At 40.2% G+C, this 72,089-nt stretch overlaps 1 protein-coding gene across 1 annotated transcript; it reads left to right on the top strand.

Moving 5' to 3' along the window:
• The first annotated feature begins 22,970 nt into the window (after positions 1 to 22,970).
• LOC136886046 (zinc metalloproteinase nas-7) lies at positions 22,971 to 59,068 on the top strand. The gene is made up of 6 exons (XM_067158769.2): positions 22,971 to 23,111; positions 45,207 to 45,402; positions 50,407 to 50,571; positions 51,751 to 52,056; positions 54,388 to 54,521; positions 58,278 to 59,068. Exons 2-6 carry the CDS (start codon positions 45,222 to 45,224, stop codon positions 58,422 to 58,424), a joined length of 933 nt encoding a protein of 310 aa, XP_067014870.2. The 5' UTR covers positions 22,971 to 23,111; positions 45,207 to 45,221; the 3' UTR covers positions 58,425 to 59,068.
• The last annotated feature ends 13,021 nt before the right edge of the window (positions 59,069 to 72,089 follow it).

Below are 72,089 nucleotides of genomic sequence, written 5' to 3'. Positions count from 1 at the left end.
AGATCATACTAAGGAAAGCTGAAACCCTCTCTGGATGGAAGCATCTCATCAAGGCTGCAACGTGGAAATCATAGAGTTCTGAGGTCTCGACACTCAGCAGTGAGCAAAAACGACTGATGATGATGAAAAATGTGTCAACCAAACCTACTAAACCAGTTGTTACTGCTCATGCATCTGTAGATTACATTCCCTGCTTTCCTGTAACTAATCAGTTAGATGTCTTGAAACAATATAATATGCATCTCCGAATTCCACTTGATTTCTCCTAGCTAATTTCTGCCACACAGCTAGATATTATTAGGGGTATATTTCTGCGCTGTATTCTATCTGAAATTAATATCATCAATTTTCTGCCACGATTGTAACCATGGAAACCAGTGCTCGTCTATGTATACTAGATCAGTAGCGCCACCTTCTCACTGTGCGCTGCCTTCCTGTAACTGAGAGCTTGAGAAAATCTCGTATGAAGTGAACCAAGCTCTGCTACAGTACTAAGTCCAGAATTAAAATTTTTGAACTGGCCGTAAAACTGAGCCCAGGGCTTTGGGAATAAAAGACACCACAGGACTGCCTAATAGTAATCAGGTTAGTATTATATTGACGAGATCTAGAATGTCTTTCATTTCTCACAATTCATAAGCTGTACATTCCTTTGTGGATATACTGAATTTTTTTCGATTTATCGGAACTCTTTATCTCCCCTATTATTTGTATCCCATGCATGTCGTAAGAGGCTACTAAGAGGGGAGCGACCAAATAATCTGTACTCTTCTAAGCTCGAAACATATCCATGATTCTGTGTCTTTCCGTGTGGCCGAGAACATTTTTATTTTCTTGAAGAAGCCAAGAAGTTTCACGAATAATCGAGTATATGTTGAATTGCGGTGTTCAAGTTACTAAAACTCTTGCCAAAATATGACGCAAGATTAAATAACATCTTCTGTTAGCCAAAGAGTTTCAGAACGTAAGATTTTTATTGTAGAACTACTATTTAATTTAATTAGTGATGTAAACAATCTTTTTCGTATTTATTTAATTAACTTATTTATATTCTCATCACATCATAAATATTTATTTCATGTAGCAATTATCACAGTTTTACTTTGTACCTTATTCATTAAGAATCCTTTGTAGACATTTGTTCCTTAATGTATTATTGCTTAATGGTGCATAATGTATTGTTTACCAAACTTAAGTTCCACATGTTCTCATTAATATAATTTCATGTATGAATATAATGTATTGATCATAAGCTGATAGTAATTCTTCTTATTGCTGTGCCGTGGCTAATTATAATAACATTCCACTATTTATTGATCTCTTTATTTAAATATGTATTTTCCCCATTATAATGATAATACTGTGTAACTTGAAATTTAAAGAAATAAAACTTACAACAATATACTAATGAGTATTATTTTTTATTTATGGCAATATTTACTTTATTCCAAGGTTGCTTTGTGAGGTAAAGAGTACGAAAATTATGAATGACGAGTGTTTGTTCAAAAGGTGCTATTCCCATCATTAGAAAGTTGTGGAAAAATGCAAGCAACTTAAAAAGGCACATGGAACGTACCCAAGATCGAGGATGGTAGACATTTTATGGAATTACAACATTTTTTGGTCTGGATTGCTCTTGGCGTTCGACAGTATTCACCTACTGCAATGCATAAGACTATGGAAGAAATACCAAATTTTATTTTGAAGTAGAAATAGCACCTTTTGAACAGAAACTCCTCGATTATGATACAGCAGGAAGTAGATTATACACACTGATTGATACTGTCCGACTCGTTGACTGAATGGTCAGCGTACTGGCCTTCGGTTCAGAGGGTCCCGGGTTCGATCCCCGGTCGGGTCAGGGATTTTAACCTTCATTGGTTAATTCCAATGGCCCGGGGGCTGGGTGTTTGTGCTGTCCCCAACATCCCTGCAACTCACACACCACACATAACACTATCCTCCACCACAATAACACGCAGTTACCTACACGTGGCAGATGCCGCCCACCCTCATCGGAGGGTCCGCCTTACAAGGGCTACACTCGGCTAGAAATAGCCACACGAAATTATTATATATACTGATTGATACTTGGGATCATCTGGATGGGACAATCCGGATAAAAATTCAAAATTTTAAGAAAAAATTAAAGTAATGAAATACAGCACAATATTGTAACCTTAGTATGATAACTAGGTAATTTAATACTAGCATTAATCTAGAAAACAGGCTTGAGAATTTCCTTGAATCCCAATGTTCTGCTGCAGAAAAATACCTGACGAAAATTCATAAGAAATGCATTGAATTGGTGTAAAACATGCATTATTTTGTAGTAACATCAGAATATTATTAGAGCTGAAGGTTTCACGGTCTGAAATAATATTATTTTTAGGCTCCACCATGTGGATGAGATTACACAAAATATCGAAGAAGAAAATGACGATGTTTCGATATGTCAATGTTCATCAGGGCAACTGACGAACGAAGGAGCACTAGTCGTCAAGATGTGCTCTCTGTGCTGCGGTCTATTGTTGGTCTCTATAACGGGAACCAAGTTGTGCTTAGGATGTAACCATGATATACAACCTGTGAGAGAAATGATCAATACGTCAGTTGTATTGACAGGTGAACCCTTATTAACCCTGTTTCATCACAGGTTATTAAATCATTAGTAGCAAATACGGATCTAACAAAAGCAGAAAATGGCCATAGCATGTAACCTGCATCTCTATTGAAATTACGAAGATGTTTCCGTATTTCTATGGGTTCTAGTTCAATCCTAGGACCATTGCCAGTACTTGGGTATCTTTGAACATGACGTCGTGGCCGGGTGATAAAGCATGATCTGCTAATGGCGACTTGTCTGGTTGTTTGAGTCGAATACATCTGTCATGCTCCTTGATGCATTTACGTTGGACAGATCTCAAGATGCAACATACGCAGTATTAAACATATAATTATGTTTACGAAGGTAAGAAATTGAGTGTATCCTCCTAATTCAATACATCATATATAATTCCATCATTAGATGGAATAATCAATAATAATAATAATAATAATAATAATAATAATAATAATAATAATAATAATAATAATAATGTTATTTGCTTTACGTCCCACTAACTACTTTTTAAGGTCTTCGGAGACGCCGAGGTGCCGGAATTTAGTCCCGCAGGAGTTCTTTTACGTGGCAGTAAATCTACCGACACGGGGCTGTCGTATTTGAGCACTTTCAAATACCACCGGACTGAGCCAGGATCGAACCTGCCAAGTTGGGGTTAGAAGGCCAGCGCCTTAACCGTCGAGCTACTCAGCCCGGCAGATGGAATAATCAAACTGAATTTGAATGAATTTGACTATTCTATCTAATCAAAATCTAATCAAATTGAATTTGAATGAATTTGATTATTCCATCTAATGATGGAATTATATGTATGTTAGGTATTCAGCCCGAAGGCTGGTTTTATCCTCCACAGTTCCGCCAACAGCTGTCATAGATAATCTAGGCGTCACTGAAGAGGCATACTAGGGAAAAGAGGAGTGAGGTAGTTTTCCGCTGAATTGAATTGATGTATTGAATTAGGAGGATACACTCAATTTTTTACCTTTGTGAAGTGAAAACCGCCAATACGGAATGATTCTAATATCTTGTAATAATATATTTATGTTCCATAAAATGACAAACTAAATTGACATTTGTAGAAAAATGTAAGAATCTTTCGTACTTGATTACCTTAAGTGCAGTTCATTAAAATTTAACGAAACTAATGTCACAAGAAATTCGCGGAAAGTGACTTTAGTTGTTCGCTGTCGGATGAGGCTTCGTCTCTAACACCTCATCTTAGGGGAGGTTTTCATAAAACAGCCGGTACTCTGGAGCTAGACGTGGAGGAACTGTCTTAAGCAGGGAAACCAGAGCATCATACTTTGCCTGGCCTAACGTGTAGAAAGGTTTGATGTTTGACACTGAGGCCCTGCTGATGTTTTTTGTTTATCGTTACAGTCTAGATCACGAACGCCTCTGGTATGCGATGCAGGAGGTAACATCAGTCTCGGCGTGATTTGGCACTTAGAAAACATAAGGAACCCATGGAATCTGTACGAAATAAAATCGTTCGGGAGTTGCTAGTTAGTTTTATTGTAAGTATGAAATATTCCTGCAAAATGGGTAACAGTAAATGAAACAATTTGCGAAAACCTGCTTGAGAACACTTGCTAACGCTTGTGAGCAATTAATTTGATTAATTACTCGCCAGTATCTGTTTTCCAAACTATGAAGAGCAGCTCCAACATTTTCTTCCCTCTGCAACCCGTAATTACAATATTAAACTGTCTGATAATATATACATCTGTCTTCTTTACTGTTGACAGAATGAACACAGCCAGTCAAAAAACAATGTATGCCGATAGTTGAAAAACATGTCCATTATCAGCAGAGAAAAGGCTTAACGATATATATGAGAAATGACAGAGGTCCAATAACAGTACCTTGTGGGACCCCCTCTTAATCAGTACAGGATAACTGCCCTTCATATACACACAATACACCACACAATCAACCACCACAAGAACACGGAGTACTGAACACATTTTTCCACATAAAGTTGACGAAGGAATGGAGTGGTAGGGAGATAGAAAACTGTGGAGGTCCTTTTTTAGGAGATTGATACAAAATGCGAAGAGTTTTCAGGAGAAAGAACAGAAGGAACGGATTGACATCTGTACACAAGAGAGGAGGAAAAGAAATAGAGATGGCTGAAAAATAACATATCAGTTACTTTGTCACAGTTACATGCCTGTCACTGTTACAAATATAACGAGGACAAAAAACAACAGGTTACCGAGTAACGACAACAGAATAACGTACTGGTGAAAACAGTAACTGGGAACTCTTACTAGTAGCAGCTTACAGACACAGAATGTGACCTTCAGATTTCAGATAGTACGCATGTCTTCCAAGTGAGACGTAGGAGATCGCTTTAAATCAAATACACTATAGTGAATAATGTACTCTATAGTGTATTTGTTTAAGTTGCTGCTGTCATCTGGTAACTAAAGTGTAAACTGTTATGGCATATTCAACTGCTGGGGGGTAATCGTTGACTCAGACATCGCTCAGGGCTACCTACATTAGAATATTATTATAAGTTTCACCCGTATAATTTTTCTTGTGCCATAAATAAATTAGTATGCTAACTTTCCATATTGATATTATAGATAGCATAACATTACTTGATTTTACTTAATCGATCCTCTTGTAGCGGTTTGTGTCAAGGTTTGGCAGACAGATCATCATGTTTTCTTGTCTTCTATCCTTGATCAGGGCATTGTCAAACTCACTCCTCTAGATTACAGAAAAGACGCTATGTTGTCTTCTCATTTCATCCGTTGTCAGCCTCTCGTTAACTTTATAGCAAATAGGAATGCGTGTTTTGCTGCAGCGACTTTCAACAGTGTAGTGATGCGTACGCGCGTGTGCGAGTGAATGAATGGGACTTCGCAACACAGACAAGCGTGAAGCCGTGACCAAGCTGTGGCCAATAAAAGGCGAGTAAGTGAGACGTTCCTAACTCTCTTACTAAATTTTACAAACATATAAACTGCTTTTATATTGAAAAATCTGAATTTCTGCATTTAGCATGAAAATATGAAAATTAACATTCATTAAATAAAATACACAATCTTCGAACCCTGGACTCACACTTACTTCTTACCTGCTTACTTACACATACGTTATTTGAAGGGCGCCAGCTACAACTCAGTGCAGCAATAATAGAATGAGAATCTTGACTATCTCTAGGGTGTGGGGTAATCAGCTTACTTTTGACAACATACCATATAAGTTCTGGGAAAAGGAGATTGGCGTTCGGTTTCCCCATTAATTTTGAGGTTAAGATATTTTACTGTCATCGAAATAAAACTATGAATTCGTTTGATAGAACACAATATATTCTTTAAATAATATATAAAAATAGTGAGTCTTGTTGCGATAAAACAGATGAGAATATGAAATTATGACATTGCAACTGAAAGAAACTAGGCATGAATTTGAATTCTTCTTGACCGGACATTTAACAATTTATACAAAATATATCCCTCACTGTTTCACTTGACTGTACCTTCAACACTTTGAGTGTAATTACGACGTATTCCCTAAATCTGGTATTTACTGTAGATGTGTCACGCCTAATTTGGTGATGGATCCATGTGACTGCTTCTTCTCCATATCATATGACTTCTTTGTAAGTCTAGATGGTATTACTTCATTGCAAGTGGTATCCTTCGATGACTCCATGGTAAGCCTTTGCGTCCGTATCTTCAACTAGGTGACCGACCAACTCTGGCCTCACTCTCTCAATGACCAAAGACTAATGCCTCACTGAGTCTTCTCCATCTCGTTCCCTTAATGACCAACTGTGGCCTCTGCTTCCAGTAGAATAATAACTGTCCACATATCCATTTGACTTCTTCACTGTTCAGCTTCCGTTTAACTAATGACTGACGCTACAATATGCAGCCACCTTTTAAAGACGTTGCATGGCACAGCTACGTAACCTCCAGAAATAACAATGACCTACTCCCACAACGCGACAGATATTACATGTAATGGTGAAATAGCCTGGGGCTCCCTAAGAAAATCAATGGAACAGAGCTCAGTGCTAAGTGAGCACGATGACGTAGCCATGACGTGGCGATGACTTGACAGAAATGCCAGCAGTATTGCACAATATAGCAATGTCATACCCAACATCTGATATATAATAATTCTTACTGTACATGTCTTGAGTGTTATTCTACACATACGTATATATGCATACATCTAAGTACAATCCTGCAAGCGACAAGCATTGCAAAATTGAATTGAATTGAATAAGAATGATAATTACAATAATAGTAATAATATCACAGATAAAATAATAATAATACTGAGATAATAATAATAATCATAATACAGATAAAATCATAAAATAATAAAAATACAGATATCATCTTGTAACGGGATTTGAACCGTTACATAAGGTTGGACGTTATTTTTAACTGTTACTTTTCACAGTTACTTTATTGTAGCAGTGACGGATGTAGCAGTTACACAAAATAACCGTTTCACACACCTCTAAAAAGAAACGACAGTGAAATAATGAAGAACTATTGGAAAGCAAGAAAGGAAACAGGAAACAAACCGAAATGAATGCAGTAGGTTACTTTACGTGGTCCTAAGATGGCCAAAATCGAGAAAAGAAGAAGAAATAAGTCCGCCTCTGTGGTATAGTGGTTAGTGTGATTAGCTACCACCTCTGGAGGCCCGAGTTCGATTCCCGGCTTTGCTACGAAATTTGGAAAGTTGTACAAGGGCTGGAACGGGGTGCACTCAGCCTTGGGAGGTCAACTGAGTAGAGGTGAGTTCGATTCCCACCTCAGCCATCCTGGAAGTGGTTTTCTGTGGTTTCCCCACTTCTCCTCCAGGCAAATGCTGGGATGGTACCTAACTTAAGGCCACGGCCGCTTCCTTTCCTCTTCCTTATCTATCCCTTCCAATCCCCCCAACCCCTTCAAGGGCCCTGTTCATCCTCCCCAGTTGTATCCTCAACCCAGAGTATGAAGCTCCAGGACACTGCCCTTGAGGCGGTAGAGGTGGAATCCCTCGCTGAGTCCGAGGGAAAAACCGACCCTGGAGCTTAAACAGATGATGAAGAAGAAGAAGAAATAATCTTATGGCCTTAGGTACAGTGTGCAGACAATTTAATTTGACGCCATCTGGCTGTCTGCTCGTCAATTTCGACGTTCCGTTTTACTCTAGGCCCACTAGATGGCAGACCGGTTAAACCGAATGTGTCTCTGACTGTTTTTTTTAACATAAATATATCTCAGGTCCACCTCTGTGGTGCAGTGGTTAGTGTGATTAGCTGCCACCCCTGGAGGCCCGTGTTCGATTACCGGCTCTGCCCCGAAATTTGAAAAGTGGTGCTAGGACTGGAACAGGGTCCAATTAGCCTTGAGAGGTCACCTAAGTATAAGGGGTTCGATTCTAATCTCAGCCATATTCGAAGTGGTTTTCCGTGGTTTCCCACTTACTCCCAGGCAAATGCCGGGATTTTACCTAGCTTTAAGCCACTGCCGCTTCCTTCACTCTTCCTTGTCTATCCCTTCCCATCTTCCCATCCCCCCGCAAGGCCCCTGTTCAGTATATGAGGCGAGGCCTCCTGGGCGAGGTACTGGTCCTACTCCCCAGTTGTATCCCCTACCCAAAGTTTCACGTTCTGGGACACTACCCATGAGGCGTTACAGGTGAAAGCCCTCGCTGAGTCCGGGGGAAAGCCAAGCGCGGATGATAAATAAATAAATAAATAAATAAATAAATAAATAAATAAATAAATAAAGAATATATCTTAGAGCTGGAGGTGATCCGAAAATTTGTGTAACGGAATAGTATCAAGTAACACAATGCGTGACGCCATGCAACAGTACCTTGAGAGCTGTACAGGCCAGAGGCAGCACAAACACCCAGTCCCCGACCCAAGGGATTGAACTATATTTTAAGATTAAAATCTGTGACTCGACCTGGAATCGAACCCGTGGCCTTCTGAACCGAAGAGCACTATGCTGACCGTTCAGTGAAGGAGCTGGCCAACATTACTGATCAAGAATGTGAACTCAGTTTGTTGAAAGTAATATTCAAATTTGAATTACTTTGGATTACAACAGTAGTATGTTGTTTGAGTAATCAGACGATAGACAGGATGCACCGCTCCATGTCACCCTATCATGTGCTAATCTGGGGGTTGACGTTGCTCATGTCCGTAGGTTTAACCTCGAAATATACTACACGTGACCCCCGGATGGTGCTAAGCGAGCAACAATATATTTGGCAGCTAGTCTATCACTGCGATCTCCTGGCAATTACTTACAATGACAAATCAAACACGTCTCAACAGCTTTTTTAAGAGCTCCCTAACAAGAAACATTGGACCAACCAACTAAATGTCGAAAGTATCAGCAAAGCAAAGTGTGACTACATTGGACAACAATATTGATATTGTCGCCGTTTAGGAAACCCGTGTTTCTAATGGAGATCAGGTTATACTGCTCTTGGAGTGACATATCACGATGTGTATGGAATAGCCACCTACATCCGTAACAACATAAATGAAGCCTCGCTGATTTCTGAAAACACGGATAGAAATATATTGTACAGTTGTCACACAGTTGCATGGCATTACTATAACAAATGTCTATAAATCACTTAACATTCCCTGGCCTGAGCATGTCTTACACATTGCAAAGCGTCGTGCAATTTATGTCGGGGATTTTACCCTTCGAGGTTTTTGCCCCATGGGGTTTGGTTTTAGATGTTTGATTAATTTCCAACTTATCTGAAATAATTTAAGAAAAATGTAGCGAAACAACTGATAAGAAATCTGTCACCTGGGCGAGAGCTCTAACTGCAGATCCATGGTGACTGATAACTTATAAATGAGATATCCTGAGTCACTTCTTTCTTACAGAATACCGTTGCGATCTCACTATTGCTGCACCTTGATTCAGCTTTGGCTATTGCTAAGCCTCGTGCAGTCTTTGTAAGGCTGACCCTCCAATTACGGTGGCCACCTTCTGCCATTGATACAAGGTAGCTTCAAAAATAAGATAACAAGAGCTAGTGTGGAGAAACTCTATTTTACAACCAGATATAAGGATACATACTATTACGACACTGATTCGTATTACGATTCAACATACAGTAGACACTATTCTTGTCCAAGCATTTGCTCCAACAGTTCACCACGGTTTTGATGAGGTCATGGAAGAAAGCCGCGTCCAGTTGAACGGCCATATCGCCACTGAATCGCTTACCACCCTGGTGCTTCTTCAATGGTCCGAAGAGATGGAGGTCACTGGGTGCCTGGTCCGGGCTGTAGGGAGGATGGTCATCGCTCAGCCCAGCTCGACAAGGTTTGCTGTGTTATTATATGTCCTTGTTTTGTGTAGGGGGGCCGTGAGGCTCCACCCCGCCTCACAGCCCGTGGTGACCTACCCGTTTGACGAATGACCGACAAGTGAGTACTAACGCAGGAACATAGCCCAGTACAAGAGTACAGAATAACTTGAGGTGCAAAGGCTAGTCTTCTGCCAGCTACTTCCACCCCTCCGTAAAGAAGTTATGAGAAACCTTCCTTTACCCACCAGGCAATCCCATATCTCCTTTCGGCACTGGTTACCCTGTCGCGGTCGTACCAAGACATCCCCGGCGCCAGACCACTGCCGCTCAAGCGCCAATGTCACCTCCGGTCCATGGCCGCCTGCAAGGCTTTCAAGCTGGAAATGGGGAAATTGACACCTGCAGGTAATCAGTGAACAACAATTTTGGCGCGCGGTCAAGAGACAATTGATCCTAAATAAGGTAGACTTGCAAACGCCCATGCGGATGGCCAGTCATGCAAAAGCCCTTCCCTACGGAGCTACTTCGCATACTCCCTTCAAATTAGTATGTTATTGCAGCCATTTCTTATAACATTAAGGACGGCCCACATAGAGAATGTGCTTTGTCACACAAGGCAAGTAATGCCCAGGGGTTACTACAGTATATTAAAGCTCCCACAACTTTTGTGTCTGGTAGAGGAGAAATAACTGCTAGGGCGAGCATCACATCTCGACTTGTCTTCTTGATGGAATTCCTGGTAATATTCAGTTTTACACTCCTGGATGTTTGACCAGTAACTAACGAATGGCGCAGAAAAATGTATATAACCCTTCTCACTGCCGGAAATGTCAAAGCTTCTCTTAAATAACAATAGTGAGAAATACGGAGTAGAGTAATCCGAACTGAAGTACAAGTAAAAAAGCGCCACTCGGGATAACTGCTGGTGGCGATGGTTATTGTTAAGAGGTGTACAACCAGGCTACTATCCCCTCTTAAGACAGCTGTATCGGGGCTACTTACCACGTGATCTACTATCTGTCTCACCATGTTTGAGAATCGGCGTATACACTCTGTGCGAGGTTTGTCTTTAGTAACGCACTCCCTATATGGACATTTGCACAAAAAAATAATGTTAATCAAACTTACATAGTTTAGAATAGACATGTCAAACAGTGCCCGCAGTGAGACATCGCACGGCTTAAAATGACCTTGCATTAGTAATGTGCACGAATGACGCCAGGAATCGCGAGAATCGGTTCTTACGACTCCGAGGTCGCATTCAATGTCGCATGAGAGGAATCGGTTCCCCGATGACGTCACCATCGTGCGTACTCACTAGAGCCAGTCGTCCATATGTAAGTGGGGCAAATTCGAACGTGCAATATTTACTATTTCATTTGTATACAGTGAAATGTCGTATTGTTTGTCATGAATGAATTAACTTTCTTTCTTTCTTTCTTAATCTGTTTAGGGTTGGTTTTTATCTCGGACTCAGCGGGGGATCCCACCTCTACCGCCTCAAGGGCAGTGTTCCGGAGCTTCAGACTCTGGGTCGGGGATACAACTGGAAAGAATGACCAGTACCTCGCCCAGGCGGCCTCACCTGCTATGCTGAACAGGGACCTTGAGGGGGGATGGGAAGATTGGAAGGGATAGATAAGGAAGAGGGAAGGAAGCGGCCGTGGAAGTTAGGTACCACCGCGGCATTTGCCTGGAGGAGAAGTTGGAAACCACGGAAAACCACTTCCAGGATAGCTGAGGTGGGAGTCGAACCCACCTCTACTCATTTGACCTCCCGAGGCTGATGGACCCCGTTCAAGCCCTCGTAGCACTTTTCAAATTTCGTGGCAGAGCCGGGAGTCGAACCCGGGCCTCCGGGGGGTGGCAGCTAATCACACAAACCACTACACCACAGAGGCGGATTGAATGAATTATACCACATAATAATGAGGGAAAATCGACCCTGGAGTGTAAACAGATTAAGAAGAATAATAAGAAGAAGAATGAAATAACAATTTATTCTGGTAGTCTGGAAACCTTTTTGCACATTTCGACAAGGGGTGTAGCAATCGACATAGTTATTTATGCTTATACTGTACCGGGCGAGTTGGTCGTGTGGTTAGGGGCGCGCGGCTGTGAGTTTGAACCCGGGAGATAGTGGGTTCGAATCCCACTGTCGGCAGCCCTGAAAATGGTTTTGCGTGGTTTCCCATTTTCACACCAGGCAAATGCTGGGGCTGTACCTTAATGAAGGCCATGGCCGCTTCCTCCCCACTCCTAGGCCTTTCCTATACCTTCGTCACCATAAGACCTCTCTGTGTCGGTGCGACGTAAAACAAATAGCAAAAAAAAGTTTATACTGTATTTTTCTAATGTGGTTTTCAAATATCGCTAGTAAAAACGCATAAAGTCTGTGGAATTAAATCACATGTTTAATAAGCACATAACTTATTTCGTAGCATACCTGTCTTCCATTACATTGAATTTGTAATGAACATTCCGTGCTACTGTCGGACCCATTGGCTGAATGGTCAGCGTTGATACCTTCGTTTCAGAGGATACGGGTTCGATTCCAGGGGCCCGGGTGGGGAATTTTAATCGCCTCTGGTTAGTCCTTTTGGCCCGGGGACTGGGTGTTTCTGTTTCTCTCAACATTTTTCTCTTCATATTCAGACAACACACTACACTACCAACAACCACAAAAACACGCAATAGTGATTACATCCCTCCATATAGGGTTGGCGTCAGGAAGGGCATCCGGTCGTAAAACGGGCAAAATCCACATGTGCGATACAGTTAGCACCCGCGACCGCACTGGTGTGGGAAAAGTGGTAGAGAAAGAAGAAGACGAAGAAGAAGAACATTTCATACTACTGCTAAATATTATTATGAGAAACTGTTAGAATTACTATTTTTGTTTTCATTACAGCTTAATATTGGATTGTTTCTTTAGTACAATTGTATTTTGTTGAAGTAGTAGTATTATATCATAATCCCCGTACATGTTTTGATTTGTTTACAATCCATACAATTTGATCAGTTTTAAACAGAGAATCATATTTTCTGATCAAATTACAGTCGCATTAGAGTATATATAACTCCAGGACGCTATACTGAGAGCAGGCATGGCTTGTAGAGTAACTTGCTTATAAACAAAAACGATCTCACATTACAGAACACATTCGTGCTGCACGTGTTTACATATCTGCATCATACATGGTGCTAGTAGATCTTAGGAATCGATTCCGAAATCGGGTACCCGATTTCCCAGGCATATGAAATTGACTCTTCGCGATTCCAGCAGCAACCCATCACTACCTTGCATGCGTGCGGGCAGAACTTCTCCTCCCTAGGCGGGAGTTGAACTGACAGTACGTTCGCTCATAGCAGTGACAGGGGGGTTCAGGACCTTCATGGTGTGAAAGGAAAGTTGCAGCTCATTTCCGTACCGTTTAGTGTTCAGCCAGAAGATTTGTTAAGAATGAAGCCATAGTGGTCCGCCTCTGTGGTGTAGTGGTTAGTGTGATTAGCTGCCACACCTGCAGGCCCGGGTTCGATTCCCGGCTCTGCAACGAAATTCGAAAAAGTGGTATGAGGGATGGAACGGGGTACATTCAGCCTCGGGAGGTCAACTGAGTAGAGGTGGGTTCGATTCCCACCTCAGCCATCCTCGAAGTGGTTTTCCGTGGTTTCCCACTTCTCCTCCAGGGATGGTACCTAACTTAAGGCCACGGCCGCTTCCTTCCCTCTTCCTTGTCTATCCCTTCCAATCTTCCCATATCTCCCGTAAGGCCCCTGTTCAGCATAGCAGGTGAGGCCGCCCGGGCGAGATACTGGTCATCCTTCCTAGTTGAATCCCCCGACGCAGAGTCTGAAGCTCCAGGACACTGCCCTTGAGGCGGTAGAGGTGGGATCCCTCTCTGAGTCCGAGAGAAAAACCGACCCTGGCGGGTAAACAGATAAATAAGGAGAAGAAGAAGAAAAAGCCATAGTGTGATTTTTACAGGTATGTTTATAGTGTTATAATTTATATTGAATAATAAATAAATAAATGTTAATCTGAGGTAAACAATTGAAAGGGAATCTGCCACCTGGGCAGATCAGTGATTGATTAAAAACAACAATATCATCAGCAAATCTCAGAGTTTTGATTTCCTCTCCTTGGATTGTGATTCCCCTCCCAAAGTCCTCTTTGATATTCTTTACCGCCAGTTCAATGTGAACATTGAAGAGAAAGAGGGACAAACTGCAGCTTTTCCTCACTCTTTTCTAGATTGCTACTTCTTTTTTAAAGCCCTCAATTCTTATCACTGCAGACTGATTTTTAAAACACAGACTGCAGAATTTTTTTCTCTCTCGGAATCTGATCCCGATCAGAATCTGAAATAGCTTCGTCCAATAAACATTATTGAATGCCTTTTCTGGGTCCACGAACGCCAAGCACGTGGGTTTGTCCTTCTTAATTCGATCCTCTAAGACCAGATCAAAAGTCAGGATTGCTTCTCGTCTTTCTTCATTTCTTCTGAAGCTAAACTGATCTTCTCCCAACTCATTCAACTTGTCTTTCCATTCTTCTGTAAATAATAAATATATGGTCAAGAAATTACACATATTTTCTGATTTGTTCATCATTTATCCTTATATTTTCATGTTACTATGTCATCCAAAAAAAGGAAGGAAAATTGGATAGTGCATAATCTAAGACATAATACTTTACTACGAGTAGAAATGGAAGGGATGATAAAAGGAAAACGAGGAAGGGGAAGGAGACTATATCAGTTATTAGACAGCATTAGAAAAAGAAAGGGAGATTATGCAGAAGTGAGGAAAAGGGCACAAGATCGAGAGATATGGAGGTCACAGCCATGATTAGACCTGCCGGGAGTTGGCCGTGCGCGTAGAGGTGCGCGGCTGTGAGCTTGCATCCGGGAGATAGTAGGTTCGAATCCCACTATCGGCAGCCCTGAAGATGGTTTTCCGTGGTTTCCCATTTTCACACCAGGCAAATGCTGGGGCTGTACCTTAATTAAGGCCACGGCCGATTCCTTCCAACTCCTAGGCCTTTCCTATCCCATCGTCGCCATAAGACCTATCTGTGTCGGTGCGACGTAAAGCCGCTAGCAAAAAAAAAAAAAAAAAAGAAAAAAAAAGACCTGCCGGATGGCAGAACAACCTATGATGATGTCATGTCGTGTCTCTTTCTTACTAAGCGAATAAGTAATAACAAATCATCTCCAATATTATTTCCGCATTATTACTCGAACTTAAACTGTGAGGAGAGTTTGAAAGAGATTATCTTGTCCGTTAAGTAAGCATTTAATATTTAAAGTATATATGATATTTCTTGTTTATGTGTATGATACTTCAATATAAACATAAAACAGGGTGTAGGCTATAGTTTAGTTTTGGAAATAATTCATTTTTTCATAGTATGCAGAAGTCTGTCAGACCGGTTAATAATAATAATGTTATTGGCTTTACGTCCCACTAACTACACTTTTAATATTTTCGTAGACGTCGAGGTGCCTGAATTTAGTCGAGCAGGGGTTCTTTTACGTGATAGTAAATCTACCGACACGAAACTGACGTATTTGAGCACCTTCAAATACCACCGGACTGAGCAGGATCGAACCAGCCAAGTTGGGGTCAGAAGGCCAGCGCCTCAACCGTCTAAGCCACTCTGCCCGGCTGTCAGATCGGACCTGAGTACGCACGTCCTAGGAATATGACTTGGATAACTACGACATAAGTGGAAACCCGCTCTACTCGGTATTTGCGTCCTATCCTTGGCTTTATCGCATGACGTGTGGCCTTGCGGATGCTGGGGCTCCAAACTGCTCCAAAGTTGCCAACTTCTCCGTGCGATGCACATCGATTACTAAAATGTGACCACTACTAGAATGTAACGATTATAATTTTATTTCAAGGAGTAAACAAAGGCATTTATGTTGACAATTGGGCTTCAGTGAGAATTGATGGTAGAATGAGTTCTTGGTTCAGGGTACTTACAGGAGTTAGACAAGGTTGTAATCTTTCACCTTTGCTGTTCGTAGCTTACATGGATCATCTGCTGAAAGGTATAAAATGGCAGGAGGGATTCAGTTAGGTGGAAATGTAGTAAGCAGTTTGGCCTATGTTGACGACTTGGTCTTAATGGCAGACTGTGCCGAAAGCCTGCAGTCTAATATTTTGGAACCTGAAAATAGGTGCAATGAGTATGGTATGAAAATTAGACTCTCGAAGACTAAATTGATGTCAGTAGGTAAGAAATTCAACAGAATTGAATGTCAGATTGGTGATACAAAGCTAGAACAGGTCAATAATTTCAAATATTTAGGTTGTGTGTTCTCCCATGATGGTAATATAGTAAGTGAGATTGAATCAAGGTGTCGTAAAGCTAATGCAGTGAGCTCGCAGTTGCGATCAGCAGTATTCTGTAAGAAGGAAGTCAGCTCCCAGATGAAACTATCTTTACATCGGTCTGTTTTCAGACCAACTTTGCTTTACGGGAGCGAAAGCTGGGTGGACTCAGGATATCTTATTCATAAGTTAGAAGTAACAGACATGAAAGTAGCAAGAATGATTGTTGGTACAAACAGGTGGGAACAATGGCAGGAGGGTACTAGAAATGAGGAGATAAAGGCTAATTTAGGAATGAACTCGATGGATGAAGCTGTACGCATAAACCGGCTTCGGTGCTGGGGTCATGTGAGGCGAATGGAGGAGGATAGGTTACCTAGGAGAATAATGGACTCTGTTATGGAGGGTAAGAGAAGTAGAGGGAGACCAAGACGACGATGGTTAGACTCGGTTTCTAACGATTTAGAGATAAGAGGTATAGAACTAAATGAGGCCACAACACTAGTTGCAAATCGAGGATTGTGGCGACGTTTAGTAAATCCTCCGAGGCTTGCAGACTGAACGCTGAAAGGCGTAACAGTCTATAATGATAATGTATGTATGTATGTATGTATGTATGTATGTATGTATGTAAATTACGAGTAAAGACCGCCTTTGTGGTGTAGTGGTTAGTGTGATTAGCTGCCGCTCCCGGAGGCCCGGGTTCGATTCCCGGCTTTGCCACGAAATTTGAAAAGTAATAAGAGGACTAGAACGAGGTCTACTCAGTATCGTGAGGTCAACTGAGTAGAGGTGGGTTCGATTCCCACCCCAACCATCCTTGAATTGGTTTTCCGTGGTTTCCCACTTCTTCTTGCAAATACCGCGATGGTACCTAACTTAAGGCTACGGCCAGTTCATTCCCTCTTCCTTGTCTATCCATTCCAATCTTCTCATCCCAAACAAGGCCCCTGTTCAGTACAGCAGGTGAGGCCCCGCCCTGGGTGAGGTACTGGTCCTACTCCCCAGTTGTATCCACGACCCAAAGTCTCACGCTCCAGGACACTGCCCTTGAGGTGGTAGAGTTGGGCTCCCTCGCTGAGTCCGAAGGAAAAGCCAACCCTGGAGGGTAAACGGACTAAGAAAAAGAGAAAAAACTACGATAAAAAGATTTTGTCAAAGGTAAATGTTTTAATTATTAATTCACTAGCAAATGTACCCGTGCTTCGCTACGGTATTCTATATTGTATACGGATATCGACGTAAATACTGTGCGTGCAGCAAATGAGATTGTTTTAAAATTGCATGTCTCTTAGCCTTATCCGAGAAATAGCATGGGGAGGTCCACATACGTTGTTTCCAATGTAAAGTGAGGGTTGCGGAGTTGTGATGATAACGCCAGGCTCACTTGCCTACTGCCATTCACAATCGAGTTGGCAAGTTTACATTATAATTGCAGGCCCCAATGCATACTGCGCGGTCACAATCGATTTGGGGAGTTTTAGTTACAATGGCAGACCCATTTCCTACTTTCAGACAGGTTACAGTTGAGGAGTTTTTATTATAATACCAGGCAACTTCCCTACCACCAGTCAAAATTGAGTTGTGCATTTATCATTATAATGACAGTCCCTTTTTACTGCTGCTAGCCAGCATACTGCCAGTCACACAGAATTAGTGAGTTTCCATGAAAATAGCAGGCCACTATGCCTAATGCTAGTCAAATATTAGATTGGAACATTTGTTTATAATAGCGGGCACACTGGCCTAAAGCCAAACTCAATAGAGTAGGGGACTTTCGAACAAAACTGCATGATCCCTTGCCTTCTGCAAGACAAATCGAAGTGCCTCATTAATTCACGTCTTTTTTCATTTTTAAATATTTATATATACATCGCTCCAGCCCGACTTGCTTTTATATATATAGATGACGGATAAGCACGTTGAAAAGTGCAGACTTCCACTTCGAGATTCATATCTCCTAAACGGTTTATGATATTAAGAAACGGTTTGCGCCATCAGACGCCTCATTTATCGCTCTACATGTTTGTCTCTAAACCATTTCCTCGTATCTCCCATATTAAGGGGGTAAATTGAGATCAAATTTTGATAGGGTGAAATTTGGGTGCATTTTTAAAATTTTACATTACTTTTTGCATACTTATGTATAAGCTAGAATCATGAAATTTGGTACACATATGTCCCTTAATCGTGCCAATGTGCGCCCACAACGTGATGATCCTATCATTCTTATAAGTGTGTCAAACAATGAAATATACTTGTAAAAATCACCAAATTTACGAACAATCCAGAAATACGGCCAAATTTAACGTATAAGGGAGAGAGATACGACAAAATGTCACTGGACCAAAGTTGTATATCACTCCGAATTGAAGCGACATTCTGCCATCCGTTTTGTGATACGACTTACCGTTTAGCCAAAAAATAGCTCAAAAGGAATGTCTGCACAGTCATTAAAATTGCCTCCATATTCCGATATCTTTGGGGGGTAAAAAGTGAAAAATTTGAACATCTTGGAATTTTCCCGTCGGTTAGGGACCAAAAGCTATAATTTCACCAAATTTCAATTGTCTACTTCGTCTGGCAGGTTGTGCCGCCATTTTGATTTGGGGGGATATGGGATAAAAATGAGGAAATTCTCGAAAATTTTTAAGGCCACGAAACCTATAGGTTATCGTTTTGGATATACTATACGACTGTGTTCTTATCCTGAGCCCAAAATTTGAGCTCCCCCAGCGTGCCCCCTTCAGGGAATTTTGAGAATTTCCGATTTTTCTAGGGATCCTGGGGGCATCAGTTTCCTCCGTACCAAGTTTCAAATTTCTGAGATTTCTGGAAGTGCCTCATTAATTCACGTCTTTTTTCATTTTTAAATATTTATATATACATCGCTCCAGCCCGACTTGCTTTTATATATATAGATGACGGAAAAGCATGAGCACGTTGAAAAGTGCAGACTTCCACTTCGAGATTCATATCTCCTAAACGGTTTATGATATTAAGACACGGTTTGCGCCATCAGACGCCTCATTTATCGCTCTACATGTTTGTTTCTAAACCATTTCCTCGTATCTCCCATATTAAGGGGGTAAATTGAGATCAAATTTTGAATAGGGTGAAATTTGGGTGCATTTTTAAAATTTTACATTACTTTTTGCCTACTTATGTATAAGCTAGAATCATGAAATTTGGTACACATATGTCCCTTAATCGTGCCAATGTGCGCACACAACGTGATGATCCTATCATTCTTATAAGTGTGTCAAACAATGAAATATACTTGTAAAATCACCAAATTTACGACAAATCCAGAAATACGGCCAAATTTAACGTATAAGGGAGAGAGATACGACAAAATGTCACAGGACCAAAGTTGTAGATCACTCCGAATTGAAGCGACATTGTGCCATCCGTTTTGTGATACGACTTACCGTTTAGCCAAAAAATAGCTCAAAAGGAATGTCTGCACAGTCATTAAAATTGCCTCCATATTTCGATATCTTTGGGGGGTAAAAAGTGAAAAATTTGAACATCTTGTAATTTTCCCGTCGGTTAGGGACCAAAAGCTATAATTTCACCAAATTTCAATTGTCTACTTCGTCTGGCAGGTTGTGCCGCCATTTTGATTTGGGGGGATAGGGGATAAAAATGAGGAATTTCTCGAAAATTTTTAAGCCCACGAAACCTATAGGTTATCGTTTTGGATATACTATACGACTGTGTTCTTATGCTGAGCCCAAAATTTGAGCCCCCCCCAGCGTGCCCCCTTCAGGGAATTTTGAGAATTTCCGATTTTTCTAGGGATCCTGGGGGCATCAGTTTCCTCCGTACCAAGTTTCAAATTTCTGAGATTTCTGGAAGTGCCTCATTAATTCACGTCTTTTTTCATTTTTAAATATTTATATATACATCGCTCCAGCCCGACTTGCTTTTATATATATAGATGACAGATAAGCATGAGCACGTTGAAAAGTGCAGACTTCCACTTCGAGATTCATATCTCCTAAACGGTTTATGATATTAAGAAACGGTTTGCGCCATCAGACGCCTCATATATCGCTCTACATGTTTGTTTCTAAACCATTTCCTCGTATCTCCCATATTAAGGGGGTAAATTGAGATCAAATTTTGAATAGAGTGAAATTTGGGTGCATTTTTAACATTTTACATTACTTTTTGCCTACTTATGTATAAGCTAGAATCATGAAATTTGGTACACATATGTCCCTTAATCGTGCCAATGTGTGCACACAACGTGATGATCCTATCATTCTTATAAGTGTGTCAAACAATGAAATATACTTGTACAAATCACCAAATTTACGAACAATCCAGAAATACGGCCAAATTTAACGTATATGAGAGAGAGATACGACAAAATGTCACAGGACCAAAGTTGTAGATCACTCCGAATTGAAGCGACATTGTGCCATCCGTTTTGTGATACGACTTACCGTTTAGCCAAAAATTAGCTCAAAAGGAATGTCTGCACAGTCATTAAAATTGCCTCCATATTTCGATATCTTTGGGGGGTAAAAAGTGAAAAATTTGAACATCTTGGAATTTTCCCGTCGGTTAGGGACCAAAAGCTATAATTTCACCAAATTTCAATTGTCTACTTCGTTTGGCAGGTTGTGCCGCCATTTTGATTTGGGGGGATAGGGGATAAAAATGAGGAAATTCTCGAAAATTTTTAAGCTCACGAAACCTATAGGTTATCGTTTTGGATATACTATACGACTGTGTTCTTATGCTGAGCCCAAAATTTGAGCCCCCCCAGCGTGCCCCCTTCAGGGAATTTTGAGAATTTCCGATTTTTCTAGGGATCCTGGGGGCATCAGTTTCCTCCGTACCAAGTTTCAAATTTCTGAGATATCTGGAAGTGCCTCATTAATTCACGTCTTTTTTCATTTTTAAATATTTATATATACATCGCTCCAGCCCGACTTGCTTTTATATATATAGATGACAGGTAAGCATGAGCACGTTGAAAAGTGCAGACTTCCACTTCGAGATTTATATCTCCTAAACGGTTTATGATATTAAGAAACGGTTTGCACCATCAGACGCCTCTTTTATCGCTCTACATGTTTGTTTCTAAACCATTTCCTCGTATCTCCCATATTAAGGGGGTAAATTGAGATCAAATTTTGAATAGGGTGAAATTTGGGTGCATTTTTAAAATTGTACATTACTTTTTGCCTACTTATGTATAAGCTAGAATCATGAAATTTGGTACACATATGTCCCTTAATCGTGCCAATGTGCGCACACAACGTGATGATCCTATAATTCTTATAAGTGTGTCAAACAATGAAATATACTTGTAAAAATCACCAAATTTACGAACAATCCAGAAATACGGCCTAATTTAACGTATAAGGGAGATAGATACGACAAAATGTCACTGGACCAAAGTTGTATATCACTCCGAATTGAAGCGACATTGTGCCATCCGTTTTGTGATACGACTTACCGTTTAGCCAAAAAATAGCTCAAAAGGAATGTCTGCACAGTCATTAAAATTGCCTCCATATTTCGATATCTTTGGGGGGTAAAAAGTGAAAAATTTGAACATCTTGGAATTTTCCCGTCGGTTAGGGACCAAAAGCTATAATTTCACCAAATTTCAATTGTCTACTTCGTCTGGCAGGTTGTGCCGCCATTTTGATTTGGGGGGATAGGGGATAAAAATGAGGAATTTCTCGAAAATTTTTAAGCTCACGAAACCTATAGGTTATCGTTTTGGATATACTATACGACTGTGTTCTTATGCTGAGCCCAAAATTTGAGCCCCCCCAGCGTGCCCCCTTCAGGGAATTTTGAGAATTTCCGATTTTTCTAGGGATCCTGGGGGCATCAGTTTCCTCCGTACCAAGTTTCAAATTTCTGAGATTTCTGGAAGTGCCTCATTAATTCACGTCTTTTTTCATTTTTAAATATTTATATATACATCGCTCCAGCCCGACTTGCTTTTATATATATAGATTTACCTCTTATGGGGCACGGGAAGATTGGAAGAGATAGAGAAGGAAGAGGGAAGGAAGTGGTCGTGGCCTTAAGTTAGGTATACCATCCCGGCATTTGCCTGGAGAAGAAATGGATAACCACGGGAAACCACTTCGAGGATGACTGAGGTGGAAATCGAACCCTCCTCTACTCTGTTGACTTCCCGAGTGGACCCCGTTCCAGTTTCCAGTCCTCGTATGACTTTTCTTGGCAGAGCCGGGAATCAAACCCGGACCTCCGTGGGTGCCAGCTAATCACACTAACCATTACACCACAGAGGTGGGCCAAAAGTAACTATTAGGCTACAAGTAAAATTTATTTGTTACAATTAATTTGTTCACCTACCGACTCTGGTCATATCATACGCCATCATCTGGGGAATATTCACCGAATATATCTCGAAACTGCAGTTTATCCCCCAAGGTGAAAGGAGCTGGACCTTACTGCTCTAAATCAACCTTCTCCACTGACTCACGTACGCGTGACCTTCCCTCGTCGTACATCACTGTAGGTGTGGAAGAAAGCCATTCGCACAGTCAAGGCCTAGAAGGAAGAGTATTATTTTGATGAGGTAATCTTTCATTAGAAGTCCGTCACAAGTACACAACTGTGTGGGCAGCGGTATGACCTTCTTCTGCTTTCTTTATAACACTGCTCTTGTTCCACTCGATGATCAGATGAAACGTTACATTTCTGTTTGATATTCATATCTCCCACATTTGGTTTTGATCTTCAACGTACCAGTTTTGAGTTGTTTAGTGTTACAAAGAGTTTCAGATCACCTGTGCACTGGATATCCTAAAGGCGACTATCAATTCTAAGTGAGGTAAGTACTGATTTTTGGAAGAAACGCTAGTTTTTAATTTGAAAAAGTTACTTTAGAGTCGCTTTAACTCTAAGGTCTTATCGCGACTTCTGTTTCTAGATTTTACATGATATTTCTTTAACAATAATGGGTAGAGAAGACCAATAAGAATGTACAAGATTTCGGTTTTAAATTGAACATGTAGCTTACAAGTTTTCCAGTCTCTCGAACACACAAGTTAAATATAATATGGGACTATGACATACCTGTAGAAAGCACACAGGCAAGCAACACAATTTTGAAAACATCCTGGCGATACGTGCTACAAATTTTAGGTAAATAAAAAATAGTTAAGTATGTGGATATATTCTTTATTTATTCCTACCGAGCTCGATAGCTGCAGTCGCTTAAGTGCGGTCAGTATCCAGTATTCGGGAGATAGTAGGTTCGAACCCCACTGTCGGCAGCCCTGAAAATGGTTTTCCGTGGTTTCCCATTTTCACACCAGGCAAATGCTGGGGCTGTACCTTCATTAAGGCCACGGCCGCTTCCTTCCCACTCCTAGCCCTTTCCTGTCCCATCGTCGCCATAAGACCTATCTGTGTCGGTGCGACGTAAAGCAACTAGCAAAAAAAAAAAAAAAAAAAAATTCCTAAAAATTACAACCATTTTCTTAATTATCGTTACCGGTCGATTAGATTTGCTGTTTGCCTTTTTCTACGCCCTAATGTGAGTCAATGCATTGTTTAACTTAAGCACCACTACGAGCGCTAATGTGAGTCAATGCATTGTTTAACTTAAGCACCACTACGAGAGCTAATGGGAGTCAATGCATTGTTTCACTTAAGCACCACTACGAGCGCTAATGGGAGTCAATGCATTGTTTAACTTAAGCACCACTACGAGCGCTAATGTGAGTCAATGCATTGTTTAACTTATGCACCACTACGAGCGCTAATGTGAGTCAATGCATTGTTTCACTTAAGCACCACTACGAGCGCTAATGTGAGTCAATGCATTGTTTCACTTAATGCAAGGAAATCTTCATTCTATAATATGTTCTTTCATTTCAATAAGGAGAATTTGTTTAAAAAATTGAATACTTCGGTTCGGATTAACGGGGTTCGGATTAACGGGACTCTAGTGCACATATAAAATAAGAGTTTTGTCTGTACATCGTTCAAAATTTGAGAAGAATGGCATCTTTGTATCGGTCGTGTCCACAGTAACAAGGAAATGTACTTTTCTATTTTCCGTAATTTCTGTCGCTCTCTCTCTCTCTCTCTGTGTCTGTCTGTCTTCATGTATGTACACGCATCACGAGAAAACGGTTGAAGAGAAAATGAAAATCGGTATACAACCTGTGACAATGAAGTTCGGTGAATAGTCCTGTACTATTAACATAGATGAACAATGCACCTTACTATCCTTCGAAATAGTTCCCTCCCATAACTATGCTATGCTGAGATCGGCGATACATGTCCTGGAAACTTTGCAAGAAGGCTTCCTTTGGGATGCTGTTCAAAAGCTTCGTCACGTTTCGTTGGATGTCAGGAATATCGTCAAATCTCTTTCCTTTCAAAGCGAATTTGAGTCGTGGGACCTTTTACCGATGAGGGGATCTCGGAGAACGCCTTTCCATGCTTTGCCGTTTCGTTTCAGGGTCGTACCTGAGACACCAGGTTTCATCCTCAGAGACAATACAATTCAAGAAATTTGATGCAGCATCCGACGTTTCGACAAAATCCTGTGAAGCCTCTAAACTTGCCTGCTTCTGATCGTCAGTCAAGTGATGTGGCACAAGACGAGAACACGTTTTCCTCTTCCCTAACTTCTGGGTAACGATTTGTCGCACGGATTCGCGGTTAATCTGTAGTTCATCCACTATCATGCGCACAGTTAATCGCCGATCGTTCGTGTTTAATTACCTCAACTTCTCAATGTTTTCGTCACTGACTGCGGTCGCCGGTCTTCCGCTACGGGGGTTGTCAGAAACACTTTCCCGGCCTCCTCGAAAACGGGCGAACCACTCGTGCACACACACTTCAAGGACAGTGCTTGATCTTCATAAACACGCACTAGCAACGTATGCGTCTCTTTCGGTGTCTTGCCAATCTTAAAACAATACTGTACATTGATCTTTTGGTCGTTCGTGTTCCTGTTCGCAGTTCTTCTTTTTGCTATTTGTTCAACGTCGCACTAACACATCGAAGGTTTTCGGCGACGGAAGGGTGGGAGATTGGGAAGGTAGCGGCCATGGCCTTCATTAAGGTACAGCCCCAGCATTTGCATGATGTGAAAATGGGAAACCACGGAAAACCATCTTCAGGGCTGCCGACAGTGGGATTCGAACCCACTATATCCCGAATGCAAGCTCACAGCTGCGCGACCCTAACCGCACGGCCACTTGCTCGGTGTTCGCAGTTCAGAACCAATGCAGTAAACACGCACTGTGTCAAACAGGTCTTACACGGAACACACACGATGCTCAACTGAGCAACGTTGGGAGCAGGTGGTCAAAACGCGCTGCTACGTAGGTGCAGCATTGTGTGGCATCAGTGTTGCCGGATCGACCGTTCTGATTTCATTCAGCGAACTTTATTGTCACAGCTTGTATAAAGTCGGCGTATGAGCCAGTGCAATCTAAGCTATAAATCATTTTATACATGCCGAGTGAAATGGTAGTTTAGGGAAAGGCCTAAAATGTAATTCTCAAATATTTATATTATTAGTGGTCTTATAAATAAATACTTGCATGACTATAGTTATATAGAATTACATTTCCGATCATTTATGTCGTGTATTTTTTACCGTACCGGCTGTGATAACACATATATTCATGAATTTGTATTTTTGTTGCTAAGTCCATATCAACGCCGATCCACGAGAAAATGGGTTAACAGAATTTAATGAAAATCAGTATATAGAGCCTGGGAATAAGAAACTACAGTCTAAGATATAAACATTTTTTCACCCTGGATGAAATGGTAGTTTAGGGGAATTCACCTAAAATTTAATTTTTAAACAGCTGTGTTATTGGTCCTATCGAAAAGTACTACATAGCAACAGTTATAGATAATACAACTTCCGATCCTTTATGTTTTATTCAGTTTTACCGCACCGACTATAATAGGAGTGGTTTTTCAGAGTCGGAAGAAAACTAAATGTGAAGGCCTACATTGACCATTGTTTGTTGTGATATTCTGTGTCTCTTATGCAGCCATTCATCTCCGATAGATGGGATTACTGCTGCGTACCGCGTATTCAGTCTGCCTGAATATTGGCGGGAAATAGCTGGGGAGTGAGATACCTTTCTTCTTAAGCATGCAATTCTTCTGGTTCATACATTTTCTGATACTGCTGGTATTAAACATACGGTTTCATCATAGTATTCCACCTATTAGATCACCGTTAGATCGGCAGCGTAGTACTGTTCGTCAAAAGTGAAAAAAAGTGTGGTTTTTCATTCGATCGAGTATTTCCTATGATAGCATTGCTTTTAATCGCAACATTCCTACTGGCGTCAATGTAATGACCTATGTTGATTTCAGTTGGGAAAACCACTAAGACAGTCTTTCTGAGTGAGGATGTAAATAGGCAGGTGGAGTGTCTGCCATTATAGTGAAAACTCCCCAACTTGATTGTGACTGATTGTAGGCAAGAGGGCCTACCATTACAATGAAAAATACCTAACCCAGTTTTCACACAAGAAAATACGTTTTTTGAATTCCCCGTCGCGTTCCTAAGATAACGTTAAGAGTTGTACAATTTAATACAATCTTAATCGCAAAATGTTCGGTAATTAATCTAGAATTCTGTATGCAATGTAGAATTGCGTAGCGAAGCACGGGTACAACGGCTAGTTTGTCTTATAACGGATTCTCCGGGGCAGCACGGGTCATCTTGTGAATAATAATAATAATAATAATAATAATAATAATAATAATAATAATAATAATAATATTAATATTAATATTAATAATAATAATAATAATAATAATAATTGTTGTTGTTGTTGTTTTTAGAAAGATCATCAACTAATGGTTTAAATAGGCAGACATTATTTGATATAACATACAATTACAATTTTTATTTTACGGAATATGTAAACTTACGTGAATAAGATACTTCAATACTCGTCTGTTCAGAATAGTTTCTCAGGAACTCAAAACATAAAGGCAATGGACTAGAATGAAATAAAAATAACGAATATAATATCAGTTATACCCACGTGTAAACAAGCGATACGGAAAGACGGAGATAATATGTCAATACGCCCATATATCAACTTCAAAGTCTACGTTATGATTATACTTTATCGTGTTTATTGTTGGTAATTATTTTTTTATACCTTGAGTGTAAAATATGTTTATTATTATTTCTGTGATAATTTTTAAGGAATAGTCGTAAATTATATCTGATTTCAATGTGTAAACAAACGAGGGTAAAAACATGAGATTATTGTAAGGGCTATTTTTGTTATTCATGACAGGTGACATTTTAGGAGGCCATGGCCGGCACGTAGAACTTATCGCACCTCACGCCAGAGGGCCTGTAATCAGACACGAGCGGTCCTGCCACATGAATTCGGTATAATATTCTTTTAAAACAATTGTGTATCAAATAGAGGAACAGTTAAATTTCACCATTTCACGACCTGAGATAGAATCAATTTGGGGAGTTTTCAATATAATGGTAGACACTCATGCTCAACCGTGCTGAACCCCAACTGGATTCAGAGGCTGGCGAATAACAAAGTGGATTCAGAAAAAAAAAAGGTCCGATCATGCGTAGAACAAATATATTAAACCGAAAAACTCGATCAAATATTTTCGCAATACGTCAAACAAAAATTTTGTCATCACCAGGGACAGTCAAAATTTGTTCCAAATGAACACAGTTTAAAACATGTTTCACATAAAAATGTCATGTAATTACACGTTTCAACTCTCGAACAACTCACGAAAAATCTAAAGAATCCTATGACTCGCGAAATCAGCATTTTTTTTGCAATTTTTCAGCAATTAATAAATATAATGTTTAAATATGGAAATTTTCGAAGTTCTGTTTGAAAAATGCACAAGGTTTGAAATGCTGGCGCTAAATTGTGTGAGTTGAAATGGTTCGTAAATGGTTTCATAGGTGCAGAAGCTATCGAAGAGGTATACGACTATCGATCGTAATGTCGTTTCTTGTGCAGCCACGTCTAGATTTACGCAAGAAATTTTCTTTTCTACACAATAATTTTTATCCTTTCAAACCAAGAATGTTAGCCCCTTGTATTCAAGAATTTGACTGTGTCTAGTCATTACATTTCTCGACTTTAAAAGAAGCATATGATGGCATAGACCGAGAATCCATTTTAGCAATACAAACAGAATTTAGTCTAGATGAAAATACAACAAATCTCATTAAAGAAACACTTACTGCTACCAAATCTATGGTAAAGTTTATAGGGGAAAATCGAGCAGTAAATTTCCAATAGTCATACGAGTATGTCAAGGAGATGGATTATCCCCATTACTCTTTAATTGTGTTCTTGAAAGAGTTGTAAGAGAATGGCGATAAGCAGATGTGCCAATACACCGAATTGGACCAAAACATAAAGGCATAGAATTGGACTGTTTAGCATTAGCAGACGACATGACACTAATCGGCCAAGACATCCCCGAAGAAAAAGACCAACTTGAACTCCTGCAAAAACCAGAAGCGAAAATTGTGTTCAAATTTTCATTTGAAAAAACAAAATTTATGACAGACATCAAAACTGCCCCATCTGAACTCCACACTGGCTCCAACCACATCTATCGGGTGAACGAATTTAAATATTTAGGCAAATGGATTAGTGACTGTAATGGAAATAAATCTATTGAATCGCGACTCGAGAAAATTGAGACTGCATTTCAGTTTAAAAAATACTTGCAACAAAATTAGTTTCTCCTGGAACTGCAGAATCCGACACTATACTACAGTAATCAAACCCGATGATCTCTACACATCAGAAATTCTCAGTCTCCAACACAAAACAGTAAAAGGACAATTAGATGTGAAAAAACATAAAATAATGTTAAAATACTAGGTCCGAGAATCGAAGTTGGTGTACATTTTCCAAAACCAAATGCGGAAATATATAAAATGATCTCCAGAATTACGAGATACACAATTCGCATGCAAAGAACACAATTCATGTGGCACTTAGAAAGAATGGACTCAAACAGACTGAGTCACAGAATTTACACATTCTTAAAGAATAAAACCACCAGATCAAATTTGTACAAACAAACACAGAAAAACCTGAAGGAATTAGGATCACCAACTCTCCTGGACCTAGATAAAATCAGAAAAATCACACTCACACAGGGTTTTGAGGGTGATGAGAGAAAGTCTAACCCTGCAACGAAAACACAATCATTCACTGCGTACGAAAGAATACTGGGCTAAAAGAAAAAGCCAACAAATGTTGATTCCAAATGGACCCAAGTAACCCCTTCGCGACGACGACGACGAAGAAATAATAATAATAATAATAATAATAATAATAATAATAATAATAATAATAATAATAATAATAATAATAATAATAATAATAATAAACAACGTATGGGAAAGTCAAGAAGTCAGATAAATTTAAATATCTCGGTGAATGGATCCAGGCGAATAGGCTTGATAAAGAAGCAAATAAGGGAAGGGCCATAAAGATGGAATTAGCCTAAAGATTAGTACAGAATAAATACAATGAAAGAGCGATATCTTACAGAGCATACATCAGACAATATATCACGGTTATCAAGTCAGAGGGACTTTACAGTTCAGAATGTCTGATACTAAATAAAAAGGAGAAATTGATGAGCTAGATAAGAAAGAAAGAAAAATCTTGAGGAAGATCTTAGCACCCGCAAAAAGAAAGGATGGTACATGGAGGAAGACGAGAAATGAAGATCTATAGACAGATAGACAGACAGACAGACAGAGAGAGAAGATCACAGACACCATAGGTAAGAAGAGGCTGAAGTTGTATGGGCACCTCACAAGAATGAACGAGAGTAAACTAACAAAGAAAATATTTAATTATTACATCATCAAATTAAAAGCAACTACTAAGTGGGTAGAAGAAGCAAGAAAAGACGTGAAGGAAGTTGGCATCAGTCTAAAAGAAATCTTTAATAGAGATACGTTTCGAGCTACAATTTATAAATTCGAGGAGTTCCAGGAAAAACGAAATGAATAGTCCAAGAACATGTGGGCAAAGGAGAGAACACAGCGAAATGGTGAAGAAGTTGTGGGAGAAAAAAAAAAAGACTAACCAGCAAGTAAATTGTTTACTGTGGTCCAAAGTAGGCCAAAATAGAAGAAATAATAATAATAATAATAATAATAATAATAATAATAATGATAATCCACAGCCTGTTTTCAGTCATTCGATCGGGTCAGGAATGGAATGAATGAAGCCCCCATCTAGCGGCGAGGATAGGAATTGTGCCGGCTGCCGAAGCCTGTCGCACTCCTCTGGGGCAATGATTAATGAATGACAGATGAAATGAAATAATAGTGGAGAGTTTTGCTGGAATGATGTATGACAGGGAAAACCAGAGTACCCGGAGAAAAACCTGTCCGCCTCCGCTTTGTCCAGCACAAATCTCACATGGAGTGACCGGAATTTGAACCACGGAGCCCAGCAGTGAGAGGCCGGTGCGCTGCCGCTTGAATCACGGAGGCTCAATACTACTACTACTACTACTACTACTACTAATAATAATAATAATACGGACACCTGTATAGAATGGACTCCCACAGGCTGTCCTATAAGATCTCCAAAGTAGCCAGCAAAGGCAAAACCACTGGGTTCCTGTACATCCAGCAGGTAGAGAAGGATCTCGGAGAACTTCATATTAATCAGAACAGAAGTAACTACCTTCAACTATCAAAACGAGACCCTTCCCAACACCCTTACAGAAACAAACCACAATGAGACCAGGAAATGGTCCGAGGAACACAAAATAGAGTTCAGCAAGAAAATGAAGTATCACAGGACCAACAGAAAAGGTCAAGGTACCAAGAAGGAAGCAGCAGCCAAACCTATCATTAAGAACACCAGAAGGGCCAAACATCGACAACAACGCAGCTAAAGCACAAGTACTGTTGACCTCAGATGACCCAGACGATCTCTAATAATAATGAGTACAATAGTAGACAAGAACAAATTCGTAGAGAAACCTAAACAGAAAATTGGTAGGAAGTGGTGCACAGAACGCAGAATGCAACACAGTGCATCCATGAAGAGATTTTGTGAGGTTAAAAAGGCGAAAATCGTCAGGCCAACGAACAAGTTCAAACCGCTCTTTGAATGGACATAAAGAAGAAAGAAAGAAAGAAAGAAAGAAAGAAAGAAAGAAAGAAAGAAAGAAAGAAAGAAAGAACAAGCAGTTTACCGTTCAAGACTGGTTTTTCTCTCGAACTCAGCGAGAGATCCCACCTCTACCGCCTCAAGGGCAGTGTCCTAGAGCTTGAGACTTTTGTTCGGTGGGGGTAAAACATGGGGAGAAAGACTTGTACCTCACCTGCTATGCTTAACGGGGGCCTTGTGGAGGGATGGGGAGATTGGAAGGGATAGACAAGGAAGAGGGAAGGAAACGGCCGTGGCCTTAAGTTAGGTACCATCCCGGCATTTGTCCTAAAGGAGAAGCGGGAAACCACGGAAAAACCAATACGAGGATGGCTGAGGCGGGAATAGAACCCCCCTCTACTCAGTTGATCTCCCGAGGCTGAGTGGACTCCGTTCCAGTACTCGTACGACTTTTAAAATTTTGTGGCAGTGCCGGAATTTGAACCCGAGACTCCGGAAATGGCAATTCATCACGCTAACCACTACACCACAGAGCAGAAGCTTATTATCATGCCAACAATAATATTATTATGGTCAATAAATATTCGTATTAAGGTCCTTTAATAGAACATCTATTGAGTCTTGAGGGTCATGTAAAATATAAATTGAAAGTTTATTTGCACAACTTCGTTTCGACTTTTCCTGGCCGCTAATAACTCTCCTTTTCTGTGAACTATCTTTATCAGAACACCATTTGTCACGTTCTCTGAGCTGTACGTAATCTATCGCGCGAATTAGTTTTCAGATTGTTGTTATTTGGGTCAAGGATACTCGTAGTTACCACTGCGGTTTCCCTTGAAACTTCCAAGAAGACCTTGCGAACATACTTTCCACGACGAGATTTCGCTCATAAGTGCATCAACGAAAGCTGTCAACATATAAAAAATGGTAGGAAAGTCAGTATTCATAATTAATCGACCGCGCGAGTTGGCTGTGAGGTTAGGGGCTACCAAATGTAAGCTTGAATTTGGGAGATAATGGGTTCTAACCCCACTGTCGTCAGGCCTGAAGATAGTTTTCGGTAGTTCCCCCTATTTCAAAGACCTATCTGTGTAAAGCAACTTGTAAAATAATATTGTCCGCCTCTGTGTTGTAGTGGTTAGTGTGATCAGCTGCCCCCCCCCACCCCGGAGGCCCGGGTTCGATTAACGGTTCTGCCACGAAATTTGAAAAGTGGTACGAGGGCTAGAACGGGGTCCACTCAGCCTTGGGATGTCAACTGGTTAGAGGTGGTTCGATTACCTTCTCAGCCATCCTCGAAGTGGTTTTCCGTGGTTTCCCACTTCTCCTCCAGGCCAATGCCGGGATGGTACTTAACTTAAGGCCACGGCCGCTTCCTTCCATATTTCTTGTCTATCCCTTCCAAACTTCCCGGTCCTTCGCAAGGCCCCTGTTCAGCATAGCAGGTGAGGCCGCCTGGACGAGGTACTGGTTCTCCCGAGTTGTATCCTCCCCGACCAAAACTGAGTCCGAGAGAAAAAAACCAACCTTGGAGGGTAAACAAATTGATAAGAAGTAAAATAATAACTGTAATCTTCTTCTTCTTCTTCTTAATCTGTTTACTCTCCCGGGTTGGTTTTTGCCTCAGACTCAGCAAGGGATCCCACCTCTACTGCCTCAAGGGCAGTGTCCTGGAGCTTCAGACACTGGATCGGGGGATACAACTGGGGAGGATGACCAGTACCATGCCCAGGCGGCTTCACCTGCTATGCAGAACAGGGGTCTTGCGAGGGTGGGTGGGAAGATATGAAGGGATAGACGAGGAAGAGGGAAGGAAGCGGCCGTGGCCTTAAGTTAGGTACCATCCCGGCATTTGCCTGGAGGAGAAGTGGGAAACAACGGAAAACCACTTCCAGGATGTCTGAGGTGGGAATCGAACCCACCTCTACTCAGTTGACCTCTCCCGAGGCTGAGTGGATCCCGTTCCAGTCTTCGTACCACTTTTCAAATTTTGTGACAGAGCCGGGAATCGAACCCGGGCCTTCTGGGGTGGTAGCTAATCAAACTAACCACTACACCACAGAGGCGGACCAATGATAGTAATATATCGCTTAATTCAATGATTTTGAGACACTAAGCTGAATTAGTTCGCATGAAATTGCCAAAAAATGTTATAAAGATTGAGTAGACATTCTGGTGTTTTGAGAGTTTGTCAATCATTTGGTTTTTTAATTATTCATGATAGTTTTGGGCTTGGCCCATGGCACCCTTGAATTATATTAAAAGTGTACTGAAAGATTTGTGTCTCCGTGACTATGATGGACATAACATCGAATTTGTTCTGTATGAAAAGGCAGTTAAATCAATCGAAGACTTTTGATCTAATTAAAGACATACGAATACGACTTAGCACTTGCTTACGATAATTGTAAATGAAAAGGAAATTTAACTTCTAAGTGTTTATTCCTTCGGTTCATTTGTTCTGTTGCGAAAATACGGTCCATTCTAAAATTTGAATAGCGTTTGAAACCCTTTTTTACTACTCAAAATAACCCATCAAGGCCAACCTTATTGGCGGAGTTTAGTTACCAGTTATCAGTCAGTTTCCGAGTATTATTATTATTATTATTATTATTATTATTATTATTATTATTATTATTATTATTATTATTATTATTATTATTATTATTATTATTATTATTATTATCCATGAAAAGCATTCCAGAGACATCATTGCCACGAAATATGTCAACAACAGAACAGGCAACCATCTTGCAAATGAAGATGGGATCAAAAAACCAATGGCAGGAGTATTGCACTGAGTTGCTAAATGAAGAATTCCCAAGGGACATAGCGGTTCTTCAGTGTCCTGTGCAGGGCCCTGTTCACCCTGGATGATGTTCAGACAGTCGTGTCAAAAATGAAGAATGGCAAATCAGCAGGACCTGATGACATTCCCTCTGAGCTGTGGAAGGTTCTGGGTACTGAAGAAATTGATTGGCTTACTAAGATGTTTAATAAAATCCTCGCTGGCGCACCCATGCCGAAGGAATTTCGCCAAAGCCACCTTGTGCCTGTCTTCAAGCAGAAGGGAGATGTTAGAGAGTGCGGTAGCTTTCGACGCATTAAACTCACTTTACACTCACTAACAATTTGGCAACGTGTCATTGCCAATCGCATCAAGACAATTATAAACATCTGTAGGAACCAGTGTGGTTTGACAAATGGAGTCTCAACTGCTGATGCGATTCAAACTCTCCGCATACTGATGGAGAAACATTGTGCACTTCACAAAGATCTCCACATTGTTTTAATTGATTTAGAGAAAGCGTTTAACCGCATTCCTAGGGAAATCGTTTGGACTAAACTGCGACTCCAAAATGTTCCGGAGGAGTATGTGAGGCTGATCCAGGACATGTACGTCCGTCTTTCTACAAAAGTGAAGTCTACTTCTGGTATATCTGAGAGTTTCCCTGTTGAAGTTGGTGTTCATCAAGGTTTAGCTTTCAGCCCAATCTTATTCAATATAGTTATTAACTATCTAACAGAACAACCGATGATACAACTACCATGGACCCTTCTATACGCAGACGACATCGTCCTAGTTGGTGAAACACGTGAAGATGTCGAGGCAGCCTTAGAACTTTGGAGAAAACCTTTGGAGACAAATGGTCTGAGAATAAGCCGTAAGAAGACTGAGTATATTTTCTGCAACTTCGCCAAGCCGGAAGTTCAAGGTCCACTCAGTACACCACTGGGAGTGGTAAATAAACTCCAGGGCTGAATTATTACCACTGATACGACGATTGACGATGTCTTGAAGCATCGCATCAACGTTGGATGGACCAAACGGCGTTTTCTGACAGGTGTCTTATGTGACAAGAGGATGCCTATAAAGGTCAAAGGCAAGATATACAAGGCTTTCGTTAGGCTCGCTCACACTTACGGCTCCGAGTGTTGGACAAGGCAAGAAAGCATGTGACGGAAATGCGGATGCTGCGATGGTGAGCGGGTGTCACTTTCTTGGACCGAGTGTGCAATGAGCACCTACGCCCTTATCAGTGAGAAATTGGAGGAGTGGCAGTTGTGCTGGTACGGACACGTACGACGTCGAGATGAAGATCATCCCGTTAAGAGACTTCTTGCAATCGAGGAACCAAGAAGAGGAGGGGGGCGTCCAATAGCAACACGGTGGGGCACAACTGAAAGGCATTCCAGTGGCGGAGACATCCAACCGCAGGGAGGACCAGAAGAGCAGACCCTGAGTGATACTTGGGAGTGTCCATCGTGGGCACACATACAGCCAGGAAAAGAAGAAGAAGAAGAAGAAGAAGAAGCATGTGGTGTAGACGTAGCGTGCCTCTCTCCTTTTCAATTGCCCTGGGTTCGTTTTTTGGCCTGAGGAGTAGAAAGTGTTCTCTTGATATGAGATTTCCTCAAGCTCTTAGTTACATGAAGAAAGCGCACAGTGAGAAGATGACGCTACTGACCTACTGTACATAGAACAACAATGGTTGTCATGGTTACAATGGTGTCGGGAAACTGATGACGACAGTTCCAGAAAGACCTCACCGAGTGGGTTGACCGTGCGGTTAGGGTAGCGCAGCGAATCCCACTGTCGGTAGGTCTGAAGATGGTTTTCCGTGGTTTCCTTTTTCACGCCAGACAATTGCAGGGGCTATACTTTAATTGAGGTTACGGCCCCTTCCTTCCCACTCCTAGCCCTTTCCTATCCTATCGTTGTCTATGTATGTATGTCGGCGCGACATAAAGCAACTTGAAAAAAAGTAGCAAGTATGTACAATAACATATTTACACCAAGAATGTTCTTAAAATTAAACGCAGGTATTCCTTCAAGCAAGGACACCGACTTGGGGGTGCTAGGGTGCTCGAGCACCCTAAAATGTTTTGTGGGGGCACCCAACATTAGCTAAAAAGGTTTGGGTATTTCTCTCTCTTCGTCCGATTACGAGTCTTTCTGTGACACTCTGAGTATGAGGACATTGCACTCGCGCCTCATTTTATAAGTGTTTGACTGGATTGTTCAACATTATTGGAGTTGATTCCGTTCCTCGTCGCAATACTAGGCAAAGGTATATTTTTCATCTGTGGCCTGGACAAACTCATGGCTGCTGAGGGCACTAAAATCACTAAATGAGGTGGGTGAATCAGTGGACCATTTCCACTCACCCTCGTCTAAAATCAGATATGCCCTCACGACCTCATGAATGTAAGGCCCTCTCTGTAAAATAAATGTATGTAAATGTCTCTGGATGTAGTTTAATAATGACCGGACGAGTTGGCCGTGCGCTTAGGGGCGCGTAGTTATGAGCTTACATCCGGGAGATAGTAGGTTCGAACCACACTGTCGGCAGCCCTGAATACGGTTTTCCGTGGTTTCCCATTTTCGCACCAGGTAAATACTGGGGGTGTACCTTAATTAAGGTCACGGCCGCTTCCTTCCCATTCCTAGGCCTTTCCTATCGCATCGTCGCCATAAGAGCTATCTGTGTCGTAGCGACGCAAAGCAAATAGCAAAAGTTGAATAATGTCACTTATTTAAGGAGTTCATTTTTTATTTCTTTATTTATTTATTCAAGGTATTGTAAATTTGCATATATATAGGTCTCTAGGTTTAGTTTGAAGTTGCTTATTATTTTGGGAAATTAGTGTTATTTATTTGTTAAATATTATGTTTTATTGAATCATTTTAAATTGGGCAAATAACATGTTGATGATAAATAAATCTATCTATCTACCAAACAAGGAGAAGAAAGATTAAAAATAGATAATAACAGAAGAAAAGAAAGAAGAAAGCGGGGGGGGGGGGTGGAGGATTGTTTTGTCATAGTCCTTAACCGTAGCAATACCAAGGTACGAGGGTTTTTTTTCAACCTCCGATGGGCGATAAAAAAAGACATTACAGCATTATTATATCACTAAAAGTTTAGTACTTTCACACTTATTTATCCGCATAATCGCAAAAACTATTTAGGCATTTGTCGTATCGTGACACCAGCTTTCCTACGCCCTCGGGAAAGAAGTCTGCCGCCAGTGAGGTGATGTGCGTCTCGACAGCCTCCTGAAGTTCTTCGAGGTTTACTTTCTACAGCAATCGCAGACAATTGTGACTCAACACTTAAGATACCGGAAAATTTGTTCGCGTTGGATCCCGTAAGTGTTGACTGACGATCACAAAACTCAGCGAATGGCGTCAGCCATAATGTTACTATAGTGAGGGGGAAGAGTTTCTGAAGTCCATCGTTACTGCCGATAAAACTTGGTACCTTTATGAAACTTCAGAAACCAAAGAACAGTCTAAGCAGTTCATGCATCCTTCTTCTCCAAACAAGCCAGAAAAAGTTTTAACGGTCACAAAGGAGCAGGAAAATAATGGTTGTCGTTTTTTGGGACCGTAAAGGTGTCTTATTGGTGGACTTTATGGAACTTTTTTTTGTTGCTATTTTGCTTTACGTCGCACGGACACAGATAGGTCTTATGGCGACGATGGGATAGGGAAGGCCTAGGAGTGGGAAGGAAGCGGCCGTGGCCTTAATTAAGGCCCAGGCCCAGCATTTGCCTGGTGTGAAAATGAGAAACCACGGAAATACTTTATGGAACCGGAGGCTGACCAGATGCATGTTACCTCACTGGCGGTAGACTTCTTCGCAGAGGGCATCGGAAAGCTGGTGTCATGATACGACAAATGCCTAAAATATTTTGGCGATTATGCGGAAAAATTAGTATGAAACTACTAAACTTTTAGTGATAAAATAATTTTGTTATGTCAAGGTGTCTTTATCTGAATCCATCGGATGTTAAAAAACCAATGGGGAGCGGGGGTGGCTGAGGAGCCCACTTAGAAATTTTTGTTTACCTTTATTCTCAATCACAAGTGATTCACATGGATGTTTCATTCTATTAATTCGATCTGATTCATTCAAAATTTCATAAAGGGTAATTGATTCCAGAGGTCGTTAAGTTTGCTAAAGATCGCTTTAAATATCCCCCCGTTTTTACATGCACATCACTACTTTCTTTTTCCTCCTTGAGAAGATTTAAAACTTACCTGCGCAATACCATGACACAAGGAAAATCGAACGACAGTGCAATCATGCATGTCCGTAATGAAGAAACAAAAATAAATTAAACCTCGAAACTGCAGCGAACATTTTGATCAAACGATCGACTGTTTGTGGGAACACTCTCTTTATGAGAATTACAAATTTCGCAAACATTTAAAACTTTATACTAAAGGATTCAGATGATCATTTTCTCTTCTATTATTATACTAATAATAAACGACAAATTTGAGGTTAGCTGCTTTTTTAAAACTCGGTATGGTATCATTATAGGAAAAAAGTAGTGTTATGTTTTTTTACCTCAAGATTTTCGAGGAACTATTTGTGTTTGTTAAGCTTCAATCATTTAAATTCACATTTATTAAGAATGTAAAATTCCTTACTTTTCATGATTAATACACACCTTTGCTTTTGTGGATTTATGTGGATTTATATTTTTGTAGAGAAATGGTATAGTAATAGAACAGTTTATGTTTTCCAACAAGTATTGCTCATTCAGAGACACCTGACTACATTTTGATGAGGGTTAAATGACGACATTTTCCGGGGCTTTCCCCTTTCTTGAACTGTGAGTTTTTACAATTTGTTTCACGGCGCACGGGCACAGATAAGTCTTAGAGTGACGATGTGATACGAAAGGGCTAGAAGTGGGAAGGAAGCGACCGTGGCCTTAATTAAGGTAAATTTCCTCACTGTTCATAGGGTCTATGTTGTTTATTTCGTCCATTGCGATTTTTATAGTGAGGAGTAGATACACGTTGATCAATCCGTTTATTATTTTAGTTTTAATGTCTGTCTTGTCTATTTATTTTTGATTATTAGACCAAATTTGATTAGTATCTTATTAGGGTGATATGGACAAGGATTGGCTTCTTATTACTTAGTGATTTATTATCAGACCGGTGTGAAAATGGGAAACCACGGGGAAACCTTCTTCAGGGCTGCTGACAGTGGAGTTCAAACCCACTATCTCCCGAATGCAAGCTGATAGCTACGTGACCCGAACCGCAGAGCCACTTGATCGGTTTGCCTGTGAGTTAGATTACCCCTACTAATGTTTAAAACCCGGCCCCCGTGCCTTCAGTAACTGAGAAAATGTACCTTCCCCCAAAGACGTCAGGAATTAGCGATGCGAATCTTAAGAACCAATAATTAATTTATTTTCAAAGTGAATGTCGAATTGTTTGAAACGCTAAAAGTCATGAACTAAAATAAAAATGGAAAAAGATCATTTTGCAAGTTCTGAAATATCTGATTATAGCCACGTAATCTCTATATGCTAAAGGAAACCCCCACACAAAATAAAGTAATATATTTTCCTTGCAAAGTTTGTATTATTACAGCACTATGTGAAAAATTGTCTGTGATTTCCTTAAGTCTAGCACTCTGTAATTTTACTGATAACTTCTTGAAAAAGTCATGAATAGTAATGAGTAAAATATTTATCAGGTAACTAATTTTCTCCTCCTTTTCCATGTTTATCTAGAATAGGCGATAAAGGAAACCAAAGAGGAATTTGGAAAAGGAATCACTATCCAAGGAGACGAAAACAAAACGCTGTCGATTTGTCGATGATGTTGTTATTTTATCTGAGACTACAGATGATCTGGAGAAATTGCTAATGGCATGGACAGAGTCTTGGAGAAATAGTGCAAGATGAAATTAATAAAAACGAACAAAAGTAATGGAGTGCAGTCGAACGAAGTCGAATGATGCAGGAAATATTGGATTAGGAAATGAAGTCTTAGAGGAAGTAGATGAATATTGTTACTTGGTTAGCAAAATAACGATGGCAGAAGTGAGGAGGACATAAAATGCAGACTAGCACAAGCAAGGAAGAGCTTTCTTAAGAAAATAAATATGCTCACTTCGAACAAAGATATAGGGATTAGAAAGATGTTTTTGAAGGCTTTCGTCTGGAGCGTGGCATTGTATGGAAGTGAAACATGGACGATAAGTAGCTCAGGAAGAAAGAGGATTGAAATGTAATTTTAATCAGAAGAATGCTGACGGCGAGATGGATAGATCGAATCACGAATGAAGAGATACTAAATCGAATTTTTTTACAAGTTGCCTTACATCGCACTGACACAGACAGGTCTCATGGCGACGATGGGACAGGAAAGGGCTAGGACTGGAAAGAAAGCAGCCGTGACCTTAATTGAGGCACAATCCTGGTGTAAAGATGGGAAACCACGGAATATCATCTTCAGGGCTGCCGACAGTGGGGTTCGAACCCACTGTCTCCCGAATACTGGATACTGGCAGCTCTCGACCTCGTTCTGAATCGAATTGGTGAGATACTGAATCGAATTGGTGAGAGGAAACTGATTTGGCTTAATTTGACGAGAAGATATAGAATGATAGAACAAATCTTAATAAGACACCCAGGAGTTGTTCAGTTGGTTTTTGAGGGTAGTGTAGGCGGTAAGAACGGTAGGGGTAGACCAAGGTATGAATATGACAAGCAGATTACAGCCGATGTAGGATGCAGTAGTTACGTAGAAATGAAATGATTAGCAGAGGATAGGGTGTCATGGAGGGCTGCATCAAACCAGTTTACGGACTGATGACTTAAATAATAACAACGGTAATTCATCCGAATTCTTTTTTTCGCTTGTACTCTTCTGATCACTGTCTATAACACGTTGTATGTATCGGAGTTTTAAGAATACACATTCATCAACTTTCCAACACGATAAAGATGTCATTATCTGTCCTGTTTGTTTTCCCCTTGCAGTAAAGGGTATTATTAAAGGAAATGGAATTCTCAGCTCTTTTTTTAAAATTTATTACCTGATATTAATTTGTTTTATAACGAACCATGGAGAGAGGTCTCGTGCTCCTTACGATAAGGTGTGCGCCTTATTTGTTTGGCTATCCTTAGCAGGACAACGCCCATGGAACTATGACACTTATTGATGAATATATGTGTGGTGCCTTCTTCGTACTCCTATCAGCGTATGACTCATTTAAAGGAATGAGTTTCAAGTGGTTTTTATCCTGAATATCTTAATGGCTCTTTAATAGAATTATCTGGAATGCCCCCAATGTAAACAGGGACACAATATGTATAAATGTCACATACACTTCGACGTGCGGCACAGTGTACGAGTTCCCAGCAGGAGAACAGCATAGCTAGCAACGGATAATCAAGCGCTGTGTAAGTACTGTCACTGAATATTGTCCACTTACAACACTGAGCGTTAAAACTCCGCAGCATTCGTTTAAAAACAGGTCAGAAAACTCGTCTTCATGTGCCTGTCGTATTCAACGTCAAGAATTTCATTATATGGGCCGTATTGAATCGAGATTCATAAAGTAATGAAATGGAATATAAGTATCCGCCTATTCAATACTAAATTATGTGAGAGATTCTTAAATCACCACATAGTCATTTATTTATTTCATGGTACCGGTTTCGGAAAAGTGATTGAAGTCATCAGCCATAGGGAGTTTACAAAGACATATAAAGTGACATTGACATGTTAGACCTTATTGTTAAAAATATACTAAATAACATGAAATAGATATCCATACAATAGATGAGTAATGTTATTTACAAGTGTAGATAGATAGATAATGCCTTTATTCATGGCGAAGTTAGGGCTCAAGGCCCTCTCTTACACTTAACCACTAGACGAGTATACATGCACATAACTTATACAGTACTTACAAGTACAAATAAAACAAATAATATTAATAGCAAAAACATGAGTAAAAATGTTAAAAATGAAAACACAAGAGTCCTTAATTTTAAAATACACAAAGTAAAATACACTGCAATAATCCGTTCATTCATCCCATTCATTCTTACATTCACTCAACAATTATCCAGCAAGTCAGCAGGATCTACTCAACAAATACTCGCCGCACGCCACTTTAAACTTGCGATGAGAGGGATTGTCCCTAATGTTCGCAGGTAGCAAATCCCATGCCCTGGACGCAGAGATTATAAAGGAGCGGTTGTAAGCAGCAGTGCGGTTTACAGGTGTGGTAAGAGAGGAGCCAGATCTCGTATTGTGGTCATGATATGAAGAGAGGTAAGAAAAAGGTGAAGAAAGATGGTTGGGCGTATTAGTGGAAAGTATTTTGTGCAGAAGTGATAACATGTGAAATTCACGGCGCTGGTGCACTCGAAGCCACGACAATTCCTTACAATATGGCGATATGGGAGCATCATATTGCAGATTAAATATATATCTTACGCAGCTATTGAGGCTTCGGTCGAGTTTCTTGTTACTGTCGCAGGTAATTTCAGTCAACACAGTGTCACAATAGTCAAGTATAGGTAGTATAAGAGAGTGAATTAGTTGTACTTTAAGTCGAACCGAGAATGCATTGCAGAATCGCTTCAGAGGATATAAGCATTTGTGTACTTTATTACATGTGCTTATCACCTGTTGAGTCCAATTTAGGGTCTCAGTCATAATAATTCCTAAGTTAGTCACTGAAATAGAGTAGGGTATGATTTTATTGTTTAAAATTATTGGAATTGCTTCAGGGAATATAGGTTTTTACTGGTACCAATAATAATAACTTGAGTTTTATTCGGGTTTATTAGTAAACTGTTTTCATTTGCTTGAGAGTCATTTGACTACATTTTACAAGTTTTTAACTTGAGAGTCATGTTATTAAGAGAAATGAACAATCTAAAATCCAATAATAAATGTTTTGAAATATTACGATTGCACCTTTTTCGGTGAAAAAATGACTGGGCGTAAGCCGCCCCTAGCAACTCTAGGGATGGAGTTGGGGGAGGGTGGTAAGAAGAATCGAAAATAGTGTCGAATCCGCAGTTTACGGGGTCACTGAGATGAACAGGAGTGACAAGGGTGTGAACAATCCAAAATGCCAGAGAATGTGGATGTATGTGTGTATGTTCTAGCCTAGCGACCAACCGAACTTCATAACATGATTCACTACATGGAAAAAATACTTTGGGGGTAAAAACGCTCATATCACCCCTTTGAGTGGGGGGTAAAAAGCGGATTGAGTGTAAAAATAATAGAAAACGAAAATATTGTTGTAGAATCCATCGTTTTTGGAGTCACTGAGATGAATAGTGACACTCCAGATGTCGTTTAAGTCCAAGTTCAGTCTGAAATAGGTTATGACTAGAGTCCAGAATATTAGGTGCTGGTAGGTTAGAATGCAAACTTACTTAAGCCAGTAACAAGTATACCCTACACTGTACAGCGGTTATGCTATGAGATTTGCATGGATATTAGGGGTGCAGCATATAGAACTCCTTTCATTTATGCTACTCTTCCTACATTATGGTACAACGGGTTGCATGACACTTCCTACAAACCAAATTACTTTGCATTCTAACCTATTACCACTTACAAATCCAAGGTATAGTTATGAAACATGAAATAGAAGGGAAAAAGTTGGCAAAATGTAGTAACCTTACAAAATGCGCAAAAGGCGCAACAAATTGTGTTTATTTCGCTTCATTTCACGTCGCCACATACATTTATATTGACTTATCTGTACGAAAATAGCTAGATTTTTTGAAAGGTTCTGCACCTTAAAATACTTTCACTAGTTATCACTTATTTTTAAGTTTTATTTGAAAGGATCAGCTACTTCCCACACAATCTGGGCTGTTACAAGGACAAAGTTTAACTCGAAACAAAATAATTCAAAAATTAAACGCACAACAGTAACTCTAAAACTACAAAATAGTTTTAAAAATATCAATAGAGACGTGTACAGTCCGGCTCCGCGGTGTAGGGGACAACGCGTCCGCCTGTCACTCGGCAGCCCCGGGTTTGATTCCCGGCTGGGCCAGGGGATTTTGATAGTAAATTATTAATATCCCTGTCCTGGGGACTGGGTGTTTGTGTCATCCTTAACGTTCATTTCCTCACATTCAACACTTTACACTTCCTCCATTCCAATTACACGCAGGTTCATATCACATGGTGCAAGTAGGAGCAAAAGATCTCTATAAGTCGACGCCCCGCACATATAGCATTAAAAAATACGTGTACAAAATATTACTTGACACATAGTTAACAGATAATACAGAGCCTAAAGTAAACATTAAAAAACGTACCCGGGCAGAGCCGTGTACTGCATTTAGTTGGTATATACAATTCCAAGACACAGCACTTTAACTCATTCGGAGCATCCAACAGAAAAAGAATGCTAATTGGTATGCGATCAAATAGATTTGTCTTCATTATAGATTTTTATTTCCAGTCAATGTTTTAATGGAAAGAATGGCATTTTATGGAAGGAAATTGGTGTCTTTATATCTTGATGAAGGGATTGGGATGTTTGCAAGTTTTTGTTCTTCAGGGAATCGGGAAACAAAAAAAGATTAATGTAATTTTCTCCGCTACACGGAAAAGCATAAAATCTTGGATATGTTTTCGGACTTAGAAGAAGACGAGGGAGGGAGTCCATATTCTTTGGCTGTTCCCATCTTAGTAGCTTCTGACGGTGGTCCAGAATGCCATTTCACTTCATCCACAGGGGAGATAAAGATTTCCGATAAATCGAAAGAAAGAAAAATGTATGTAACCACAAAATAATGGAAAGGCTCATGAATTGTGAGAAAGTTAAAGACATCCTAGAGCTCGTAAATATATTATTATTATTATTATTATTATTATTATTATTATTATTATTACTATTACCTTCATTATTACGCATTAGTAAGAACAGGCCTTAGTAAACGTTGTACTTCTCCTCTTTCAGATACGATCTTACAAAATGGGAAACCTTCCAGTATACCTGCTGTTCCTGTCGATTGTGGATTTGGGCCTGCTGATGCCAATCCCAGACGACACTGATCTGGACCTTGATAACTTGATCGAGTACGACGTGAAGTATTTTTCTACAAGACTTGCAGCTCTGGGAGACAAGCGATTTGATGACCCCAACGAGGAAACAGGTGAGTGGACGTTGTGTCTGGATGTCATATAATAATCATAGACACCGATGTCATACATTTACATAAATCAGTGTTCACATAGTGACTGGGAAACCTTTTTCATTTGATTGTTTAACGGCAATGTGGGCAGAGTTCACTGATAGCTGCTGCGAAGCCTTCCACTCGAAGTTTAACGACTAGGAGATCCGAAAGACGTATCCAGTAGTCTGAGGTGTTAAAAAGAGGAAGTCTTGCTGATATTCTGCGTACGGTAAACGTATACTACTGCACTCAGTAAGTTCTTCTCCTGGAGCCTACAGTGTAGGCAACACAGCGTACACCTACGTACTACAGTCAATTTCTTGGACTGGCGCCTACAGTACAGGCAACACAGTGTACACCTACGTACTACAGTCAATATGTTCTTGGACTGGCGCCTACAGTGCAGGCAACACAGCGTACACCTACGTACTACAGTCAGTATGTTCTTGGACTGGCAAGACAGTGTACACCCACGTACTTGGATTGGACTCCTTGCATCCACATGTATTCCACTTCATAGAAACTTCGATGTAGGTACAGAGTGAAACCTATCTAAAGCTGCAGGAAGCTCACGAAATATACATGATGAAGGAAAAAATAAACATTTTGAAAGAGAGTGGAAGAGGTAGGGTTACAAATTTATTTCGAGAAGAGAAAATTCGTAACAAGCATTAACACGAAGGGGGATCAAATATAAACGGTATTTTTTTAAAATTAATTTATTGAAAAATACAAGGCAATTACAATTTACTTTTCCACGTAGTTTCCTGCTTTGGAAATATATTTGTTCCAGCGTATGGGCAGCTGTTTGATAACCTCATCGTAAAAGAAAACGGGGTCGTGTCGCCAGCCAGTTGTGCACGAAGTTTTCCACACCCTCGTCATCTTCAAATCGTTGCCCGCCTAGAGCTTCTTTAAGCGGTCCGAGCAAATGGAAATCGCATTGCGATAAGTGTAGTCCAGTGCATTTCCTGTAGATTGGAGATAGAGCTGCAGTATGGGGCCGCGCATTGTTGAATCGGTTGGTCTCGTCTTTTGTGGCGATATGCAACCCTCGCCTTATTCAACAGCTCGCAGTGGTTAGCAGCGTTGATTGTGGGTCACTCATGAAAAAATTCAATCAGAAAAGTGCCTCACCGATCGAAGAAGACGGTTGCAAGGACCTTGCCAGCTGACAGTCGAGTCTTGGCTTTCACTAGTGCTGCCTCCCCTTTCTTCCGCCACTCCTTGCACACACGTGTTCTTGACAATGTTTGATCACCGAACTATGCATCCAATCTCTGGCAAATTTGTGCCGCTGTAACTCCTTCACAAGCAAGAAATTTTATAATTATGCATTACGCAGTGGAGGGGTGCAACTGTTGCTCCAAGATCGTGAGCGTTATGACTAAACGGCGGGAAATATCTAACCCGCCTAAGCATAACAGAAGCACGGGACCAGTCCTACCAACTGTTGATTTCAGGAACAAAAATCCCGTTTATATTTGATCGTAATGCTGAAAGATTCCTAAATTCAAGACACGGCAGAATCAGAGTGAGTACATTCAAGTACATAGGGGAAATGACAAAGTATGGATAAAGAATTAACCCTTTGAAGCACACATTTTGAATTAAGAACATAAAATGTACTTGTCAGCAAAGACAGCACCTATGGTACACAAGACACCACCACACACATACAAATTCTGAAAAACTGGATCATTGAGATCTTAAAATTGATGGTTTAAAGGTGAACCCAACCACTATGCTGTACAATAATTTATCACACCGTCAGATTATAAAGCTATCACCGTATTCGTAGTTAGGTATTTGAGTTTTTAGACTTTATTTACACCCATTCTAACAACAATGTGGGGTTATTGTTGTTATTATGTCAGGGATGTTTGCTTGGATGTGAGGGCTGTTTCGAGGTCCACCCAGCCTACGTGATTAAATTGAGGAGCTATCTGACGGTGATATAGCGGCCCCGATCTAGAATGTCAAGAATAGCGACCAAAAGGATTCGTCGTGCTGACCACACGACACCCCGTAATCTGCAGGCCTTTTGGATGAGCAGTGGCCGCTTGATGGCCCTGGCCCTACGGGGCTGTTACACCATTGGGTTTAGTTTGGTTAGTTTTATTACGTCGCCTGTTAGCCTATTTAATTATTAGTGTCGTGTCAGGAATAACGGGACCCAAAAATAAATCAGCCTCACCCTGCTCTATTCGTAATGATTGTCAACTCTACTTGGTGCTATTGAGACAAAGTGCAACTTCACTCGTGCTACACTGAAGAATAATATATGCTCAGACCTCAGCCTGAAGGCTGGTTGGATCCTCAACAGCTGCACCATTAGCTGTCATAGATGGCCAAAGCATCACTGAAAAGACGTACTTGGGAAATAAGGAGTGAGGTAGTTTCTTGTTGCTTTCCTCAATGAGGCAGACGTTCTATTACATATCAGTCTGTCAAGCCCACTGACATGCATGTATCAACCGACCCAATGAGCAATATTTTCACACCATTCATAGCAGGGACTGGCTGCATAAGGAATGGCATTACTAGCATCGCTCATACCTCGGTCACTTTAATATTGTCAAAGCCAATGATAAGACTGAGACAGATCAATTAAAGTAACAAAGTTACTCTAGCCTACACCAGAAGACTTAGTTCACTGTCCACACTACATCTCGTCAGCAAATGCCGATATTGCATGAAAAATAAGCCTATACTGTATTACATTATTACTAAAGCCCGAATTTTTATGTAGTAACAGGTTAGATTGCAAACTAATTTGGTTAATAGGAAGTGTCGGCCACCCGCTCTTCCATAATGTAGCAAGAGTGAAAAAAATTATAGGGGTTTTGATGGGCCGAACCCCGCATGTTTATGCAAACCCCATAGCATAATCGTTTTGAAGGTAGACTATACTTGCTACTCGCTTCAGCAAGTTTGCATTCTAACATATTAATGCATAAACATCTGGGCTCTAATTATTATCATACTCTACCTTCATAGTGGTTATACATTGAAACCACTTACATATGATTTTTACTGATACTGGCATTGTGTACAGAGTAATACTCCAGCTGTGTATGAATTCGTTCTACTTCCACTGGTGAGATTACACAGGTGTATTTGAGAGACACGCATTGCAGTGGTGATTTCCCCTTGAATGAAACATAAAAACTGGCACTGTGGGTGTAGAACTCTCGTCCTATTATGACTAATAATAGCAGGAGGGCAGGCGTAGCTTGCAAACGACTGAGCCTACGACATATATGTTCATTAAGATTTTTCGTGTTGTTTTGGCGTGTACTATACACCCTCGATTTCTTGACACTTGTTTGGGAACATCCTGTATACGTAAAATATAGTCTGCAAATGACAATGACAACAATGAAACTTACCTGAAATTGTTATATTAGAAAAGAACAACAATGAAAGCATGGATGGTCATTATTTTTTAAATGGAAGGCATAAACAACTACTATATTTGTTTGTGCACGCTGCCATATGTATAAAAAAGAAAAATAGTTTCATTACTATTGTCACTGATCGTGAATGCAGTCAGATGGCTATGAGGTGAAAGCACTATGCAGGTTCCGCAAATGGTAGTGATTCTCCGCGACCACTGTGGTTCAAAGGGGTTAAAGAAAAATTGAACTCAGGATATAGAATTTACTTATCATCTAACTTGAAGAATTAGAAAAAAATGAAAGTAGGTTATGGTCATGTTGCAAGTTACGAAAAGGCACGTCAAAGACTCTGTGATCCTTGAACTGTTAGCGCCAGTCCACGAACATATAGACTGTAGTACGTACATAGATGTACACTGTGTTGCCTACCCTATAGGCACTAGTTCAAGAGGTGACTTGGACCAAGAAAAGTTGGGAGTATTTGGATAAGGAGTGATAAAGCAATATAGGCTATAGTCAAACTGAATAATTATCAGATAAACTCAGGAAGAGAAGAATTGATTTTTATGGTCTCTTGGTCTGAGTTAATCCGGGAAGACTGACTGAACAAGAACTGACCATTTTGACAGATATCCCAAGTTGGTTCATTGAAATGGAGAGGGATTTAGCAGGAGACTCGAAATACTTTCTTTTTATTTTTGACATGCTCAGTAGCCTGAGGTGTTAAAAAGGAAAAGTACATAGTAGAGTCATTAAGTTCGTAGACTGGCCGTCTAGTGTCACTGTGTTGCACTTTAGCGGAGAGTTTGTACCACAGGATGTTGCCGTGACAGTTCTTCGCTAGTCCCAGCAAGAGGAAGTTGTGTGCAGGGTAGTTGAATGTCAGCGGGAGAACTTGAGAATGTCGTAGTTTGAGCAACGAGAAAATTCCAAGTTCTGCCAGAAATGAGGCAAATCCGCTAACGAAATGTTTCAGATGATGAAGTCGAAATCGCCTGAATCACCACGACGGGAACAAGTTACGAAAAGGCAGGTCAAAGACTCTGTGATCCTTGAACTGTTAGCGCCAGTCCACGAACATATAGACTGTAGTACGTACATAGATGTACACTGTGTTGCCTACATTATAGGCACTAGTTCAAGAGGTTATTGACTGTAGTACATAGGTGTACGCTGTGTTGCCTACACTGTAGGCATCAGTTCACGAACTTATTGACTGTAGTACGTACACAGGTGTACACTGTGTTGCCTACACTGTAGGAGCCAGTCCAAGGGCTTATTGACTGTAGTACATGAGTGTACGCCGAGTTGCCTGCACTGTAGGCACCAGTTTACGAACTTATTGACTGTAGCAGTATAATGGAACTCACTTCCAACATTGCTGACTGTATGCCCTTTACCTCTTTCCTGTTTTCAGAAATTTTGCCTTACGGCCAGTTTCCACAGCGTGGAGTGTCTTGTGTGGTGTTACCGATTTCTACCTGGATGTCATACAGTAAAACAATCATAATCACCAAAATCACAGTAAACAATGAGTCATGATTTTAAACAATTTTCCACCACTTTATGTTTTATGTTCCAGGGGACAAGGTCGCTCAGTGGAATGCTTCTAGCGTGGTGAACCCAGAGGAACTGGGAGAGTATGCTGAGGGTGATATTCTCTTCCCCATGGCTCGCAACGGTCTTGCCGCAGAGAGTACCCGCTGGCCGGACGGGAAGGTCTACTACCAGATCAGCCCTTCCTTCTGTAAGTACAACACTAGATATACACTTATCATTTTTACTCCTTCACCCCTGTCCAAGGAGCACCTTGGTCGGTCTATGGATCACTGACCTCCATTCACTTCTCGTACCTCCTTGGAGATAAAAACATTCTCATCGCTTCTGGGGTACCCCTTAGATCTTGGTTCTGGTCATCATTGACGCTTCAAATTGGTTATTTATTTATTTATTTATTTATTTATTTATTTATTTATTTATTTATTTATTTATTTATTTATTTATTTATTTATTTATTTCACAAAATTGTTACTAGAGTGTGCGCATGGCAAGTGGATCATCGTATGTGCGTGCGAAGTAAACAGCATGGTCATCCGACTAATCAGTGGAGAATGCGGTAGAAGAAATAATAAATAAGAATAAAATCGATCCTTCTTCAGCTCTATTCTGTTATTCTGTCCTTCGTTGCACTTAATTTATTTCGGTTTACTTCTTCTTCTTCTTCTTCTTATTGCGCTTTTACGGAAGCGTTGGACCACTGTAGTGAATTTCTGTCCGGTCTTCTATGTTTTATGTTTTTTATTTATTGTTTTTTCTTCCATGTTCGTCCCTGATTTGTCTGATGACCTTGCTGTTTACTTCACACGCACAAGGAACATCTTAATGGGAGCTCGAAAGGCTAGCGCACAGGGAGCCATCTAGTGACGAACGAGAGTACCAAGAAGTTCTTGACTGTAGTACATGAGTGTACGTTGTGTTGCCTACACTGCAGGCGTAAGTCCAAGAAGTTGTTGACTGTAGTACATGAGTGTACGTTGTGTTGCTTACACTGTAGGCTCCACGAACATACTGACTGTAGTACATGAGTGTACGCCGTGTAGCCTACACGCTCACATTAAGAAAATGAAGGACATGTGGGCAAGGATACGTAAACATAGTTGGAAACTGAAATAAACGCGGTCCTATGAGGCAGTAACGATGTTTAATAAATCCTCTCTCCTGAAAAATTTCTGATTTGTTGGTTACAACCTTATTCCGGGGAGGTTTACAATTACGGGCCATGAAAGCATCGATCTAAAAGAAACTGATAGGAACTCCGCCATGTGGGCGATTGCCCTAAATAAAATTCCTAGGTGAATGAAATGAAAACAAACCCTTCAGCCTCCATACATTAGTTTAGATTTGAGTGGTAATGTCTGTTCCACAGCTCAAAAGGACGTGGATCTCATCCAGCTGGCGTTCAAGCACTACCACGAGTACACCTGCATCAAGTTCCTGCCGTACACCGGCAAGGAGCAGGACTACATCTACGTGACGAAGGAGAACACCGGGTGTTGGTCATCTGTGGGGCGGACAGGAGGTCCTCAGCAACTCAACTTGCAGAGTCCTGGGTGTACCAGCACGGTGGGAACACCCATCCATGAGTTCATGCACGCGCTGGGCTTCCTCCACGAGCAGAATAGGTGGGAGAGGGACCAGTACGTGTCCATCCTGTGGCAGAACATCCAATCTGGTGAGTTGTCTTGTTGAATAACCCCGATACTCTCCCCAAAATTAGGTTCTTTTTCCTCCCCAGTTTGACGTTATTTTTCTTTTAGTGTCATCTCATTCCCTCCATACCAAATATTCCTTAAGGGCACACGGTAGACTTGGGGGTAGAACTAAGCACAACAAAGCATATTTTTATGATCCCACCTTATTCCCAACCTATTTCACATAGAACACTCAAATTGTACCCATATACTAGATAGTTCTCTTTAACCCAAAAAAGCATGACATGACTGATGTATTAGTTTCCATAAAGAAATATTAAAATTTCATGTGTAAAATATTATTTTAAAATGCACATTCCACAGAGAGAACAACGTATGGACGTATGTTTACAAACTAGATGAGATATTAATTTTCCGAACAACTTGGTCGAAGCATATATTAAACTTGAACCATCCTATTGTGATATTATTTTACAGTATTTAATATTTTGTTTGTAATCAAAATTTTATTTATTTTCGAGATATCTTTCACTTGTTATGTAGCTACTATTCCTGCGGACACTTCCCAACAAATATTACTGCAATTGGTTCAATGGATTCAGAGAAAAGTGTACCTTTACAGGAAAATACATTAACGCATAATATTTAACCCATGATGTTTTTGGAAATGTATGCATGAGTCATACTTCTTGTTTTGGGTTAAAGAAGAACTATACAGTGCATGTGTAAAATTGGAGTGTTCTATGTGTAGTAGGGTGGGAATAAGGTGGATCATAAACACATGTTTTGTTGTACTTAGCTCTACTCTCAGCTGTACCACGTGTCCTTAACCAGGCACACATTGTTTCGTTGTTCTTTACACAGATTTAGGACTGTCAAAAGTATGAACTAATACCCTTGTTAAGTGTCGTCCTTCCTGGCTTATACAGGCATTGTATCTGGTACCCACATTCTGGCTGATGCGAGTGAGTTCTGCCAGTGTAATTTTTCTCATTGCATTCGTAATGTTTTCTTTCAGATCCTTAAGGTTTGAGGATTTGTTCGATAAGCTTTTCCTTTTAGTTTACTCCACAAGTAAAAATCACACACTATTAGTTCTGGAGAACGAGGGGAAATAGACCAGCACTAATCGCTATGTTCGCAGACACTTCCGAGGTAGTAAGAAGGAATCTTCAGCTGTATGAGTAGGGACTGAATCTTGTTGAAATCCACCACACGATTTTTGTTTTTCCCTTCACTGACGGAGGAACGGCGTCGACAGTCATCTTGGTACCTCTCTGCATTTACTGTCCTCTCGAAGAAAATAGGCCCAATTATTCGTCTTGTACTGACTGCACACCAAACACCAATCTTCACTTTATAATGAGGGACTTTGTAATCACCACTGGGATTTTCTGCACACCAACAGCGAGAGTTTTACTTTTACGAAAATACGGTGTTGCAATGATAACTGTCTCACCATGTTAACAGCTGGGATTTAGACTGGCGACTCATGCTTGCCAGGTCGAACACTTGCAGGCTGCTTGCAAGGTCAAGAACTATGCGCGAGCCGTCCATACTGCAGCTGTCGTAGCCTGGAGTAAAAACACCGCGTGTTCGGTCTGGGTTTATATAAGATATCGTGTATGTATTTTTGCAGGTAGTTCCTAAATTGTATTTATTCATATATTAGTTTCGGCAGACTGAAGAACCTTGCTCCTTACTCAATATAATCGCACTAATCGCACTTCTTTGTAAGCTAATGTATTTTTCGGACACAACACATATATTACCAGCGAAACCAATTTCCCTGGTCAGACTGTAGTACAGGGGTGTACAGTGTGTTGCCTACACTCTAGGCGCCATTCCAAGGAGTTATTTACTGTAGTACATGAGTGTACGTTGTGTTGCCTACATTGTAGGCGCCACTCAAAGAAGTTACTGACTGTAGTACATGGGCGTACGTTGTGTTGCCTACACTGGAGGCTTTAGTCCAAGAAGTTATTGAATGTAGTACATGTGTGTACGTTGTGTTGCCTACACTCTCGGCGCCAGTTCAAGGAGTTATTTACTGTAGTACATGGGTGTACGTTGTGTTTCCTACACTGTAGGCGCCAGTCGAAGAAGTTACTGACTGTAGTACATGGATGCACGTTGTGTTGCCTACACTGTAGGCACCAGTCCAAGAAGTTATTGACTGTATTACATGGGTGTACGTTGTGTTGCCTACACTCTAGGCGCCAATCCAAGGAGTTATTGACTGTAGTACATGAGTGTACGTTGTATTGCCCACACAATGAACACTGAGAAATAATCTTTCAATGTAAGCGACTATTTTCAACCTTGTTACCGACATATTCTCCCTGTTGCAGGACGAGACGACAACTTCAAAGCTGCGGACAAGTCGACCACAGAAGACTTCGGAGTCCCGTACGACTACTACAGCGTGATGCACTACTCATCACACGCCTTCTCCATCAATGGACGACCGACTATATTGGCCAAGGTATGTGTGAGGCAGCTTCTTAGCGTTGTTAATAGCATTACAGTCAGGGAGTTCACCTTCGTGGTGTGATGGATGGTACTAATATCTGCCGTCCTTGGGGGTTCGGGTTCTATTTCTGATACTGCTGGAAGAGGCAGTGGTTAAGTAGCTACACACAGCTCAGGCAGCGAATTTATATTGTCCGTTTTCGTAGCTAAATGGTTAGTTTGCTGATGTTTGGTTCATAGGGTTCCGGGTTTGATTCCCGGTATTAGTGAAATCCTGTGACTTGGAGACTGGGTTTGAGTGCCTTCTTCAACATAAGCATTCAACATTACAAACGCACTGGTCGTCTATAAACGTCAACTCGAAAGACCTCTCCCAGAAGTTTCTAAATGCCACATACTATTATTATTATTAGAGCAGACGTAGGATGCAGTAGTTACGTACAAATGAAAAGTTTAGCACATGATAGAGTGGCATGGAGGGCTGCATCAAACCAGTCTATTGACTGATAACTGAAACAACAACAATAATTTCCATTCATTTCGTTGGAACAGATGGAACATGTAGATAATTTCAAGTATTTAGGATGCGTGTTCTCCCAGGATGGTAGTGTAGTTAGTGAGACTGAATCAAGGTGCAGCATAGCTAATGCAGTGAGCTCGCTGTTGCGATCAACAGTGTTCTGTAAGAAGGAAGTCAGCTCCCGAACGAAACTATCTTTACATCGGTCTTTTCAGACCAACTTTGCCTTACGAGAATGAAAGATGGGTGGACTCAGGATATCTTATTGATAAGTTAGAAGTAATAGACATGAAAGTAGGGAGAATGATTGCTGGTACAAACAGGTGGGAACAATGACAGGATAACACTCGAAATCAGGATGTAAAGGCTAAAGGATATGAACTAGATGGATGAAGCTGTTCGCATAAATCGGCTTCGCTGGTGGGGTCATGTGAGGTGAATAGAGGAGGATAGGTTACCTACGAGTATAATGGACTCTGTTATGGAGGGTAAGAGAAGTAGAGGCAGTCCAAGACGACGATGGTTAGACTCAGTTTCTAACGATTTAAAAGTACGAAATAGAACTAAACGAGACCACAGAACTAACAGGTGCATGCACAAGTTTTTACAGGTAAAGAAAACATGCGGAACTGTTTAGGACTGGAAGTGTTTTGACAAAATCTCTGCAATGCAAAACTTAGTGAAAAATGGCGCGAAACGGGTTCTGTTGCGAATAAAAATAGTAACTACACGAAAAGAGTTCGAGTACCAGAAAACATTGGTCGAGTGAAGCAAAGACTGGAACGAAGTCCGACGAAATCTTAACTCAGTTTATCTGTGCAAGTGAGAATTCAGAGAACGTCGTGTCGAAACATTATCAAAAGGACCTGCATCTGTATCCTTACAAATTTACTGTTGTGCATGCATTAAGGCTTCCAGCGAACTTTCTCTACTAAATCCCAAGCCTCTTTAAAACCTGAAAGTGACCTGCATGTTGTCTTTCAAGTCTCTGAACATTATCAACAGAACATATTAACGGCATTGTAAATAAAGATGCTGAAAATTACGATCGTTTACGTCCTATTGTAAATAGGTTCTGATCGAGTTTTATTTTGCCTACCCGGTAGATCTTTCCGTACTTAACTGGACCAGGCCCGTTTTTTATTCTGATGTTGGAAGTAGGAGAAGATCTAATTGGTTTTTTGGCAGGGTTCATTCTTGTCACGTGACCATAGAAAGTCCACAGCAGTCCTCAAATACGGATAAGCACGCTTAGCAATCGCAACTATACAACTGTTGCCTCCAAACACTTTGCGCAGAATGCCGCGCCTTTCCTTCGACTGACTTTCTAACAAACGAACAACGACTTAGGCACAAAATTAATGAAGGCCAAAAAACACAAGAAAGCTGAATTTTATGGAAAACTGTTAGAGTTACGAAAAGAGCATATGACGGTTCTTGTAGGATATTTAATTTCAATGCCAAATGCTGCACTTCATTTTTTGACAGAGCCAAAAGTTTTCCACTTTATAGTAGTTGTTGTAGGACAAAATTATCCAAATTTGGAATATTCCCCTGTAAAATTCTCCACTATTTCGAAACTTTGAAATATATCAAAAGTCAAAAGTGTCTCTTGTGTGGCTCAAGATTTTAAGCTATGTCCTTACGAAATTTCAACTGACTCGCTCCATTAGTTTTCGAGCCTATCCGGAACAAGCAGACAGACACCACTTTCTTTTTATTAATAGTATGGTTATAAATATTTCGTTAGTAGGGAAAGGTGGACAGCATATGAACAATGATTTCGGTGTCTATTGTTTCCAAGGATTTGAACTTATAAAGACCATACACATATGCTAATCGCCGGCCCCGTGGTGTAGGGGTAGCGTGCCTGCCTCTTACCCGGAGGCCCCGAGTTCAATTCCCGGCCACGTCAGGGACTTTTACCTGGACCTGAGGGCTGGTTCGAGGTCCACTCAGCCTACGTGATTAGAACTGAGGGGCTATCTGACGGTGAGATAGCGGCCCAGGTCTAGAAAGCCAAGAATAACGGCCGAGAGGATTCGTCGTGCTGACCACACGACACTTCGTAATCTGCAGGCCTTCGGGCTGAGCAGCGGTCGCTTGGTAGGCCAAGGCCCTTCAAGGGCTGTAGTGCCATGGGGTTTGGTTTGGTTTTACATATGCTAATAAATTCCAAAATACTCTCCACACGCTGAATATCATACATTTGTACCCTTTCCAGTATGTTTGACCTTTTCTTTTTTAATGATAGAAAGTACGACTGGGGGTATGAAACAAGCTGGTCGTTAACATTTCCACGAATATATGATTATTATTATTATTATTATTATCTGCTCCAGTAATGATCACGGTGGGGGTCAACAAAAGGAGTGTTATTGGACCTCTGTGTTTATTATATATAAATGCTTTGTGTAAAGAACTGACTTCACAGATACGTGGATGGTGTTACACTGAATAGATTAGTAAATGAGTTACATGATTTTGACAGAGTTCAGAGGGACATAGACAATGGTATGATGGTAAGTGGGATATAAAGTCAGGTTGTAAGTTTTCCCAAGAGGAAAATGACTCTCGGTTTTAATTATTGTGTTGATGGGGTGAAAGAATATTATGGAGATCGCTGTAAGTACCTAGGTGTTAATATGTGGGAATATCTTGATTGGGGTAATCATATTAATGGGGTTGCTAAGAAATTTTACACGTGGTCATGAGGGTATTTAGGGGTTGTTTTAAGGATATAAAGGAGGGGGCGTACATATCTCTGGTAAGAACCCAACTACAGTTTGGTTCCAGTATATGGGATACTCACCAGGATTACTTGATACGAGAACGGGAAAAGATACAAAGAAAAGCAGCTCCAATTGTTCTGGATGATTTCTGACAAAGGAGTAGTGTTATGGAAATGTTCCATACTTTGGGCTGGGAAGACTTGGGAGTAAGGAGAAGAGCTGCTCGACTAAGTAGTATGTTTCTAGTTGTCAGTGAAGAAATGGCGAGGTATGACATTAATGTAAGGTTAAGCGGAGCTTTTGCAAGTAGGAAAGATAAAGTTGGAACGGAAGAGGTCAGATTTGGGAGAATAGTAGTTTATGCGAAGAGGAGTTAAAGATTAATAAATACAACTTCGTTGATATCGCTTAAGGAAAAAATTAGGTAAACAAATGCTAGGGAATTTTCCACGTGTGTGATAGTTCTAAATGCCGATAAATGGTCAGTGATTGACTGTTAATTGTCTTTCTTTTTTAGGATGCCAACGCAGAGCTGGGTCAAAGGAAAGGCTTGAGCAAAGGAGACATTAAGAAAATCAACTCCATGTACAAGTGTAAGAAGTCGGCAGGTATCGAGACGAGCATCTCGGATATTGTAGGGAACATCATTTCCATCTTCGGATGAAGACAGTCGGCAGGGGTTGGGAGTTGATTGCGTGTAAGTTGTGATGGATCAGTTTGGGAGAATATTTGTAATTGTAACATCTTTTATACTATCTTTATCATTCTTTTCATGTCACATTTATTCATGCATATTTATGCTCTAGATCAGCAGTTTTCAAAATTTTTGGCACTACGAATTCCCTCTAGGAATCCATGCATCATAGTCTGAGAACTGCTGCTCTAGGCTATATCATTTTAGCATATTCCCCTTGATGATAATATAACGCAAATGTTTCATACATAAAAGTCATCCATTTCTTAATTTATCATACAAAGAATCTCTAGTCAGATCCTTAATTTTCTCCTTTTCTCACTCAGAAATAAAGCCATTGTCTTCTCCATGAGTACATCCAGAGTGAATTTAAATTAGGTCCCGACCCTGTAGGAACTTGTAGAGAATGGAAATGGTACAGCCACAGTGAAGCAGCATGCTATTTCAATGTGATACCATTTGTAACAGAGCACATATAACTTATTTATACCTTCATACCTAAACAATCATTGTATATAATCATACTGAGCTTTATTTATGTATCATGTGTACTCAAAGTCTGAATAGTTTAATTTGTATGAGTGAAAACTATAAAATAAACAAGATATATCGTGGATTATTGATATTCTTTCTTCCCTTTGGTATTCCTCCTACTCGTTGTTTTCCTATATAATTCATGTTTCTGGGTTGTGATCATGTCAATATATACTGAATATGGTTTTCCGTGGTTTCCCACTCTCACATCAGGCAAATGATGAAGGCCGCTTCCTTTCGTGGCAGAAAACTTTCAACGTGTTAGTGTCGTTAAATAACTAGAAAAAAAAAACAGAAAAATCAGGGTGTACCTCAATTCGTGTGACAAACGTCGGGAGTGATTGCGGGTTTATTCCTGGGGTCAAATCAACAAAAGAATTCCCTGTGAACATATGTCCAACAATGTGTTGTTACTGAGTTACATGCGACATGGCCACATCACAGGAGATGCTCGAAGATACCAGGAAACTGTTCGAGGTTGTTGATGTAGTTAGCCGGAGTAGCGTACATCACACTTTGTTTGTGTTCCCCACAGATAAAATTCTAGTGGATTGAGGTCAGGAGATCGCGAAGGCCAATGCACTGGACCCCAATGTCCGATGGTACTGGATCATGCAAACTGAAGTGCAGTCGAACAGTGATCCGCAAAGTGATGATGGGTGGGATCGGTGAGGAATCTTGGGGAGCGCGTCTAAGATCGGAAGTTCATATGAAGATAAAAACTTCATGTACATTTTTGAACAATTACTGTACTGCTATCCTCAGATTCTAAGTACAGTAAGGGAGGCAAGAAGCTCTTCCACTCCTATTCAAAACCAATATACTTTCACTGAAACACACTACTTTACTTAGAGTTTCACGAGTGTTGATCCTGCCAGCATGAGTCTGGATTAGGAGCCGTTGTACGTCTTTGACCACTGCGCCCGTTCAGACCCGAATGTGCCACTCATGACGCCAACGTCCGCCCATTGTAGCTTCGTGACAATAAGTCACTTGTCAGTGGTACCGCCATTACCCCGCTACGCTACGAGAATAGATTCTTCTTTCTCGGCCTGAAGCTCTTTCTCAGTCAGTACAAAAACTATGAGTGAATAGCAAACTGTGCTATTCTGAGTAGTAGTTAATCTTTCATAGTGGTAAATGTATTGTCATAATCATAGACATCTGGCTGATTCACAAGGATGAAAAGCAATCCCGTGGTAGTGTTCCGTCGAGTGCCTGTTCTCCCAGAAAAATACCGAATACGGAACAGGATGCGAATTTAGTTGAATGTTCACCTTCGACATATGCTTCAGTTCTTAGCAGTAAAATTGAACTCCAGGGATAAGTGACATAAGTCATTATGGATTGTTGCTGACATTTCTGTTTTTGTACATTCAAAACAAAGATAATATTACTTATATAATAATTTCCCATGAATATTTCACTACGTTTACATTAGCCTTCACTTATATCACTATTCTCACAGCAAGGTACGGTCTAAAACATCTGAAATAGGAAATAATCTTAATTTAGCCAAATATAGACTTATTTCACTCTTCTCTGAGACTTGCGAATTATTCGATAAAAACAAATGTGCATAAATATCAAGACGATTATCTAAAACTAAGCTTAACTAACATTAATGTGAAAAATCAGGAACGGTCACAGTGTAACCTGTAAAACTTATAAGACACGTCCGGACAAAACATCCATACAGCCCATACTATTAAATTAAACAATTTAATAATCTTTGAAAACAACTCTTTTTCAAAAAGAGCAACAATTAAATGTCATCATTTTTTCACTTTACGATGGTGTTAAGAGTGAAACGCTTTGGGGAGTAAAGCATTTAATAAAAATTGTGACTGATAACAAATTAGCCGGCCCCGCGGTGTAGGGGTAGCGTGCCTGCCTCTTAACCGGAGGCCCCGGCTTCTTCCTCTATATAACACTAATCAGAAAGAAAAAGTGGAAGGAGTTCGACACTTCGAAAAATGAAGGTATCGGCCAAAGGAAGACAAGGGTCACGAAGGGCGTGAAAATGAAAGACTCCCTAGCCCTCGCAAACCTAATAGCGTCGGGGTCGGAAAAGAACAAGAGTTGACCAAGGGAGGTCGGATAGGATAGATGAAAGTGAGGAGCCTGGCGCAAGTAAGTGGAAAGAATGCCAGGACTCAGCTAAGGGCCCCGTGGTCGCCAACCCACGCTCCATAGTTCAGAGCCCTGGGGCCCCTATTAGTCGCCTCTTACGACAGGCAGAGGAAACCGTGGGTGATATTCTATCGCCCCCACCCACAGGGGGACGAGGTCCACTCAGCGTACGTGATTACAATTAAGGAGGTATCTGACAGTGTGATAGCGGCCACGGTCTAGAAAGCTAAGAATAACGGCCGAGAGGATCCGTCATTCTGACCACACGGCACGTCGTAATCTGAGCAGCTGTCGGTTAGTAGGCCATGGCCCTTCGGGGCTGTTATGCCTCGGGATTTGGTTTTGCTTGGTAACAAATTATTAATAAATAATCATCGCTTTCGTTTAATTCGACCGGGCGAGTTGGGCGTGCGGTTAGGAACGTGCAGCTTGCATACAGGAGATAGTGGGTTCGAACCCCACTGTCGGCAGCCCTGGAGATGGTTTTCCGTGGTTTGCCATTTTAACACCAGGCAAATGGTGGGGCTGTACCTTAATTAAGGCCACGGCCGCTTCTTTCGCATTCCTAGGACTTTCCTATCCCATCGTCGCCGTAAGACCTATCTATGTCGGTGCGACGTAAAGCAAATAGCGTTTAATTCTTGCTTTTTGTAGACGAAAGTATTGACCTCACTAGATTAGTTTTATTTTATGGATATCACTATGTTTAGCATTGTCACACGTAGAGTTCGGATGTGTAGGCTGTAACAGGTTAGAATGCAAACTTACTAAAGCAAATAACATAATCTATGCAGACAAGAGTTTTGCTGTGAAGTTTACGTAAATAGTAAGGTCCCAGGCTATTATAACCCCTAAAACTTATGTTACTCTCTCTACACTACGGAAGACCGGGTCGACGACAGTTCCTACCAGGTAAGTTGGTTTGCATTCTAACCTACTGCTTTATAAACATTCGGACTCTAGTCATAATTTACCAAGCAGAGTGTTTGTGCGTATTAATGTGCTACAGTTATGGAGCCAGGCTTTGCATTAGGGAAAAGAGTGGGTTCGAATCTCATCGTTGGCTGTCCCGAGAACTGTTTTCTGTGGTTTCTCATATTCACTTCCAGGCAAATTTCTGGACAGTTCCCATTATAGCCCTCAGCGGATTGCTTCCACCTCCTTAGCCAATTTTATTCACCATCATTCATTTCACACTCATTAGCTCCGTTATCGTCAGGAAGAGCATCCGTCTGTAAAACCTGCCATACAATTTCATCTCATCTCCTCTCATCCCCAACCCGGTATCAAGGAATGGGACTAAGCGGTAGACATGCATTATTATCACATTATTTTTCTGAATATCTTTTACAGTTTGGTTTACGTAACTTACGTGCAACTTAAAATCTTTAAATGTAATTAATACACTATAGTCTATAACATACCTGTAAAAAGCACACTATTAAACAAAGAATGTTCTTGAAAGAACATAATCGGATTTTGTCAAATCATACTCAATATTTGCAAATATTTACGCTTTTTGCTGTCCTAACTCCTAAAAATTTCAAATTTGGAACTTGTCTTTATGCAGTCCTGCTTTGTTACCACTCCAGCGTACAATGCAACCTTTTTTACGTTGATATTTCAGCCGAAGTTGTTGTGGATTCAGCATTTATGGGTATTGTGCCATTTCACTGTAATGAGAAGTTACAACTGTAAGTAGAACAAAGATGGAATCCATGTATCTGGGAATAATTAACGCCGAAAGATCTGAATCATACCGCATGTTAAGACAAAAGTGCTCACATCAAGTGGGAGAGAAGAAGAAGTGAGATCCAGAAGGCAGTGAAAAGGATCGAACGGGAATATTGTTACTGACAATTAAAAAGAAAAATGAAACGAGATTGGATTGCTAGCCAGAAATACACGAATTGAAGACAGAAGTAACTGTACTAAACTTAAAGACGGCACAGCAAGAAATCAGCTCCGCGGAATAAAGGAGGAATTTTAAAGATACATTGCGAATTGAACTAGAGATTAATAATTCCATTCAAGATCTCCAAGAGACGTGAAGAGAGGAAATAACGGCAACAAGCTTACGTCACTCAGTCCTTGCTGACGTACTTCACGATATTACCGAAGTGAAGAGTTACAAAGGGAATCCTACAGTAACTGGGAATATAGTGAAGAAAAAAAGAATTAATCATTTCAAATTCTAAATTTTACATCAAGTTAAGGAAATATTCGACTAGTAAATCAACCTTTTCAAAGAAAACAATCTTCATATTAGACAGCTTCTCACAGTTATTCTCAAAGGAAATGCTATTCAATCTTATATGTCATTATATTCCGTCTAGATCACAGATGAACATGGAACTCTAAGAAGATGGTAAGCCAGACTGCCCAAATGGGTGCCGCAGGATGACGTGGCCGACCGAGATGACTGAGCCCAGAGGAGGAACATGTGAATATTTCCCGTCCACCAAGGGAAATAAGTAGCGACGTTTCAATATGTCCTGTCAGCTGGACATATGACGGCGACTGGAGCTGCTGAATTCAGATAAGTTTTTACTTTTAAATCAGTGTAATAATGTTTGTATTTAACCGTAAATGTAGTATGGTTTATTAATTTGTTCGGTGCGAAGTGATTAAACAACAAGAGTGGTGTAATAAATTAGAATGAAGGTGGATAGGTAATCTTCAGATGTGCATAACAAGTCCTTAGATAGGCAGTCATTCAGTGATAAAAGCCTACGTTCGAAATGTGATCCATGTAGTGTGAAGTTCTGAGTTAGTAAAAGTGACAGTAGTTGTATGATACATAAAAGAGCTATAGATACGTGTGCACATTGGTCACTGTCAATGAATGTCAAATTAGGAACCAACAGTAGGTTATGCTTGCTAGGTAAACAAATCTGTTTATGATAAATGGTGGTTATGACTGGAGGAAGGTCATAGTATTTGGAAATGTATCCGTGAACCGTAATTAATTAATAAAAAAAAAAAAGAAAATAAGGGCCATTATGGCAAGGAGTGAACCCGTGTTAGTGAGGACAGATTATGGTTTGGAAGTATAATAGTAATTTTTTTTTAGAGAAGTTGATACGTGATTGACGATTGAGAATAATGATAGTTATTAATTCTTCGCGAGGATGAACACGGTGATGTGGCTATGTACTTAACGGTTTTCATACAGAGTTGTGCTAGTTAGGAAATGAACGTGTAGCAATTTCATGTCATGTTTATCTCACGAGCAAGCATGTAGAAATACAAATAAGATCTGAGTGACATCTGTTGGTCAGAACGCTCACTTGGTAGTGTCAACAACATTTCAGTTAGGAGGATGAACTGAACACATGTACTGTCATAAAATTTTCTTAATACTAATTTATTCTCAGACGAGAGGAACGTAGTAATTTCTTAGGCGACATCCCATCACTGATGACCAAATGGAAATGTAGAAATGATTTTTAACGATCAAGTTTTCACACTATGAACCACTCTTGATAGCATACTTCAGTCAAGAATAGTAGAGTAGTCATTAACAAGTAGGATATCGCACCTATGTTTAGCTTAAGATGACGAGAGTATTTGGATCTTTAAATGGTATATGTGTCTTGCTGGTTCTGATTGAACTTTTATGAGAACTACATTGATTTGAAAGGGAAACTTATCGGAATTCATGCAGAATGAAATAGTCTAAGACGAAGAAGCATAAATATTCAATATTGTAATTTGATTATGTAAGGAAACATTAGGGAACTATCCTCCCAGATTATCATCCCTAGGTGTTTAATAATATGTTGAAGGATAGGATTATTCTATGGCAGTAAGTGAATATGAGCTCCGAGAGAGAACTAATAATTAATTCAGACCTCATATGTAGTAGGAAAGATTCCAATTCTTGAGATATTGCTATAAGTTTTAGAAATGCGTCCTGGATACCATGAAGAAGAAAGATGCCCTCAATCTACACTTTGCTTATTGGAACTCAAGTTGTAAATATTTCTTTTCTTTCTTTGCTAGGGTGCACCCAAACCAAACCAAACCCAAACTAATAATTTTCTTTCTTGTTACCTAGACCAATAATATATTTTATTTCTTGTTACTCAGATAAGTAAGTAACTATGCAGATGAGTTTTTCTTTAGTTATCCAAGTAAGTTTCCAATTATTTATATGAATTTTTGGTTACCTATGTTAGGAAAGCTTTCATCAATTTAAGCATTCGAACATATTCGATTTTGTTTTAATCCGTTAATTGAATGCTTATTCCAATTTAATTATTGCTTTAAGGGCTTAAGAGGGAAATTTCACATTTTCTTTTGGACTTATGGGTTTAATTTAATGATTATGAGATGGAGCATTAGAGTATTCAGCTTAATGATGGCCTATTCAGAATTTAATACCTTGCCATACATTGTATTCTATCCCTGATTTGTGGGCAGGCATGACCTGTGCACTTAACGTAATGAATACCAATAGATATATTACAGATGATGACGAGGTTAAGCAACCTTTACTTTAGAGTGCGTAGTGGGCACTGAATGTGCCAAATATCGGTAGATTTTCCGTAAACATTGTTTACATGTATCTTTGCACGATACCGCCTTTTTCTTCGATTCTTCTTTCCATCCCGAAACGTGGAAATGTGGAATAAAGGTATGACATAGCGCAATTAGAAGGAAAAAGGAAATGAATAATTAAACATTGAATGGAGAAATAGGTAAACTCATGAAATTAAGTCCATGTTCCCTCGAAATAAGCCGAATAAACAGTCAACCATGCCATTTTCTTTACTAGGTTTTTTTTTTAAATGGAGGATAGTCCAAGATTCGAATTCTGGTTTGAGATATTGTTATAATAAACAAATATAGAAATATTAAACTGTTCTTTCAATGTGTTTGTAGTATAGAGACCTAGATTTAAGTAAATGAGAGCGATAACATCTTGATAGTATAAGAATTAGAATAGGCAACATATGAGAGTCGTTTCTATAGATGATTTAAGTATTATTTGGCTCCGCATGGTATATCTTTCTCCGAATCGGAACTCAACACCCAAATTATTGAAATGTTTAATTGGAAGATTATAATTAAGCTAGCCTGGATATTATGCGTCCTTTCAGTGAGCCGGGAACGGCGCAGTATGTACCTGGGAACGAGCTTTAATTCTAGACATTTCTTATTAAATGCTATTGATTTGTCAATGTTCGTGATTTTGATTTTAAAGGACTTGATTTTTTTGGCTTGGTAATTTGCCTGACTGGCCGAAGAATTTCTTTAATAATTGCTTCACGTCGCACTGACACAGACAGGTCATGTGGTAACGGTAACAGCCTCAACCAGCATTTGCCTGGTATTCAAATGAGAAACCACGGAAAAAATCTTCAGGGCGGCCAGCCCTCTTTTTCTTCTTAATATTTTTATTAACACTATTATTTGCATTATTTTAGTGCAGTTGTTACTAGAATTAATGCATTAGATCAGGAGTGGTCAAGTATAAGGAAGGGAATATTTTCCTAACTTTGTCAGTATAAATAAAACATCTTATCTTGTAGCTGTACCCGTAACATTAAAAGAAGCTTTCTGACAGGTAGGGCTGGAGAGAGGAGCATTGCACAGTGTTGCCACATTCATGCATTCCTTTCTCCTTCCCTTCGCTTTAGGCTCATTTGTTCGTTCACACCGCTGTGTTCTATTGTACGTAACTCATAAGTGAGAAGTTTGGCAACTCCAAACAACTCTACCCGGCAAGCAGGCTTATCTCCATGATAACCACAGTGGGTCCGACCACGTTTCCATGGCAACTATACCCACTACTCCCTTCTTACCACCCAGGCAGGCAGTAAACGTACCTCCCTCTAAGAACTGTCAAAACGCATCTTTCAATATTACAACTATAAAAACTGATCCTCTGGTTTCTAATGTTTTCATATACTGCGGGAAAGCATTCTTGGACAAACAAAAATGATGATTTTGATCATTTTCAGGCAAAACTTAAATTGTATTTATGTAGATGTTTCACCAAGTTTTACAAACTAAAAAAAATCTGATTGAAAGGGTGAGGAAAATATGCTCAGAAAGACAAACATCACCGATTTTATGGACATGAAAATATATTTTCAATGCTTATAACATGTTTGTATTCTCTTGTAAAATTTGATGTGAAGATTCAGAGGTAAGACGATGAAATAATGAAGATTGAAAAATAAATATTAAGTTCTTAGTGTTCGGAGAATTTTGTCATACTAGTCGAAACATCTTGGGCACCTCCTGTATGACCTTGTACATGTCCATCATGTTCTCGTTGTGCTCTGGGAACTGAAAACAAAACAACAGAGGCATATCAATAACTTTGTTTTAATTTTGTTTAACAACATCTCTCTGTGATCTAGAAAAGCTTACCCACGAGTGATTGTAAATTATACTGTAGGTCTATAATTCACAGTCGCTAAATCGAGCGTTATCTACTTAGGCTAAGTGAGTTTTGTTCCACTAGAACTGCGTCAGTTCTGTCATAGAGCTTGGTATTATATTTATTTTATTTATTTATTTAGGATCAGCAAGAGCTACAAATATCCCAAATATGTACAATAGTTGTTAATCTAAAATGAAGAATATGCAAACATTTACAAAGGACACAATTATACACAATAAAACTGTACAGTCCTAAGCTTTACATATTTACATAAAGAACGACGTAAGGAAAGGAAAATACGCTTAAATACAAGAGAAGAAACAGGAACGAACAAGAAGGGAAATTAGTTTATATGAGAAATATCATGACAGAAGGAATGATACGATTTTTGGACTTGATTGCTACGTAACCATGAAAGATGGATTATTTCGCTTGAAATGTGGTCTACGCATATTTTATATTGCATACAATATTGAAAATAAGAATGATTTGCTTATGATTTAACTCAAAAACTCTTAGGGCCAAGAATTAAAAGTGGAATACATTACCCCCAAACCTAACTCGGAAATATATTTTTTAAAATCAAAACTTACTGTTACAACTAGACTGCGAAGAATTAAAATTATAAGCCATTTGGAAAGAATAAATAACAACAGATTTCTTTATCAAATGCATAAGTCTTTGCAAATCAAACGTACGGCATGAAAATGGCATAATCAAGTAGAGAAAGACCTCGCTGAATTAGGATCACCAAATCTGCAGGATGGGAATATAATCAGAAAAAAATGTTCACACAAAGGGATTTCAGGAAAATGAGAAGAAACAAATACGGCGTACTTGGTCGGAGGAGCAGAAAATGAAGAACCATTGGGTGAGGAGGAAAGCTCAACAAATATCGATTCCGCATGGTCCTAATTGAACCATTCACGCAGAAGAGGAAGAAGAAACAGTTTTTTCTTTCCCAATAATTTTCTATTTGTGGATTAGATCACTTTTGGGTAATCATTCAGTTAGATACTTCTACGAAGCAGCAAATTTTACAGGTGTATTACGAGCTATGGAATATAAGCACAGTACGCAAAGAGTCTATACTTTTATGAAATTATTTTCTGCCACAGCAAAGAAAATAAATAAATGACCAGTGGAAGAGCAAGACGGAAGCGTAAGTTACATTGTAGACACTTTTGGCAGCGTTCAGAAATATGAACACTGGTCACTGCCTTCAAAATTCATACAACCTCTGATTAACTGAACTGTTAGTCAACTTAGAGCTTACTGAAGTTGATGAAATGCTTCGATATAAGCGCCTTATTACACAGGGCAACCAGGTCGCGCAGCCAGGATGCGCGGCCATGGCTGCCCGACCTGTCTTGCTCAGTGTCTTTTTGACCAGTGATGAAGACTAGTTGAGATGAGTGATGAGTATATGTTTCTCCTTGTACTACTGATGAAGAAGAGGAGGAGAAGGAAAACAAAGGTGCATGTGCATCCTATTCTATCTTTAAACTAGTTGAGATGAGTGATGAGTATATGTTTCTCCTTGTACTACTGATGAAGAAGAGGAGGAGAAGGAAAACAAAGGTGCATGTGCATCCTATTCTATCTTTAAGACAATCTAAAGGGCTCTAGTATACTCTTTTCGATGAGCTTTGTGCAGACAACAAGTTCTTCAATTAGTTGCGAACGTCGAAATCTTCAATACTACTGTTCCAAATCGGAGGGCGTCTTTCTATTTCACAGATGAAAATTTCAGTGTTCACTTTGGAGTCTATGAACGTTTGACACTCTTTCTAAAATTGTTTCTGTTTCTTATTTTCTCCTTTCTCTGCACTTTCAGTAGCACTTATTTTATCCATAGCGGACTTCCACTTGCCGTCAAGAAAACAGTACACTGTAGCACGTGGTTATACGTAACTAAACTGTGGCTGCGGGTCTCTGGCTGCCTTTTGTAATAAGCCCCATATATTTCAACACCCGGCCACCACCAGTGGTCGCCAGATTGGTTGCCCGGTAGAGAAGCCTGAAGGTCAACAATGTGTGGTCGCGCGACTAGCTGCCCTCGTGTAATAACATCCATAACAGTCCATGCCCGATGAGTGGCTGCGCGACCTGGCTGCCCTGTGTAATAAGGTCCCAACATACTGTTAAATCATTGAATATTTTTAATTAGCATTGTTTTGTTAGTTGTGTTCTAGGAGACATTAATTAAACTGAGCGTAAAGATAAGAAGTGATATTTTAAAATACTTGTATAAATTAACTTATTATGATGCAAGTCATCACTTACCAGAGATGTTTGCTCCCAGAAGCACTGAGTGAATTTTAGAGCTCTGTCACACACCTTGGGGAGACCTGTAATAGAAAGTCGCATTAGACTTCATGGAGAAGTGGATTTTTACTTAATTCTTTTACCTTTTATTTTACAACGCACCGACACAGATAAATCATATGGCGACGAGCGGATAGGAAAGGGCTAGGAGTGGGAAGGAAGCGGCCGTGGCCTTAATTAAGGTGAAAATGGGAAACCACGGAAAACCAACTTCAGGGCTACCGACAGTGGGGATCGAACCCACTATCTCCCGGATGCAAGCTCACAGGTGCTGATCCCTAACCACCCGATTCACTTCATTCTAAGGATATTGTAATTTAAGAATGAACTAGGGTACACATTTCAAGTTTTCCCCACCTACTTCATGGAAGTCTACTTTTACAACTTTGTTATATTCCCCTTTGACTTATTAACTAACGTCACGTTTTTCTTCATTATAGGATCAGATTTGTTCTTAAATAATCGAAAATGGCAGAATATTTATTGAATATTGAAAAATCTCTACCGACTCTGCATTCGGGAGAGACGTGGGTTCGAGACCCTACCGTCACACCGGCTGTCCGGAGAATGGTTTTCTATGGTTTGCGACAGTAACCCCGACACAAGTACATTCCAGATTTTTTATGAATCTGACTCAACAAAGCGAAAAATCATGTGCAAAATGTGCAATAATATGCGAGCTATGAGAATCAAACGTAAAAAGGAACGTATGTGTGATAAAGATATTAACAGTGACACACATGAAAAGAACAATCAGAAATATAAAACATAGCTGTAAATCGATGACTGCCTTTAAAATGAAGAAGAGTCTAACGACAAATACAAAAACGAATGGTAACGAGTACTGAAGTACAGACTTCTTGAGAGCAAAAAGCATATGGTGTTCAGTAAAATTACATTAATGTGGTAGTCTGTATGTTTTAGTATACTATTGTTATTTGGGTCATCAGTACATAGACCGGTTTGATGCAACTCGCCATGCCACCCTATCTTGCGCTAACTTTTTCAATTCTACTTAACTACTACATCCTATATCTATTCTGATTTTGTCTTATTTATGCTTATCATTTTACCGCCTAGTTCTCTCGAAATCTAACTGAACAAGTCCTCGGTGTATAGAGATATATACTATCATTCTGACTCTTCTTGTCGTCAAATTTTGCCAAACCGTTCTTCTCTCATTTACCCCTCCCATCTTTAGCTTTCCTCTGCAACACCATATTTCAAAAAGCTTCTATTCTCTTTCTTTCTGAGCTAGTTATCGTCCATGTTTCACTTCTATACAATGTCACTCTCCAGAACAAAGTCAACCAAAAAAAAAAAAAAACCTTTCTAATTCCTACTAAAATTCTATATTCTAAGTTAGCAAATTTATTTTCTTAAGAAAGGCCATGTCCTCCTCTGTGGTGCAGTAGTTAATTCGATTTCCGGCTGTGCCACGAAATTTGAAAAGTGGTACGAGGGCTGGAACGGGGTCCACTCAGTCTCGGGAAGTCAACTGAGTAGAGATGGATTCGATTCCCTCCTCAGCCATCCTGTAAGTCGTTTTCCGTGGTTTCCCACTTCTCCCCCAGGCAAATGCAGGGATGGTACCTAACTTAAGGCCACGGCCGCTTCCTTCCCTCTTCCTTGTTTATCCCTTTCAATCTTCCCATCACCCACGAGGCTCCTGTTCAGCATAGCAGGTGAGGCCACCTGGGCGAGGTACTGGTCCCCCTCCCCAGTTGTATCCCCCAACCCAAAGTCTCACGCTCGAGGACACTGCCCTTGAGGCGGTAGAGGTGGGATCCCTCGCTGAGTCCGAGGGAAAAACCTACCCTGGAGGCTAAACAGATTAAGAAAGAAAGAAAGAAAGGTCTTCCTTTCTTGTGCTAGTTTGCATTTTATGTCCTCCTTTCTTCTGCCGTCGTTAGTTATTTTATTGCCACAGTAAAAATATTTATCTACTTCCTTTAGGACTTCATTTCCTAATCTACTATTTCCTGCATCACCTAAGTTCGCTTAACTGCACTCCATTAATTTTGTTTTGAATGCAATTTATTTTGATCCATTACTCCTTTTCCAAGAATATGTCCATATCATTCTGCAGACCCATATAAAATAACGATATCGGCTAATCTCAGAGTATTGATTTCCTCTCCTTAGATTGCGATTCTCTTTGATTTCCTTTTCCATCTGTTCTATATAAAACCGAGCTCGATAGCTGCAGTCGCTTAAGTGCGGCCAGTATCCAGTAATCGGGA

This window comes from Anabrus simplex, chromosome X (genome assembly GCF_040414725.1).
Source record: "Anabrus simplex isolate iqAnaSimp1 chromosome X, ASM4041472v1, whole genome shotgun sequence".
NCBI lineage: Eukaryota > Metazoa > Arthropoda > Insecta > Orthoptera > Tettigoniidae > Anabrus > Anabrus simplex.
This window is presented reverse-complemented; position numbering and strand designations above follow the sequence as displayed.

Bases quoted from the DNA above. Each gene is read 5' to 3' on its own strand.
- LOC136886046 (XM_067158769.2), top strand. From the start codon at position 45,222: ATGGGAAACCTTCCAGTATACCTGCTGTTCCTGTCGATTGTGGATTTG. The intron at 50,572-51,750 runs GTAAGTACAACA...TCTGTTCCACAG, and splicing joins CCAGATCAGCCCTTCCTTCT to CTCAAAAGGACGTGGATCTC. The intron at 54,522-58,277 runs GTATGTGTGAGG...TTTCTTTTTTAG, and splicing joins GACCGACTATATTGGCCAAG to GATGCCAACGCAGAGCTGGG.